This window comes from Oculina patagonica, chromosome 10, assembly GCF_052425735.1.
Source record: "Oculina patagonica isolate OP01 chromosome 10, crgOcupat, whole genome shotgun sequence".
NCBI lineage: Eukaryota > Metazoa > Cnidaria > Anthozoa > Scleractinia > Oculinidae > Oculina > Oculina patagonica.
The window spans coordinates 10329769-10401313 of NC_135767.1; the positions used below are offsets into that span (position 1 = coordinate 10329769).

Consider the following 71545-nt stretch of genomic DNA (forward strand, 5'->3'; position numbering starts at 1 on the left):
GGAAATCATTTTTACGGCAGATCCACTGTCAAGATGATGGTAAATGACTCCCGCTGAGAAGAAAGTAGGGGGAGGGGGGGGGGAACACGCTGTGGCCCTGGATGGGTGGTGGCCATGAAATGGGAGTTTACCGGGGGTGGGGGTGGGGTAGGTGGAAGTGGTTTCGATTTTAGATGGTCGGATTGCTCTATTTTGGCTGAGCAAAAACTGTTGTTAATTTCAACAGAGTGGTTTCAAAAAGCTGTGTACGGATAAAGTCAAAAATAAAACGCATAATCAACAAGACTCAAGATTATTTCCCTCTAACGGTCGACGCCGGAAGAAGCATCCCTCCTGAGAAAACATCCGTGGTCTGCGGTCTGGACATTGTTTATTCAGTGTTCTGGTTCAATTGGGAGTGTTTTAATTTGATTTCCAAGAGACCGTGTTGTCTAGCCTGGTATGGTCTGCGCGCGAGCAGACGCCAGTTATCTTGCTGTAGGGAGCCTAGAGTGTACAATAAGTCATTGTGCTTTTGTATTTGAATTGTTGGGAATCATTAACTGATTGGTCAATTAAAAACATTAAAAACGTGACCGCGGTCGTGTGACGCTAAGATTTCTCACATATGTATGATAAGCATTTACGATATTTTGTTTTAAAACCTGTGTTGTCCAGAAGTTCAAAGTGAAGTCCAACTTCGCCGTTTTAATCAGCCATCAAAGCTCTTTATTAAAATACACATCAATTGAAATCGAAGCAGCCCTAAGAAATAGATCTGACACTTCTAAATACCTGTCATTTACATGATCTTACATCAATTTTTCAGTAACATTAACCGTGAATTTTTTTTAAACCTCTATAGACGCATTTGGATCTTGGCCTGAAAATTAATACGAATATTCGCTGACAATCTCTTGAATTAAGCTTTAGTGATAGACAAACTGTTATATAACCGTGTTTAGTGAGTGAAGGAAATTGCGAAGTTAATAATCCATTGACAAAGTATCTTAATGGCATTGTCGGCTTCTTTCATTCACTTGAACCATGCAGAGCTATTAAGCTCAGTGGGAAAACGGATTTCCGTTCATTGTTTAATGTTCTTCCCAAAAGAACATACCAAAACATGTTAATTGCCCCTTGCGAAATGCATCACGTTTATTACGATAGAAAGATCAATTTGTTATCACTAGGCTTAGCAGGATGGTCACTGGCGCTGGGCAAAATCCGGGCAAAATACTGTCCATGATAATCACAAATCAACGAAATAATTACATTGGCTGGTGGGGCGTTATCCGGGGGCGTTATTTAGACATGTTCAGCGGTGGGATCCCGGGGGTGGGATACTGTATCTTCATAATCGCTTATTGGGCAGAAATCAGTCAGAGGCATTCTGATTGTTAACGTTGTTGTTGTGATTGCTGCAGTAGCAGCACAGAGCACGCTTTTCCTCCCCGCACTACCACCAACACCATCCCCTCCCAGCACCACCAACACCACTCCCCCCTTACCCCGGAAGGAAGCAATCTAACACCTTTACAACAACACGCACGTGCCCACAACGTTGAAATCAAAACATTTTTTGTGGAACTCTTAGCCAAGTTGCTGTCATATTACAGTTTTTTTTGCTAACCGCTAAGTGTCGACGGTATTAGGTATAGTTAGTTAATGGGAGGTCCACTATACGGAGAAATAGTAATCAATTACGGTATTTCCTGCAAGTTACCCGAAGTTACAAGTAGCAATTAATGTCTTACCTTTCATAGAAGGTTTTGTAACATTAACTTCATTTTCTTTCCCAAAAGAAAATCAATCAAATCTTTGATTTTAAAATCACTGATCTCGTGTAAGCACGAGGGTCAGCGTTTAAACGCAACCGTTCAAGGTCGTTCGAGCTATTCATTACTTAACAACAGGATCCCATCACGGAATAAACGCTTGGGTAACGTAACATTGCATGGTGTGAAATGACACCGTCAAGTTATCGAGATACGGTTTTTGTTTTAAAGAAAAATACAAAACAAGCGTTTGAAAGGACTGAAGGAGAGTTGGTCGCTTCTAAATTTTTGATTTTATAGCTTGAAATGAGTACGTGTCTGTATGACTTTTTTAGCTAACACGAAAAGGAAGTACGAAGGCTCCCACCTTGACATGAAGAAAAGCAGAATCAATGAAACACGCCAGGGGAACGGAACGTGAGAGTTAAAGTACAAATCCTTCAGTGACTTAGCTTGTAAAAAAAAAGGTAAGCGTATGCTACTAATTTTAACTAAGCGGAAATCCTTCGCATAAAATGTCCTATAACGAAAGACCTAACGCTGTGCTTCCGAAGTTCTAGAAGTTTTATAAAGTAGTGCTTGATCGCTAATCTATTCCGCTAATTACGCTGCGTCAATGCAATGCCGCAGCTCTACATGGGGTAAACTCTACAGTCAGCGGTTGTCACAATGAGTTTGAAAGATACATTAACCGGTTCATTATACGACACTTCAGTTTGAACATTGCCCTCTGTGCAAAGTGAACAAGCAACACATTGGAAAGCTCGCATCATACTCTAAAGGTAAAGTGTGTTTTTTTATATCTTAGTGACTTGGTAATTAAAACTTTGAGGAGGGTTATAAATTCATTCCCTTTTTAAATCTTTATAGGTTTGTTGTTAAATGTTAAACAGAGTTTGTCCGTGCCAAATGAAATCAACTAGTTCCGGACTTGTTTCAGCCACTCTACGACAAGTTTAAATTGCGCCAAGCCATGAAAAACTTTACTCGAACTTATTTAATCGCCAAAATGTGCAGCACAAAAATGGCTTCCACGCTTGAAACAATTGCGAAAGCCGTTTACTATGTCTTTCTTCTTTCGCAGAGGGCGGTATATTTTTTTCTTTGGTCAAGGCACGCACTTTCCCCTTTGTTTACTCTAAAAGCAAAGTGTTGCCCGCCTGTGTGGCTAAACAGCTGCTTCAGCTTAGGTTGTGGAAACAAACTCAATGTCAGACGATAAGCACCGGTTATTGACTTTCAAAATATCTGGGACCTAGGGCCAGCCTATGATCCAAATCACGTGTACGCTTGCAAATGCTGCTCATCGGCGGCATGCTAAAGTTCTCTGTCGCCGTGCAGCGACAGTGTGTTATGTCCACAGAATTGCAAAATTTGGGACATTGTGGTATTGCGTACTGATTCTGTGCAAATGTTCACGAATTAGAAAAAATATTACAAACACGATAATTTGTATTTCAAAGAAATCTGGATTATGTCAAGAATTGCTATTCTCACAATAATCATTATCAGCAAGAAATTGGAGATAATCACACAACCTTTTTGTTCGATCTACAAATTGTCCTGAAATGTAGTAATTTTCACGTTTTTGACAAAATCTGAAGTTACTCACCTTTCTCAAGCCGACACTCGTGTCGAAAGAAATGTATGAGGGACCCTACAGCAGATTACATCAGAGAGATCGAAGGAGAATAAATTTGAAAACGTCTGGTACATATCTCTCATTAATTTTCTTCGGTTTATAAAGAACGTTTTAAAAGGCCAAAGGCGCTTTCCTCACGTTTTTTTTTTGTGTCTCTCTCAGATATGGGAGGTGGGAGTCATGCAAGGAATTTTAAAATTAGCATCACGAATTTCTTATTTCGTTTCGTTTTCTAGGAGTTGAGTAGGGAGAACACACAAACGGAAACTTTGGGTTCGTAGATTTAGTGAATATTGGTTTAAAGATTGACTTAAACATCCCTATAAACTTATCTTGATCGCCGACAGAAGATTGGATTATACAGCTATCATCTAAGATCTTTTGCACTGATAAATTATCCATGATGACCGGACGTGTTCGTAACGGTATATAATTGCCATATTTCATGCAGTCAGTATTTTGCAGTTAATATAAATCCAGTGTTCTCCCAAACTCGAATTTAAACAGCCTTAAATGTACATCGGTCTTCATTAAGTATTTACTATATTAGAAAAGAGAAAAGTTTGGAAGTTTGGTTGAAATCAACCATTAAACGTCGATCAACAGTAGGTGAATCTTTTACCGAGGTCCAGGTCAATTTCTGTGTTGACTTGATGGAAAATAAGACGTGCCCAGTAAAAACCATTGTTATTTCGTAACTTGAAGATCTGGATAAGAGAATTTGAGGCTGGACCCCTGGAATAATGGACCTCTGGACTATTGGACAATATTTCAGCGTAATTCTAGAACATTCATATTTGCTCCAGTTATATTGAATCATATTCCTCATGATTTACGAGGTTGTCCTGTTAATAGAGCGATTCTTGTTTAAACTTGATAATGTATAGACTGTTGTAGTGTTGAGCAGAAAAGTTTCTTTCTTTGTTCAAGTTTTTTGTACCGTTCGACGGTCCAATCAAACCCGTTGAAATCTCCACGACGCTAAGAAAACATTTGTGTCTTGCGTTTTCGCTCTATTGGCCAGGGTAGTTCGGGTTTGAGCAAAGAACTGTAGCAACATCAAATTTATTACAAACAACAACAGAATCTGCGGTGCCTCTGTTCTAATAAGTCACCAGGACTGTTGTCAGGCTTTTGTCTCTTTTTGCAGGCTAATTGCCTTTCGACGAAATGGAAACAACTTATCTGTCAAGTTATTATCCGACTTAAAAAAGCAAACGGTCAAAGAAGAAAGTTGAATTGTGAGAAACGCAAGAAAGAGGTTTCGAGTGCCCCTGTTGAGAGGGATCTATAAGAATTGAAACCAAAACAATATCCTCGAGCTTTTTCAGTCTCGCATTGAGTAATAGCTCCAATTTAACAAAGTCATTCCATCTTTGATTTAAATTAAATTGATTTGATCTTTACTAGATATACATGCTATCGCTATATTCAGGGCTTTATGACCACTTAAACAGTAAAAATAAAATCTATGTCACAAAGATGTATGTCATTTTTTTTTTCTTAAAACAACAGTTAAAGAACTTAATCTTAAATCAGTCAAGTACAGCAACTAAAGTGCACGTTTGAATTGGAAGTTTCAGCATGTTTCAGATAAAGTCGCCATAAGGAGCTAAGTCATGGATGCTTAACGTTTGTGCTCCCGCTTAATTTTGAAGGTACTTGTTTAAATGTTACAAACATTGCTCAATATATAAGCTTAACAGTGTAAATTACTATTATTATAATTTTTTTATTTTTGGTGCCCTTTGGAAGCCCTAATCAATAGCATATTCGTGGAACCTTTGTCGCGTGACGAGCTGGACTTTGTAACTCTAATAATTCTAACAACTCTAGCCTGTTCAAGGCGTTCGGTTGTTTGGGAAGCCTTTCCCAGGCCCCTTCTCGTTCCTAAAGCTATAAAAATAATGACTTTAGCGAGAAATTGGTTGCTTTTATTTTCGAAAGAACTTGAAAAGCATCGTTTATTTAATTTTGCTGTTAGTTGTTCGACACTTTATCCCAAACGAAAGGTCTCCTAACAAACGAGAATTGCGAAAGCGGGCCTTCTCTTAATTCTTACAGAGCGTTTACAAATTTTGACAAGCGGTTGCGGTCGTTGAACTTCCGAAGCGCCGCGAATGGAATCATTACGAGTCACAGTGACTCGACGAAGTGCGAATTCACTGCAGCAAGCGGAGAGAAGTTCGAGTTGCACGCTCGCACGAGAAAGCCAAAGAAAGAAGAAGAGACGCCCACTCCGGTATCGACCGCGCTCCACCCGACGCAGTTCTCCGCGAGCACATTCTCCCGCAACCCGATTGGGAGCACCCGCAGCAACAACGAACACAGCAGTGCACGGTGCAGCAAACCACACGACTGATCCAGTGAGACGCAGCACACGTCCGCCGAAGACAAAAGCTGCAGCATCCCCCCACACGCACGCCCCACAGAAGACGAAGACGACCCGAAGAACGCGCCGCGCCGGACCGAAGCGCAGACACACAACCGAAGCGCAGCGAACCGGAAGCAACGAACTCGCAAACCGCTTGTCAAAAGTTTTGTGAAACGCTCTGTAAAGCGGCTTATTTCAAAGAGGTTTCTTTGGTTTGTTTTGTTCTTTTAAGGCAAGGAGCCCTAAAGCGTGATCACCTTTTTTTCAAATTTTGGGCTCCTTGCTGTAAAAAGCACCGTGCTTCTTTCCGCTCTGCCCAGTTCATTTTGTTGGGGGTATGGGGGAGGGGTGTGGTGGGGCTGATGAGGATTACCAAATATGATGGACCAAGCTTTTAAATTTTTCCATATAAGGGGAGTACTAACAGCTGTCACTGACGAATCCGGAGGAAAAGTTTGTCCAACAGGCATTACTTTACTTTATACCCACCTTATCAGCTTAAGACGTTTGATAAGCTTAAGTGTTAACGATATGTTAATGGAAGGTAGGCGATTTATATCTTAATTCTTTAATTACCTTAATGTCGCACTGAATCAGTCTCAGCGCTATTTTTAGAACACAAAGCTCTTAGTATCGACTGGATGTTGTTCTGGAATAGTCTGTCTCATACATCTGATTACTTTTTTTTCGATATAGGCCGACAGTAAACATGTACAGACTTGTAAAATTGAAAGGCACCTGCCTGGGAGGAACATTTACTTGGCAATCAAACAGCTTAGTAGTTTTAAATTAGGATTCACATTCAAGTGTCGGTGACAAAATGAATCAGTGGCCTATATAGTTTCTTACATCCATGGGAAGACTACGCATTCAAATTTCGGTCTTATAAACTTTCTTTCAACGAAGTAAAGAGAATGCATTTAAATTTCGGCGACAAAATTAAATGGATCAAATGACTTAATGTAACTTTCTTACATCAGTGTCAAGAGAATACATTTCAATTTCAGTGACAAATTTAATGAATCAAATCACTTATAAAAATTTCAAACTTAGCTTCCTTTTCGTCTTTTTTGTTTGTTTTTAAGGACAGTTGTTGAGGGGCCTGAAGGGGTAAAACGGAAACTGAGATTTGGGCAAATTTTTACTGGGAAAAAAGGATTTGGGTCACTGGGACTGGGAATGACAAACAAAAATTGGGACTGGGACTGGGATTTGGGTAAAATTTGGTCAAACAATAGGCTGGGAAATGGGATTTAGGACCCTCTTTGAGGACCCTCTTTGAGGACCCTCTTTCAGGACCCTCTTTAACTGAGGTTAACTTTCCTTGTTTCTGTTTACTTGTTACTGTTTGTACGTATAAATGAGAGTTTCGCCAAAGAAAAAATGCACGAGCTGCCTTTATTTTTGCAAATTGGAAATATTGGACGAACATGTGAGTCAATTTAATTTACTTTTTTTTTGGAATATACGGCGTGGCGATATTCCATTTTTTCCATTAAAAAAACGCCCCTCCCTACTCCTCTTCTTTATTTAATACCTCTGTCACTGGAACTTCATCAGAAGTCGTTATAATTTACATGTTACACTTTTTTATATTCTGGAGGGCGTGGCCGAGCGGTTGAGCGTTGGACTTGCTGCGGAGTTCCCGGGTTCAGTCCCGCCCTACCCGCTAGCTGATTTGTTCTTGGTAGTCCCGTTGATTCTCGACGCGCTTGTTGCAGCTGTTTGCCTCCGGCCATCTGGATTCTTCGTTGTTTTTTTTTGATTTTTTGTTTCTTTCTTTGCTCGGCCCCACTGCTTGTGCTTTACTGCGGGGTTGGTTTTTTATTATTATTATTATTATTATTATTATTATTATTATTATTATTATTATTATTATTATTATTATTATTACTAAGAACTTATTAATAAGAACGTTGAGGCTTAACATTCTAAGAATGTACCAAGGCTTAAATCTGGGTAAGAACGGGATCTGTTGGTACCTATTCGTTGTGAATGACAAATTTATGCACTAAATGAATTTAAAATTCAAATCCAACCTGGAACCAAAATTGTTGTCACTCATCAATGACTGACGTGAAAATTTCAGGCTCAAAACTTCGCAAGATTAAGATCGTTTATCCTCGGCCGAAATGTAGACGTTCTTATAGAAAAGAGTTTACATTATGTTCGTTACGTGAACAGGCTGTATATTTTTAGTAACAATAAGCGCATTTTATTGAGCTTCGTAGCATCAAGTTTAGTGAGGTAGACCAGAACCCAGCGCCCTGAGGCGGGAAGGGCTAAAAAGGCTTTTTGAGAGGAACTTACGACAGCTCAACTCATAGATATAGATAGGACCGCGTGGCACCCGTGTATATAGGATATTATATATATTTTTATATGTGTTGGAGTGCGGTAGTAGGCAATACTGCCGATAAACCAAATCCCATAGAATAAACCCCTTAAAAAAGCTCAAATCATAGGACAACTCGAGACCAAATAGAGCAAGAGATGATTGTTGTGTTGACTCCCAATTAACCTGGACTGAGAATTCATTAAGACAAGGCATATGTGCATGAGTCTTCCAGTTGGCTTGGCAACTAATAAGATTATGATGGTTTGCTTCTTATAAAGGCCCTTCGTGTCCGGTACCACCCGAATGGTATTCATCTTATTAAAGGCATTGCGGAGGCCGAGATCCGTTCAATTTTTAGCCGGTTGAGAATCTTTTTAATTTACTTTCGGTGGCACTGGCGTCATCAAGCAGCAAAAGACTGAACAAACAAATGCAGAAATCCTCGTGTCTTCACAAACTTGTTACTATCTAAAGCTTTTGTACATACTGCTAGCTGGTTATTTCGTTTGGTTTCTGCTTGCCGCTATGGGTTCGCGTGACCAGGTAGCTGTCTATTTAGACATCGGCTCCCTTTGAAGTTGCCGCTACATAAGCGCACGCGGAGATGATATGTATAAGCGTTTAGGAAGATGATATTTGAACTGCCTTTGTTCACCTTGTCTTTCACTGAAAAATATGTCCTGGTTACTTTCTGACTGTGTTACTTTCTGATGGTGGCTTCTGACTGCAGAAACAGATCAATTGAACAAAGGAGAATAGTGGCTGCCTGGACTTTTAAGCAATAGCTCTCGAAAAGCTGACCCTTGAAGAACAATTTGTATCTGTTTTGCTTATCGCATGCTTTAAGTTAAAATATGTATTTAATGACCCCAATTACCTAATGACTGTGCTAGAATTTGTTGCCTTGCTAAATATTGATGTTTGCTTAGTATTTTAATAAATCTTGGGGAATTTCCATGTTCAGCTTATTGTTCCAATAGAATTCAATCAATTTCCGGTGTCATCAAGAGACACCGACAAAAAAAAAACGTAATACTTTGTCAGTATAAGTTTTCAACATATCTAAGGTCAACTCGTGATTAAGTACACTGTGCAGATAAAACGTGCGACAGAAGATTTTAATGTGACTTTCCTTTCGTAACCAGTACACACGATACATGGGTGTATGCCTTCTTCTCTTCAAAACTGTAAATTATCTCATAGGAAGTGCAAATTAGCAAATTAATGCTGGCGGATAAACTCCTCACACATATCGCGCCGGCACGGATTACGTTGGATTATGTCTTATAACGTTATCTTGTTATGTTAACAAGCACATCACTTGCGGTTTAGTTTACACCAAATGCTTGTTAATGTATTGATTGTAAAACAGTATTGTGTCGCTGAATCCGTCCAAATACGGTTTGGCAAGCTTTTCTTTTCTTGTACGTGCTAAATATATGGATAGCGTTCACAATACCGCTTCATGCCATAATAGGTAGACAAGAACAATTGTCCATTACAGGCAAATTTATATATTCGGTGGAACTGAACGTTTATGAACAATATTTAGATATGGAAGTGTGTAAGAATCTAGTTAAGGGAATAAAAAGAAATTTGTCATGTTAATTCTTTTCCGAAAACGAACAACTGCGAGGTATATGAAGTTTTGACCTGGCTAAGAAAAGACTTTTTCTCAAGGAGATGAAACATAAGAGTAATGGTCAGAAAACGTTTTTGTTTATGTAAAAACAATGAGACCTGGCGGAGTCTCCCTCAGAGTGTAAAGTGCTCCCTTAGAACTCAATATGCCGAAAGAACGACACCTTTCAAGTTGCATTTCCGGAGTCTTAAGTTACAGTAAGTTTGAAATGAGTGAATAGTAAGGGGTTAGTTGGATAGATGTTGAACAATTGACACCCCACAGATACTCTTTGAAGAAAGTGCCTATTTAAACTTGAACGACTGCCTTGCTGTCATCAGACGCATTTTCTTATAGCTGGCGGTTTGACAGTTAACTTCGTGCATTGGGAAATATTTGCCTGACAAAGTTCTGCTGACAACTGCTAGAAAAAGATTTCACTGTGCGACAGAGATTGAGGTAACCAAAATGTTAAAGCATTTAGCAGGTGTTGTATTCAAACTTACACAACATGTTGCAGCAAACTTATCGTGCCTAATGGCATAGCGTCTACCACTGGATCAAACTTCCGATTTTAACTAAACTCGTTCGTCGCTGAATTGGTTTAAAGTTGAATTTGATGGCGCGTGTTAGTCCTAACGTGTTTCGTAATGTACTTATATTTGAAAGGGCTTTAATACGACAGGCTTTAAAAGCAATGATACCCTAATCAAATGCTCTAACCCGTGTGTTTGTAACCAAAAGGCCGAATCGTTGTCGATTACGTTTGAGGCTCTCCTTTTTTCAGGACCTTAGGACTTCAACCCCTTTTGCTGCTTGGCGCTTCCATGTTACCCCTCATACCGTCCACATCCCCATTATTTAGTTTTTATAATCTATTTGTTCTTTTCATTACAGGTAAACATGACGATTTCAAGAACATTCTGGATGAAACTCCTTAGTGTGATTTTGATAGTTCTCCTTCTACTTGAAGCTATCGATGCCAGGGTAAGTAAACGGAAACATTGTTCATTTTTCACAGCTCTGTATCATGTCACTGCCTGTGGTCCTCTTTAACGTATTAGAGGCAAATTCATCTCCTTCTTAGACAGAAACGCAATATCGTTAAGGCGTTTTATCGGGCAGTTAATTAACTGAATGTGAAAATCTCTTATACGACTTTAATTTCCTTTTATGAGGCCAGGCGGAAGAAATGTCATTAGTATTGCTAATTCAAGTAATGCAAGCTTGTAGCAGGATTAACGTCTTCTTTGTACTACGAAAATTTTAAATTTTTTTATGGAATCGTGTTCGAGAAATTCAATTTTCTTAGCCTTTACTCGAATGGATTGCAAAACAGCAATAAGTCCGAGAATAAGGCGAGGGAAGTGTGTGCTTGTACAAACCAAGTTTTAAAAGGTAAACTGTCATTTATTGCGTTTGCCGGCCGGCAAAAATTTTTTTCTTGGCTCGATATGTCGGGCTTGTAGCCAAAAATAGAAATTTCATTACTGTCTTTCAGCAGTAACTTTCATCAATCCGGCAGTTATTAAATGGAAATATACATTGTCCGGGTGATAACTAATGATATGCCCTGATAAGTCACGTTCGTCTAAGTTGTGGTCACCAATAATGAATATGGATGACCAGGAATTCACAAGTAGAACAAGAGAAGTTAATGATAGCCCTAGTGTTTCTGTCATCAATTTGAAATAGAAAATATTTCATGCCATTCCTATCATTTTGGTCCATTTTAACAGAAACAGTTTAAGAGAATTCCATGCATACGTACCCTCCATCAGTCTGGTTCAGCACACGTTTAGAAAGGAGACTTGTCTGCTCTGTGACATCCATCTTTTCTCATTTTATTTTATTTCAAATGTTTTGTTTTCGGTTTTCTTAATTTTTAATGTGTCACCATTTTTAAAGGACAAATCTATTTTTTTTCGAAGTGTGTTTCAAGTGCATGTGACTGTGATGATCTTAGGAAATGACGTCATGTTAAAGAGTTGTGCTGGCTATATGCTGGCTAGCCGGTCAATGTCCGATACCCTTGGCTACTTAATCCTAAGATTTCCGACCAGCAGACCTTAAACAAAACGGATATGAAGAAATTGCCACGAAACAGCAGTCCCCATGTTCGGAAATAAAAAAAAAAAACCAGAAATAGCTAAGTTTAATTAAATGAGTTCTTAAAGAGCTTAATTTAGAGCTTAGCTAAGATCTTGCCTATTCGGTAATCTACATACATCAGTCAAGATTTCTTTTTCTTTATCTACCCATGGACTACTAGCACGGAAGGAAAAAACCACTAGCCCCAGACTACTGGATACGACTCGGCTTCAGTTTTTCTTTCCTTTCGGAAGAGCAATTTTTGAGATTGTTGGAAGTTGTACCTTAGCAGAAACCAAAATGATCCCAGAAGAAAAAAGGGGATGCCCGGGAGCAGATATTATCCAAGAACGTGTTTTACACTTGGCAGCATTCTTCACATTGTCGTATAGTTTGCCAAAAAATTAGTATATATGATTTGAGGATTTCACTAATAATACCATATCTGTGAGCTATTATAATGTTTGGTTATAGGTTTGGATGAAGCATAACAAGATGTGGTCAACTATTTTAAAACAAAGTTTTTGCTATCGAATATAAGAAGGAAATCCCTATTGGAAATTCATTACCTTTGTCAGCAGGCTTACAAAAGAAACGGACTAACTTAACGTGAGGTCTGTTTGACGTATTAGACATTCATCATGTCGAACTCAATGCAGCGCACAGAATAAATCGATCTTATCAAGTAAGGAAGGAAGGGGAGGCGCCTGAGTACTAAAAGAATAAATATATATTTTTTTCCTCCCCTAGGTGACACCAGACCAGTAGTTTTTTTGGATTTAAGATGAAGTCATGAAAGGGAACATACTTTTATTAACTTGTGCAAGGCACTGACAGCTCTTCCGATGATTATAATGATTTGAACATTTCGATGGGCTGGATTCAATCAAACTACATCCCAGAGCTCGCATGTCATTACTACTTCAGGGATTACCCGACGTTTAATCTCATACAGTCGTTGAGGATTGTACAACGTGCCTGGGGGAATCACTTTCGACGATAGCTTTATTAATATGTTTGCAATTATAAGCTGTCATGCGTCCCTTCACACAGGAAGATATTATAACCCTTCTGAGTGATTGAGACAAAACTACTTCTCTCCCTTAACCCAGCGTCTAGAAAGAAAGACATTTATTTCGCCTGACATTTGCGAACGACATTTGCCCATTTTCTTTTGGGAGTTTGCAGCCCGGCAATTACAGACCGGCAGACTGTATCAGTTCATTGGCTTCTAAAGAAAAGTATACTAGGCATGGCTCGTCCCAATTGGGTAATAATCAATTTGACAACAATAGAGGACTAGGGTAGCCTAAGATAAGGCTATTTTTCTCTCGCTTTTCCTTTTGGAGGAGATGAGAATGAAATGAGACGAAGGGAAGGAGGGTTGGTCGCAGGTTAGACACTGGGATGCACTTTGCGCATATTTTGAAGTTCATAAAATACGCTTAGACTAAAGCGTACTGGTATGAGCTACAAACTTCGAGGGGCAAAGGTTTGCTTCTGAGTATGAGCAGGAGAACTTTCAGTATTGGAGATCCGTTACGTTTGTCCTTTCGTTAGCGAAAGAGAAAGATTAGTCAAATATCGGGACGGCTTAACAATTCAATTCGTGATCAACGACCAAAAAGGGCGTTAGGGCTGTGGAAAATACAGTGAGCTATTTGTTTCTATGTTCGGTGGCATTAACGAGATTAAATATTCTCTGAAAATTCGGCTCCTTTTTTTATTCAGGGTGGCCAGAGTCAAATCAGAACCTTGTGTCACGGCAGCAATCGCATGATTTGAAGAACAGATTTTCAGGTTATTTTCCCTCAATTGTCATCAAAGTCAAACATGTTTTTTTATATTCAAGACATTGCCAATGATGCACCATTATCATATAAGAATTTTGAATGATTTTGATGGAATATTTCGACGGACTGGATTTGATGAACACTGCACCCCAGTGTTCGCATGTCATTACTACTTCAGGGATTACCGGAAGGGCAATATTCGTGCAGTCATTGAGGATTATCGCCTTTAAGTACATACGTACCCACGGGGTTATTATTTCCGATTCAAGCCGACATAAATTATGTTTGAAATTATCATTTGGTATGCAGTCGAACTTCTTTAATACGGAAACCAAGGACAGGAAAGAGTGAAGGACGGGAAAGAGGGTCCGTATTATAGAGGTGTTAGTAAGGGGGGGCTGTGCTCACTTCACAGTTATTTAATTATATATGCTATTTTGGTAGAACATCTATTGACACTACTGTTAACATTTTTCCATAACATAAGCCAAATTTTATAATTTTAAAGAGCACCAAATAAAAAAAAAAAAAATATAAAAAACCCCCCCCAAGAATAAACGCCTGCAGAAAAAGTAAATAAACAAAAAAGGAAAACGTATAACTTGCGACTTATATATTCTCTCATCTGCAAGATTTAACTATTTGTTTCTAAAGAAGACTAGGCTCATGCTATGCAGTTTAAATAATATACACACAATATGCTGCTGTAAGGCTGCTTTCAGTTATGATAATCTGTCAACATGGATTGAAGTCTAATCCAGCACTGAGAGGTGTTGAGGAAGTATCTATATTTGTTTACAATTTGTACATAATTGCATGAAATGATCCGGAGATGCCGTGTTTGCCGGCTCCATATTTTACACCGCGTTGACCTTTTTACAACGAGACGCAACTTTGCCGGAAAAAAGCGACATTGTTCACAACTTATAAGAAACCACTTTCCGTCCTTGATCACATGCCCCCCACACAATTACGATCGAATAACCTTTATAACAAAGTGGTAAAGTGTATGGTCAAAAAATATTATCACTGCACTGAAGTCAATGAATGCAACAAAAATTTTATGCAATATTATTGAAAAAATTAGATGCATCGTCTTTAGTTAGGGTCAATATAAATTTATCACTAAGGGAGACAAAATTTGAGCTCTAACATGCAAACATCATGCAAAGCGCAGTTTCTACCAAAACCACGCGCCCGTCTTATTCTAGTTCAGACGACGGAGTTCAAGAGAAATTCTTCTTTCACTCCTGCCCCACTTCTTTCTCCCAGTAAAGCATCCATGATTTCTTTTGAAGCTTGCCTGAAATTGACTTTTGACTGATTTGTCTTTATTAGCCACACAAGAAAGCAAAAAGAAAGCATCGTGCAAAGCAGTGTGGAAGGACAGGCCACATTTGCCAACCTGGATCGAGAAAGGTACCGTTTATCGTTTATTAATTTATCAGTTAGTATCTTAGCGAGCAAACATGCAGTCCAGCGTAGAAACATTCTTTTTAAGAGCTTCAATAATACATCCTTATTATGTGCATACCTTCAGAGTGCGCCATACAACACTTCCTGCCAAGAGTTGTTTTAAAGACCTTAAATATCTTCTAAATTTATTTTCACGGTGAGAGCTGATTTATGATTTGAATCGAAATCTTTGAATATAAGCCCACCTCCCCACTCTATCTCCAACAAAAAGCCTTGAAAATAAATAAGCCCCAGGGTTTTAATAGAACATAACTTCAGCTTTTCTTTTGCAAAAGAAGCTTGTGCTTTATGAAATTTTTTCCTGCTTTAAACTAGAGCTAACAGAAGCAATAAAGTCGTATTAATCCTGTTATTCCTCATTTCATTTCTCCATAGCTATGCTGCACTGTAGGCTACACGTGTCGAGTACCTGATGTCTCCTCCAATCGGACAAAGCAAAAGAAAAAAAGAAAGTTGGGAACTTGCCAACCACTTGAACTGCTGAGAGTCAATGAGAGAGAAATTGAAGATGCCCAGCCTAATCCATCATTCTGGCTTTAAGAGCAGTTGAGTTTTGCTAATGGTGATCGTTTTTCATGGGAAATCTGAAGAGAACTCTGAGACCGCCTTGTTGACTTCAGACCGAATACCCGTTGTGAACACAAGATTGCTACTGACAAACTTTGCAACGTTTGTGTAAGCTTATACTTGTGTCACTGGACAGTCAATAGTAACAGAACAATAGTGGCAAAAAATAGTGCCTAAATTATTGTAAAGGCGTTGTCCACCTTTTGACTGCATTATTTATGTTTAGATAGTTTATTTATATACCTCAGTAATTGTTTAAGGCTCAGTCCAAAAAGCGTATAGCGAGATATTTCGTAACACTGAGGATCACATATTTAACTGACTGACTATGAACAAACGAATCGCAGGAAAGGGAGGGGAAATAAAAAAGGACTACTAGAATCATAGAATAAAGGGAGGGTAAAAGACTGGCAGACAGAAAGATTGTTCCTTGTCCTGGGAAAAGACTGGCTAATAGGAAGATTGTTCCTGTCGGGAAAAGATGCAACTAGGAAGCATTGTTCCTGTCGGAGACGGCAACTAGGAGCATTGTTCCTGTCCTGGGTAGACTGGCACTAGGAAGATTGTTCCTTGTCGGGAAAGAGGCACTAGGAAGATTGTCCGTCCGGAAAAAGACTGGCAAACTAGGAAGCATTGTTCCTTGTCCTGGGTAAAAGACTGGCTAAACTAGGAAGCATTGTTCCTTGTCCTGGGTTTTGCTGCCCAGGTGGCAGCACCCGGGAACTAAGTGTCACACATACGCATAAACTAGTATCATTGCTTTCATGGTGGCTAATCTGGCAACATATGTTTCGGAAGCACAATTTGTGGCCGGGAAGCACAAAATGTGGTTTGACCTGAGGCGAAAACAGTTTCTTGTTTCCAAGATGCAAATGTTTTCCGCGTGGCTCATCGGGGAACATTTGCCACCGCAACAGTGTTTCCTATTTAGTGCAAAATGTGGAAACGAAGGAAAAACGAATGTTATTGACATAACAGATATTTGTAGGGTAAAGTAAAGCAATTTAGGGCAAGACGTATAGCTTGGGTATTAAATTTTATAGTCCTTAAATAACTTGCATCGGCTAAACTTTGTTTTGGCACTGTTTACGCAAACATTTCCTTTTAAAGTTAAGCTTCGTTCAGTTCTGATTCTAGAATTCCTCGGGATGCGAAGACGAAGTTCGTTATTTATCTTTTCCCCATTAAAATATAACTTTCTGGCTGTTTGGAAGTCTGACATTATATGTTTCAAAAAGGTTTCTGGATGGACATGGCATTTTTTCGATTAAAGGCGTTTATTTAAAACATTAAACCCGACTTTACAACGATGTTCTTTTATCATTCAACAGCTTTTTTATTATTTGGTTTTGAAAACACTTAATTAAAAATTATTGCCTAATTTAACTTAAGAAAAACCAAGGTAGAATTTGGTGGTCAGTAAGTGTGGTCTGATACAAGAGTACAGCAGGCGACTGAGCTACAAAGCCACTGGCTAGCATAGAACGGAAGGTGACTGAATTACATTTATCATTCTTAAAAAGGCTGCGCTAGTGTAAAGCTATGTTTAAACACAAAATAGTTCGGGTGATTCTTTCTGGTCACTTAATACAAATCGCGTTTTAATTTTTATTACAAATATAAAAACATGACTGCCCGACTACCCAAACAAAAGTCAAATTGAGCCCAATGAAATACTCTTTCGATCCTTGCTTCATTCCAGTAAAGCTTCCCAGTATTTGATAGTTAAACTAGCGGTTTTGTTCTATTTTATTGAAGTTAAAAGCGCACCTGATTTATTTGTATGAAGTTAAAGTGTTTTTCGTATTTTAAGTTATAGCAAACCATTTTTAGTCGACTAGTTGTATGTTTCTGTTTAAAGGAACAAAGTTAGCCATATTTATAAAGAGCTATTCCCACATTGGGCACAGTGTGTATTTTTATTAGTGTGAGCGTGATTCTTGTAATTCATATAATTTTTTTTTCATCTGTCACAAATGAGTGTTTAAATAAATTTCTTCTTTGGTCCATTTTGTTAGTTAGGTTTAGCATTTACTGTAAGGCTGCAACCTCTCATGAATTCTGTCTCCAAAGGACTAAAACAACCCCAAAAGCCAAACGACAAAAAGAATCAACAAACATTTTGCTCTACCATAAAGGTACAAGTAACCACTATCTGTTCAAGCGCAGAAATGGTATTTTCTTCGCCAATTACTAATTTGAATATATAAATTTGACATTTTTTCCTCCTGGCCATTTTTCTCAAACGTGTCTTATTCAGTAGACATTTTAGCGAATGAAATCGCTGTACGTTTGCTGTATTTAAGTAAAACGATGCTAAAACGATGTAAAACGATGCTACGGACTACACTTTTCCCGCAAACCAGACTTGGCCGAACTGTGTTTTGTATTACGAATGGTCAGGAGAGGTTAGATAATTACAATTCAATTACCTATTATGAAATGAAATTTCGAGGAAATTTGTTTTCAGTTTTCCCTGCGTTTTGTGCTACACTCAACATGATTCAATGGAGTTCGATACCGAGCTATCCACCTTCATCTTCCACTTACCACCCCCACCCCCCCCCCCCCAGCTCCTCCTCTTACTCCTTCTCCTCATCCACATCCTCCGCCTTCTACTAGAAACGATGTCTTTTGATAACCATATTTGACTAGTTTTTCCCTTTCAAAAGTTACAATTGCACGCATTGCTCGGAAGTGAATAGCAAAGGAGAGTTCCGAGTTTGAGTAGCCATTCAGCGCGCGCCAAAAGCGCTATCCACTGTTTTAGTATATACTTATAAATTATATTCTATTTTATAATCCACCAAATATTTTTCGCCCGCGCGATTGGTCTCAACACTTGATGCTGCCAAAACTGGAAATTATCAGATATTATTAAAAACTAACTGTGGTATAGGGCAGCTATTGTGATAAGTGCAAAGTTAGTACTGGTATATTTGTGTTCATTAATCGATTTTCTTTTTATATTTGCCATCACATGCAGTACGTGTTACATTTAATTGATCTAAAAGATTATAAATATTTATTAGCAAAGTGTATAGCATTCCAAAGCTTTCGTTCAGAAATAATCCTTTAGTCCTGGCAAAGCAAATAAAAACCATTTTCCCTTGAGTGAAGTGATTCACTTAGGGCTTTCCCGACAAGTTGCTCGACAATTTTGAACTTCATATTTCGAGCAACTTTTTCCCCTTCGAGCAACTTTTTTCTCTCGAGCAACTTGTTGCATTTTGAGCAATTTCCAGACCGAAGATGTCCGAAGATTATCCGAGTGTTGTTAAAAGGCCATACGAACGTTTCCGAAGATTTCGAAGTTTGCCGAAGATTTTCGAGGAACACTGCCTAGACGTTTCAACTTTCGGCCACTAAAAACATACCGTCAGCACATGACGTATCGATTCTCCGACTTTTCTCAGTTAAAAAAAATCGTTGTTTATATTTATAAATTTTCTCCTATGTGTATTTAGATACTCAATGCCAAATTGCATAAAATCTTACCCTCAAAGAGAAATTAGATATATTTATTGCGGGCCCAAGAGAGGCCCGCAACCCTAATCTTGACAGTGACCAGCGGATTGCGTATTCGCGTGCGCGCCACGTTATAACGCTACTGCAAACCGGAAGTAATTTTTCCCACTAAGAACGACGGAAGTATACGAAGTCGAAAAAAAGTCTCAAAATAGCGATCAAATTTCTCAATAGATCGAGCGGAATTAATTTGTTTTATGTGTGTTTGGAAGATTGTTGAGTATCACAGATACGAAAGCGAGATTCCAACACGGTATCTCGAGAATAAAAGGTAGAATGGTCCTTCAAATTCGCAGTGCTCGCAAAATTAAGCTTCTGCTCGGAATGCTCGAAAATTTTATGTGCGTTTGCCGTGCCGATTTTTCAAGTGCTCGATGCTCGGTTTTAAGTGGTGTTATTTTGAAAAGTGCTCGTTGCTCGCAAGGTATTTTTTGTTATGCTCGTTCTCGAAGAAGGCCGATGCTCGCAAATGCTCGCACATTATCCCCTAAAGGAGTTTGCCGACGGAGGAATCACATCTCTTCACACCGCGTGCTCGACTACACCGTCCAATAGGGATATTCGAGATTGTGACGCGCCGACCCCGATTTTTTTTTCAGTGATTTAAAAACACTTCCCTCCCAGTACCTTCTCTTACTTCATCGAGGTCCGCACATTTATTGTGTTACCATAGTAGAAATTTTTTGATAGAAGCAGCGTTTTGGATTTTGGAGCAACGAGCAATTTAGGGCAGAAGAACTTTTGGATTTTTGGAGCAACTTTGAGCAACTTTTTGAGAAATTACGGGCAACTTTTTGGGAAATCTCGAGCAACTTGTGGAAAGCCCTAGATTCACTTATGAGAAACTGAAAAAAGGAGACTCTATTTCTTTAGTCATCCATGCTTCTTCGTGTTGCACCGGGACGTACTCTCCCCAGACCTCTTCACTTACGGAAGTTGTAGTACCGTCAGTTCGTAGACTTTTTAAAAAGTCGTTCGCTTCTCGTTTCCGGTTTGGTGGTAGTAGCTCTCGCGCTTCGCGCTCGCTTTTGCGCTTCGCGCTCTGTGTGATCTCTTCGCGCTCTGTGAGCTCTCTTCGCGCTCTGTGTGCTCTCTTCGCGCTCTGTGTGCTCTCTTCGCGCTCTGTGAGCTCGAAAAGCAAGTCTACGTCAGCTCGGTACGGTGACTCGATTGATTAATCTTAAGCCCTGACCAAACGGCAACGCAAGTTGAAAACTTGCGTCTACTTGCGTAGCCGTTTGCCCAGGACTTGCGTGCACTTGCGTTGACTTGCGTGCACCTGCGTTGACTTGCGTGCACCTGCGTTGACTTGCGTGCACTTGCGTTGACTTGCGTGCACCTGCGTTGACTTGCGTGCACCTGCGTTGACTTGCGTGCACTTGCGTTGACTTGGGTACACTTCGGTCGAGATCAAGTACGTTTGGTCACCCAACGCAAGTCAACCCATTTTTGCAGTTTACTTTAAATACTGTATTACATCACGTAGCATTTTAAATAGCGTTTTGGAAACTTGCATGCACTTGCGACTAAACTTGCGTGTCGGTTTGGCCACCAAAAAAAAGACAGTACGCAAATTGAACTTGCGACTACTTGCATCCACTTCCGTTAACGTTTTGGCCACAGCTTTAGCGTGTAAACAAAGCCATCGCATCTGATCACGCATTTAAAAAAAACGCGGGAAGATCAATCAGCGTAGTGAGTGAACAATACAGTTCAATGCAAACGTGCGCGCGCTGGCGTTCATAATACGGTATTATTGTGAACCGGTTGGCTGGTAGACTTAATGCGGTGAACTCTTCCAGAAATGATTTCAACTTTTAAGTCACATTTGCATTACGTTTTTTCACGATAACTCCCAAAATTAAAGTTATCTGTTTCCCTGAGCTGAACCAGAAATGCCACGCGCCCAACCTCGTCCCAGGCCACCTCTTTTGGAGTGAGCTATTAATAGACACTTCTTAATCCTTAATGGGAGGCGCGGTGGCCTAATGTTAGCGCGCCTGACTTTAGAGCGAACGTTCCGGGTTCGAGACCTGGCCGGGGTCAATGTGTTGTGCTCTTGGGCAAGACACTTTACTCTCATAGTGCTTCTCTCCACTCAGGTGTATAAATGGGTACCGGCGGGCGTACCGGCGAAATAATGCTTGGGGGGGGGTACCCTGCGATGGACTAGCATCCCATCCAGGGGGGAGGGGGGGTAGAAATACTCCTAGCTGCTTAATGCTAAGGAAACCGGGATAAGCTCCGGCAGTATGCGCCAGTTTGGCTCGAAGCTGCCCCCTTACAGATTTTACTGCCTCGAGCTCTGAACTGATCAGAAAGAGTTTTTTCGTGTTCTAACAAGCCAAATGTTTTTCCATTTCCTGTTCATTCCATTTTCAATTTCTTTCATTTTTTCGTGTTCTAACAAGCCAAATGTTTTTCCATTTCCTGTTCATTCACCCTGCGAGCAGAGCCCCTTCTTTTTCCACTGATATACTTGAGAAGAAAGGGGCTCTGCAAGAATCGTGTAAAATCTTTGTTGAGCATGCGCGAGGTTTACGCGATGCTTGCGACGATGCTTGCGCGTTTAGCTTGCGCGAGGACCACTTAATCCTAGTATGCGCGCGCGGAATGGCGTGTCGGATCGTACACGACAGTGTGAACAAAGTGTTTGTTTTACAAGTTCTTTTCTTCAAAAAGCGTCTGAGTTACCTCAGTAAAAACACGTCAAGCACCGCTTAAGGTTGTGTTAGTGTCTTTATGGTAGAGATGTGTGATTTAAACCGTGAAATTTCTTCTTGGTTTGCGAAAAACACGAGATCTTAAATGATCCATAAGTTGCACGCGCGCACAAACGGTAGCAGATGGCGAGAGCAATCGTCAGCTCTAGTGCTTTCGAGAGCGTACTGTGGGCTCCGTCTTGGCCATCAGTTTTTCCAAAAATTAATGCCCGCGCGGCAAAAACCGGTTTAATCTGGACTGACCAGCCCAAACTTTGGGGCTGCGGCGACTTCAAAGAAATGACACGATTCACGCAGAGCCTCTTTCTACTTCCCAAATCTCAACCGTAGGGAAGTTAAAAGAGGCTCTGCTCGCAGGGTGCTGTTCATTCCATTTTCAATTTCTTTCATTTCATTAAATCCCTCGTTTCAATAATATTATGAACATTGGAAAACTGACAATCACCATCCAAACTGAAAAAAAAAAAACAATATGAATGCACTAATGTTCGGAGCAGGGCAATATTTATTTATCCTATAGCAATCTCGTATAGTATTTTTTAGTGTTTACTGTATGTTCTTCGTTGTATGTGTTTGTACCAACTTTCTTTGATTCCCGCCTGTCAGTACCTATATATTGCCTGCCAGTAAGTCATTACCCAAAGAGAAGAGTCATATTTCACATTTTAGTTATTTTATTTCATTACCTAGGACCATCACCTATATAAATAGTTTGGTTTCTATGAAGTACGGTGCCCACCACTCAGTGGTGAATAATTGCCTGGAACATTATCATTACAACTGAAACCATAACATAACGTATGTGTTTTATTCTTGTCGCATCTGCTGCTTTGGTAAAAATGACTTTTTGCAATCTCATTTATTTCTTATCTCTGTTTTCCTTATTTACGTTCGCATTAACAACGCCCAGTTAAACTAGGAACCCGGACTGTTGAACTACTTAGGCCGGAGGCATACATTTCAGTAGCTGCCTACGCAGACGTTCTTTTGGCGATGAGCCAAGAACGGCGGCGTAGGAGGCTAACATTTCAGCTGTCCGTTAAAACTCGGACTTATTGATGCCTTTTGTCAGTTGGAATTCTGACTGTTAGTGAATAGTCATTTAATTCAATACAGACCCAGGAGCCCTACCCTACTAAAACTGTCAATGCGTATTCCTGAACTTGCAGGTCATGTGAACCAGATTTCAGGTGCCCGCATTCTTCTGGTTATAAAGACACCAGGTCTTTGTTTCTAATATCTTTTTTGTTGTGAAATTCAAAATCTACAATTAATCTACAGGCGCCAGAAAGCGCTTAACGCTAATACGCGATTTCTTCTTTATTTACAATGCCCAAAACCTACCTTTTTATTCTAACAAAACATGAACAAAAACTGAATTGTGACTCTAGTTTATAAGTTCTGATCACTTATTTTAGCAATTGAAGCAGATTTTTCACATGAAAAGGTTTAAGAGCAAATGAACCACGTACTTAATGTATGCATCACTTTTGAAAGGAATACTAATATCCCCGTTCACACAACAACATCAACATGTCAGAAATTGGTTTGAAATTATTTGTATATATAAATGTTGCTTACGATTACGATTAACTAACTAGAGAGTTTCATGTATAATTAGTTCTTTGGGAAATTTGCTATAACTAAACCTGTTCAACTGATGTGAGCGGGGTATAAATACGAAATAGATTGGCCTGATTGTTTTTTGTAAATTATACCTCTTATGAGAGGTGGATCGTCATAATATTCTTTGATACAATTTTTCTAAACACGGAGACCAGCTGCTTAGATTACCTCGGGGGGGGGGGGGGGGGGGGGGGCTATAATAACTTAAAAGAGGCAGCTGCAAAATAGTCGCGATAGACCAATTGGTTACTTCATATAACAGTCACAAGGTTAGCAGAAAGTAGCGTTAATCTTCGACATTGTCGATCACTTCTCAATTCTTACCATCTTAGGCAATGCCAAATTTTATCACAGTTTTACTGACTAAGTTTATTATCTGAGCTCTAAGTTGTTTTGGTTAATTTACCGTCGTTTTATATTAAGCAGCTGACGTTTCGAGGGTCAGCACTCTTTTGGAGCACTTGGTTGCCACGCATGAAGAAAATAAAAGCTCTCTGACTTTTCACTGATTAAAAAACAAATTTCACTGACTATAATATGACTGACCAAATGAAAAGTAACCATTGTCCCCTTTTTAACTGAAAATTAATTTTCGATGAGCATGATTACACGGTACGCTCATTATCAAAACTTGCAACAACTTAAAAATAAAATTCCTAACTTCGACAAGACATATAGAATCCATCTGACCAGATACTAATTGCCGGGCAAGTGGCAACCTTGAACTACTCTGATAAGGAGCCAACGCTCAAAAAATGCCTGTAATCAAAGTATTTCAAAATGTATTTTGATTACAAAATGCTTTCAACTTGCCAACCTCCAACTACATTTTTAATTCTTCGGTTGATATCAGCACTTGTAACTGTTGAATTTATTAAGTTTTTTCCATTACTACTCCATTCAAAATATTTTTTTAGACTGCTGTGGCTGTTAGCGTAAGTAACCAATGGTCAAAAAGAAGCCGTAAGAATTTGACACGCTACTTTAAACTGTTTGGATAACAAGACTACAGCTTGTCCTAGCTCAGCCTGTCCTAACTCAGCCCGTCACGGACGCTCTAAAAAGCCTGATATGCATGCGTCCGAGTGGCTGTATTTTATGATAACATGTTAATATTACTTTCTGTATGTTTACCAAACAACTAGAGTGAATAAAACAAAACTTGCAGTCATTTTCCTACATGATTCTACAAAATAGCACATTCTCAGTTTCTCATGTCTATAGATGAAACGCCACCAATAATCCGAGGTGATAAGACACGTAGGACAGGACTGTTCGACTCCAGCGTAATTCATCTTGATGATTTTTCATCAAACCTCACGTGACACGAGTTCCACTCTTCTTGTGCCATGGAAGTTCTCATTTGCAATCCAGCAGAATTTATGCATACCTTTGTTCTTGTTCGTCCTCGTCGAATTTTAAACGTTGGCATCTGTGTTTCTTCAGACCCCATCTTGTTGTTTTGTAGGGGGTACATGTGAGCCCTTCGTCGCAAGGACAATCTCTAAGACCAGGCTGAAATGGTAAGAAAGAAAACACTAAATTCAAGTAAACTGCATGGTAAGTGATTTTCAGACTGTTCTGGGCTTAAATTTCTCCCGGTCTAGAAAACCTTCTCTGCAATAGCGGAAAACTGTCAAGTTTTGTTTTTGTTTTGTTTTGTTTTTGTAAGATATTGTGATTTCAGTTTTTCTACGTGACTACTAGCTACTACTAGAAGCACATCGGCTATACATGTAGATCAGTGGATGTTCGTTAGGGTAAATCGACTGATCAAGAGCTTGGCCTGAAACTCCTGGTCTTTTTTTGTTTTTTTGTGACTATTACTTACCTGACACAAAGAAATGCTTAGTTTGATAAAGTGCCACATGGCTAATAAACATTTCTGTTCATATTTTTGGCACTCTAAGTAAGTAAGCTTTCAGACCCTAAACCCCTTTAAAAATTTATTTTTTAATATTTTTTTTTTTTTTCCGCGGAGCCGCTTATCGGGGCGCAACATTTCTCCTAGTCTGCGGCGAGCAATCTCCCTTTTGTTTTAAATTCCGTGGGGGCGAACGCGAAAACAGCTCTCTCCGATATACAAGCGGTAAAGCCGCGAGCGGCGAGTAACTCGGGCCGGCCCGCGCGTATTTATCGTGCAGGAATTGCGACAGTCTACTTACCAAAAGAACAGGCCTGCATCTGTGTCCTTTTTGTGGTCTTCGCTTGCAATATCCTTTAGTACTACTGTATCTTATACAACATTCGTCTTTTTTGCATTCGTTCCAATTTCTACATTTCCTCTTTGGGTATGAATGTACATCTTGGTACTGCAATGTCACAAATAATGATAACATTAGATACGAGATGCCAGGTGATGTACAATTTATAAAGTACTTTGTGTATATAGTCTGATTTAGTACTTTTAATATTAGTTAGGACCTTTTTGAAAGCCACTGTATATAGTGAATGAAGGCTTTCTAATAAAAGGTTATTATTATTTAGTGGTAGTTTGTTTCAACCAGTTCCCAGTTGAACGCTGTAAAAGTTGTCGTTCAAGATGAGAGGTATTTCTGTTATTGCTAGTTAGTATGGAAAGTGAAACAATTTGTTCTTTTGACGCAACAATGCAGAAGCAAAATCCCTGCAGCAAGACAGTTACTTTGATAAGCGAACGGTCACCAAAAAATAAAAAAGCATGACCTTGCATGATGCAAGCTTAAAACGCATGAGCTGTAAATACATTTGAAAATTCCAATACCGGTAATCACTCCGATTCATGTCACGGGCTTTTTATTTTATTGCAGCTGTTGAGTGGTGGAAGCTTTTCGCAACTATTTAATAGCGTGCTTTCGCGGACAATCAAACAAAAAACGCTCTGTCAATATTGGCTTTTTTTATAATCAGTCATCTTCTTGTAAAGGTGTATGTCACTAAGAGGGTTTTGTTTTTTTCGGAAAATTGTTCAGTGCTTAATATCGCTTAAGAACAGGATGTTTTTTGACTGTAGAAACAATCTGCTCTCGATGGCATGGATTTAAGATAACAATCTGAAATCGAATGTAAAACCAAAAGATGGTTCACTTTCTTATATCCAGTGATCACATTTTCTTCACTGACACGCGCATGGGAAATGCGCTGTTTACATTACTTTTGTATCACTATTTGTTTATTACATTTCGTTTGGTTAAAAATATCATTAAAAATACTGAGGTGAAGTAGTTCTTCTTAGTCCAAACAATATCACCAGTGAAATTTCAAGTATTAGTCTAATCTTAAACTTTTTTCTAAATATAGGAAAGAAACTAGCTATTTTTAAGACGTTTTCCAGTTGAATCAACTTGTGCTTATTACTCAGCAAATTAAAAAGGTCAAAGAGATTAAGATACAAACGATAAAACTAAAGATTAAGAAACGGCTCTTGATTAACTTTATCAAACCGTCTTATTTTTTTTATCTAAATACCATAGCTTTAGCCTAAGAGGGTTTTTAGAATTTAAACTAATTTTGACCTAAAAAAAGAAAGATTATTCCTAGATTAGAATACAGTAACTGATCTTGAGATAGTTAGAGAAGAGCGTTGTGAAATATTACATTAGGCTGTCACATTGTTATCATATGCCAAAGTTGAAACAGTTATTACAAAGTAATAACAGCTTCGCCAGTCTTTCCTAAAGTTAAAAACGCTACTGTTTTACTTTTTACGCCTTTTCTGGTGTACTTTCCCTTGACCACGGAAAACACGTGAAAATAAGACTCATGGCAACCACGAGGTACTGGAAGTTTGCGACCTTCCAAACGCCTGTCGGCAAATAACTGAAGCTAACTGAGCTCTGTTCCACTTAAGTGGCGGTCTGTGACACACATAAGCACTGGCCACAATCCGGCATTTATGACAACTTGGGTGAGCGTTTTCAGGTAATATCAATTCAAAAAGGCAACTAACAACCGGCCAATAAAATGATGATCATGTCTGACGCAGCATGCTTCATACTTAACGCGCAGATCATAGAACCCTTTTAAGGAACTTGCTTTGATCGTGTTGGTTGGTTGTCGTTTTAGTGTTTGAACCTCTACAAAACACGCTGCAAAGCTTGGTGACTTGTGGAGGCAAAAAACGTTTAGAGTTTTAGCAGGACTGAGCGGGTATCGTGAGTGCGAAAAATCCGAGTCACTTTGAAGTGTCCGATATGGCTTTGTTATTGGGAAGCCGAAAAGTGATATTGTATCAGTGTATGATGCTTGCATTATATTTGCGTTTATTTGGTACCCGAAATAAAAAAACAAAACAAAAACAAAATGAATTTGTTTTAATTGCCTTCAAACGTGTTTGAATCCAGTACGCCCATCGTGTTTCAGTCCTATCTTCACGCCTCGCCAGTTTCCTGTATACTCAATTAGCAAGTTCTTACGTTATCTTTCACATCGTGTCTATAACAAAGAGCCAACAGAACCGGAAATTGTTAACGGCTTATTTACACTCACTAATCGTCGGCCGGGTTGCAGAATAACGCATTTCAGGTGAAGGTGCATAACAGAAAATGTCTGACAGACCGAAAAACGTAAACGTTAACCACGGTCACTGAGGAACTGTGTGTCTTTAACATTAATTAAAAAAAAAGGTGTAAATGATGATAATTAATGAGTTCAGTGCTGTTGCCAGCGGCACGCGCCTAAATATGCGCTAATTACCTTTTGGTGGTTTCACCGGCTGTACTTGCTTTATAAAATATAGTTTTCCTTGGGAAAGTGGACTTTCGAACTTGGAACAATAGCAACTTTCAGATTAATTTCGTTCTGTTTTCTTTCGCGTGGGTTGTGGATAAAAAGATTAGCATATAATTTGTTGCCGTCGGAGCTCAGCGCAGATTTTGTTTAGTATATTGAGCTTACTTAATCACTATGAAAGAACACGCTATTGTGGGCTGAGCTTCTGTGTAAAGTAACCGTTGGATGAAAAATGATCGGCAGGCCAGGGTTAAGAAAAATGGCGTGAAGAAAGTGAAGCACCATTCTTTACATTTGGTTGTTCAAACTCCTCTCCTCAAAATAAACAAATATTAGATGATTACTGCGTCCCGATTATTTTTATTATTATACGCATTTTAATTCCTGACATTTTGTTACGAATGGACAATTTTATATTGCAAAAATAAGCTAGGTGATCCTATAAATAACTGAACTCCCAAATCGTGTAAAGTCCACGAAAATGAATTGGCTCTAATCACAGACCCTGAGCATGTCCTATTAGTTTTTTCACTTTATGTCAGCAAATCTATTAATAGCTAACAAGCTATTTTAGCGTGCCACCAACTGCGAAACTAATTTTCTAATGTCAATGTTTTGATTGGAGTAAGCGAAAAAAAAATACTAGTGAGCTAGAACGGAAAGAGAAATTTGAAACTTCCATTTAATTGAGATAAGGGGTGATGTACGTGCCAGAGAAGCATTTTTTATGATAAATAATCTGGGATTTAGTAGGAGTTCCTTTGTTGCAGAGGGCGTTTAGCGCAGGTGGGCAATACGAGTGATCAAGAAGGATTTTGACCCCACTTATTCACACGGTGAAATGACCCATGAAATGGATGACTCCTAGCGACAGAAAAGCGGTTTAACAACCTTAGCAGCTGGACTACCTAGCTTGGATACATGAAAATACTTACTAGATAGACATCATTAACTTGCTATAACAATTAAGGGTAAGGAATCAGAAAACACACCAAGGAAATGAGCAATTAACTGTTAAAAAACAACCCTAGCTGCAGGAGATTCCGGAGCAATTAACCGTAATTTTTTTGCAATTAGTTTTGAAATAGCTCAACAGGAGAGCAGTAATGAAGTCTCGTGCACTTGTAATTAGATCTTTTAGCCTTAATATATTCTGTTTTGAACGTGTTAAAAAACGTTACAGCCTACCGCGCATAAGAACATGTGGTTAACCATAGAGAGTAAATAATCATTAAGTTTATGAATAATTATCTTACCCCCACGAGACTAGTTGACTTGATGTCGTCTCGCGATTTCTTATGCAACTTTTTCTTGTTCTTTTTCCGCCTTCGTTTTCTTTTTCTTTCCTCCTGGATACTTTCAAAGGCATTTTCAGACACTAGTTTTGTCTCCTGTTGGGAGAGGTTTTCACTTGAGACCGCGACGGGCGAAGTGTTTGGATGCGAGCTGTTCCCGCCGTGTGGGTCAAATAAAGTAGACCACCCTCTGTTGTTCGCCACGTGCCGTCCATGCGGCTTGTTAAGTGACTTTTTTTTCTGTTGGCGAAAAGCTTATAGGTTACTTCACCAGATTTAAGTTCTAAGACTCAGGTGCTAGTTAGATTTACAACTGAGGTTTTGTAGTTCGCTTTATAAGCCAAGATAACAACGTTCCTTAGATCAACTTGGCATTGTTTTTACGGGCATACAAATAAAGATAAAAGAGCATTTTATGGCATTGTTTGGATCGATGCTAATATGCATAATAAGCACTAATCTTATAGAAATATCTTTGGTTGTATGCGGCTGTCGGTTTACCAACACTGATGGAATCTTGACCTTGACTGAAGAATGTCGACGTGGAAATAGATAAAATCTGTCAGTTGGTCAGTTTTTCACTTGATGATTTTGTTAACCTTTTGTGTCTTGTAAGTTTTGAAGTCGAGTAACGAAAAAAGAAACGACATAAAAAACAAATAATTCTCTAATCCCTAAGCAACAATTGACATGGAGTCTTGGCAAGCAGTAGTTTACGTTACTGCTTAATTGACCACAATTGGAACGCATGTCCACTGTTTGATTGATAATCTTAAGTTAGGAGTTTTCCTTTGGTTCAAACAACACGAACTGGTAAGGACACATCAAGCTGAGTCCACGATATTGCCAGTGAAACTCAAACTGAGCGGCTTAACCGTGCTCACAAATCCACGTGTCGATTACGCTTCGCTCGTGTACCAAGCAACAAGACAACAAACAGCATTGATGAAAAAATAAAAACGGTCACTTGCCGTTTAGTCGCTTACCTTAACCGACGAAACAGAATGGCTGCAAAACACGGAAAAGTACAAAGCAAAAACAAACATGAGACTCCATGAGATTTCCATTGGGCAGTGTTTTGGTCTCAACTCTTGAACTGCGTTGGTCGATCTGCAACAGTGAAGAAGTAACACGCGTTATAAGTTAACTGCCGTGCTAGTCATAGTTCTGGTCACGTGGCACATACATGTCATTAACCTTCAAATCCAATAGCCATGCAGAATAAGCTTATTTTTATTTCGCGGTCTTGCGTACGACAAGCACATTGTTTTCCGCTTGCGTGCGGCCTTTTGTTTGAAGGCGGTTTTGTTTGCCCATTTCGAAAACCGGTCTCTTTTCATTAAACTCGGCAAATACAGCTGTAAAAAATATCATGTTTGTCCTCTCTGCCGCTTTAGAGCGGGCTGATAAGACATTTTTTTGCTTAGTCTGATTTGGTGTAAATGAGGTCAGGAAGTAGAAACGGAATTTCTTATCGCGGGCAAGAGAATTAGCACGCCTTAAAAGTATTTAAAAAGAACTCTTACCTAAATCTTAACTGTAAAAAGAGTAACGTAGCCACCAAGTATACAATAAGTGCGTTATTAACCAATCGTGCTGAGTGGGTAATTGAAAGATAAATCATTGTATAGAATGAAAAGTTAAAGCGAGAGCCATCCCTCAGTAAAGGAATGTGAACAATGTAGAAGTAATGCAAGTTATTTCAGCGAGAAAACAATCGGTTGTAATGCATGACTTGCAGACTGATCAAGCGAACACCTGCCTGATGCGCGTAATGAAGACTATTTCAATTTCATGTTCTTTCTTCCTCATAAGTGTTGTGTAGGCAGTGCCCAAGCATCTAATAAATCTCTATTTGCTCTTCCGATCTCGAGCGTTTGCTTATTGGCTATTCTTGAGTTTATTGATATGATTGAGTGGACGAATTATAATTTGCGTCACCCACACGAATGCGCGTGCCACGGTTGTGGTGCTAATTAAATACGGTAAAACAAAATGTGCTAATTTTGCACAAGAGAATTGAGCATCGCAGTTGTCTCTTGTTTTCTTTAATCTGCTCTGACGACATTATTTGGCAGTTAGCAAGCTGAAGCTTCCCTTCTAGTCTTTACAGCGTCGTTCTAAGTTTGGCTTCAGCACGATTCCGCGCTGGTAGCGGGCAGGAAAACTAAGTTTAGTCTTTTTTAGTCGTTCCAGCTACGTTCTGAAGTTATGGCTGACTTACTTTATCCTGTTTAATACCTGACATGTGTTTAATAATACTAATTTGATACCTCGAGCGTCGACGAACTAGCAATCAATATATAAACCGCCTTTCTTTAAAACACTTTCAGAATCTTAGTGAAAAGGGAAGAGAAATTAGCAATAACAACAACGACAATAAGCTCTGTATGCATGGCCAGAAATCGTTACAGCATTTCAAAAGTTCAAGCTTAATTTACAAAAACGATAATGAATCATGGGGCAAAGAATAAGTAAAAACTTGGGCAATATAGACAGAAAAGACTGCTTAAAACTTAAGTCCAAAATGTGTTACAGTATTTTCATCTTTGTTCAGAGGATCTGGTAGTGTACTAAGACCCTCATTGTGATATGACTCTTATCGAATGTGTAAGCTAGATTTACGTTTGATTTGCGGGGTTGTAAAGGTAGAATGAAGAGGTGGGTCCTGTTTAACAAACTTGCTTATCGTGCTAAACTGGTTTCTTTATTCATCGATGACGTAACAGTGAAAAGTAACTAGAGGGCCGCGTGCCATATTGGTGTGTTTATGCGGTACCTGTTTCTTATTTAGTAAATACTAATATTTAAACACGTTACAATTTGAATTCTGAAACACGAGTTTTGTAGTTCTACGAATAAAGTATAGAGTGCTTTCGTGTTACTGAAATAAATTTGATGGTAGCAGCTAAACCCTGCTTGGCGCCAGTACTTTAGATTGGTCTAGAGTTATTATGGCCATAAAAAAGTTACCCACACATATAATGGGCGCAATTAGTGAAGAATAAGCTTTTCGTGTTTTGGTCATTGTACTACGGATTAACTCAACATCTAGAATGTTCCAAGAAGAACAATACGCCTGTAAATGAATTTCTTAGCGTCAGTCAACCATTTCTATTGCAGGTGTTTATGTTTTTATGGAGGTTTTTGTGAGGTTCAGCCAACAGTTTCAAAACTACACCAACCAGCTCAGTAAACTAATCCTACTATAAGGGTTCAAGTCAGTAATGCGATAAGAAAGAATTAATCTCGGTTTTAATTAATTTTATATTGTTTTTAGCTTTCGCGGCTTTTTTTTCACGGAGAATAACAGGAACTCGAACCGAAACAACGTTTGTTTTAGAACGTCGTAGACGATTGGGAAAACAAGGTAATCATGTCTTAGCTCATTTTGTATCGATCCCTTTCAAGCCATGCATGAGCGAATGATCACAACGCGAGAAAATATGACAGGGGAAAAATAACATATATAAGCATTTAATTTCGTCTCTATTCATAAACTGAAAATGAAACAAAATATAGAAAGTTCCAAATTTTCTTTATTGAAAATGTAGATGCTTTCTATTTTTTCCGTTTAATATTCTTGCAGCATTTGTCTTTTTATTGTATTTTAGATTTTAATTTATTTTAAGATTTAACATTTTTTTTTTCAGAGGACCCTGCTGAAAACCACCCCTAGGTGATTGGGGGCCCCCTCTTAAAATTTTTTTTTTTTTTTTTATTTTATAACTATATTATAATTAATGTTGGTAAATGGTATATCCACCCAAGTATGCACTGTACACTATGTTTTTTCGACTTAGAAGTCTTGAGATTGGTGTGAAAAACGAAAATTGGGGTGAAAAATATATTTAAGTATTCTTTTTTTTAACCAGCCGAGCATGTCGCGTGATCTCTCTGTGTAGTAGATTGGACGTTCGGTAAACGGACACAATGCAACCAACTGCAATCAAACCGGTGGAATATATTATAGGTACTTTAATTGGATTGAATTCGATTGCGCGTTTTTTTTTTTTTTTTTTTTTGTAAGGGAGGCGGGAGACGGGAGACGGGAGGCGGGAGAGGGGTCTCGTTCGTGGATTAGGGGTATCAAATGGTCTTTGCGAGCATTTTCGAGATGCGAGCACAGCGTTTTTTTTTGCGAGCACGAGCATTGACAAAGTTAGCCTTGCGAGCAGCGAGCACTTTTCAAAAACCTACCTCTACAAAAAACCGCGCACGCGGACATTTAAAAAAATGGGAGACACAAAAAAACAACCCCCCACATATTTTTTCGGCTTCGCCCCCAGGGCCTTTTTTTTTTTTTCGAAAACGTGTGTTGATGACTTGAGTTCGATTTCGTTCAATTAATATACCGAACATCTGGTAATTAATGTGTTACAAGAATGATTTTGAAAGCATGTTATATTTCTCCAAATTTGTAACAAAAGATAAAAACACTGTAATTGCAGACGAATTTTCATTTTCAGGATAATGTTTTCCAGATCAGCATTTTTAATCCGTCTAAAGTCACCTTAAATCTTTTAAAATCTTAACCATCCTCGCTATTCCTTTTAGATGATTGCCGCTTCTTTTTCTATCAAATAAACCGAATTCTGAGATTTTCTTCCGTTTGAAGTAATGAGTTTCAACGTTTAAGTCACCAAGATGGAAAGTCAGAGCGAAAACTGACAAATCAACTAAGCAAACATACAAATAATGACAAATAATCAAATCATAACTGAAACTATTCAAAGGTTTTAACCATTTCTTCTGAAATTAGTTGACTGATGCCTAAGTGATAAAGTATTACTTTAAAAGACTGACTAAGTTTTGCCTGAATTGTATTCTAGTCAATAAAAATTTTCGTCATGGCATGGATAAACCGGTTACAGCTGTCAACTGATTTATGTGTTAACCTCTGCCGTTGGCAATACTATATCTATAGAAGCCAAGATGTGGAGGCCCGCTTCTCAGAAGTTAGTCAGGAACGAAAGTTCCTTACGAGCAAGGCCGGAGTAACTGGTCTCACTGGTCTTAATTATAACGGTTGGCTACCATTTTTGCAATAACAAAAAAATTTAGGTCAAATTCTTCACTTCAGTTCAGTAACCTGACTGTAAATTTTCCGCATACCGCACTGAAACAAGAGTACTGCTAGTACTGGCGAGTTAGACTCCAAAAGCAAGGCCTATTGGGCCAAAATCGATCAACCATTTCTACGAACCGACAGGTACTATATATTGAGACTGACTGGTCGGCGCCATACTTAAGTCACTTAATAGCGTTTATTTGCCTTTGTTGAAAAAGAAGGACAGAGTTCTCTCTTGTTTCGCATTCGACGCCTTATGAGCGGCTTATGTTCTCTTTTTACCGGAAACGGACTAATTTCCATGCTAGTCGTGGACCACCCTTTTCTTCTGGTGTATATTGAGTTGTATGATATAAGACTGATACTAAAGTGCCTTACTTATTTACTTACTGAAGTGACTTACTTACAGAGGCCCATGGGCTCTGTTTACTTACGTTTTGCTTCAAAGGGTGTCTTTTAGACTTAGCTCAAACTGTGGTTCACTAGTAGTTATTAGGCTTTAAAACATCACTTATATGGAATTATCAAGAAGTCATGTTACACCTTTGTTGCTCCAAAGGGATATTTTTACTACTCCTATGGCAGGAAACTGTAATCATACTGTCTAGTCGGTAAAATAAATATACCATCAAAATGAAAACGATCTTTTAAAAGTGATTAAAAAATTCTCGTTCAGACAACGTAATTTCATTAATCCAATCCGAATACTGAAAAGCGGATATTAAGGCTGATTAGTTTTTACAAACAGAGTTTTTATTCCTCAAAAGTCTGTTTATCAAAGATCCCTGGATAACAGCTTGCTGTTTTTTTAGTTTATTTACTTTCCTTCTTTCTGTGTAATTTCTTGTCCTGTCATTGGCTAATTTTCATTATCAATTAGTCCAATAAGAACACAGACAACTTATACGCTTTTATGTCTTACGCTCATTATCTAGGTGCTGCTGCTTGAGTTTGGGAGAAGCGCTTTATAGAGCCACAGTTATTTTGGTAATGTTATGACTCAATTGATCACAAAAATGGAATGCCATGGAAGCATTTAAATCCTCTGCATTGAAATTGTTAATATTCCTATTTGGGTGGCAGTGTCACTCAAAGTTATCAATTCACCCCTAACGGCTGTCTTAAGTCGAAACAACATTTTTTTCTGTAAAACGTAAGTTTTAATTATCATTCAATGAAATACGATTCAAAAAGCATCCAAGGCCAAATGTAGGCCATTTCTTAGAGAACACACGTCAGTAATACGAACAGTTTAGCAATTTAAGCTGTTTAAAATTGGCGTTTAGTTACATACTTTTTCAGGAGATTTTTCAGGAGCATGAGTCACTTATTATTTCTTGTTTCACAAAAAAAGAAAAATAAAGAAAAGAGAAAAGTGAGATTATCCGCCACACACATGTACGTGTTTCATTATCTATGATGTCATCAGTGGAATGGACCTCCTTCGCAGATCTTCAAACGCCATTTGAAGGGACTTCACAGAGATTACAGAGGTCGCAACCGGGCTATTAAAATAAATTAAACTATTGTAGGTTAGGTTTTTGAAGAGGATAGAAAAGGAAGTCGAACAAAAACTCCTTGCTCTTGATGGTTTGAAAATTGGAGATAGAACAAAAGTGGCTTACAGAGCTCAGCTTGCAGTGAGTTACAAAGTAGAGGCCTTGTACGTGACAGAACTGAGTCAAGAGCTTCTTATGCGTCAAACAAAGCACAAAATAAATAGAGTATCAACTTGTGCTTAAATTCGAGACCGCTCTGCCGAATTCTCGAGAATCAAAACAGCTACGTGTTTTTATTGGAGTTCTGTGCCAGACAAACACTAGAAAAGGCGATTTTTAGGCTCTTGTTCCGTCCTAGTGCTGCTGCATGGCTGCTGATGAAAATTCACTGGAAAGCAAATGCCGACGGATCAAGCAATCGAAAAGGTTCGGTTAAAATTAAAGATGAAGGAATCAAATGATGCTGATGACTTGAGAACACCCAACAGATCTTTTTATCGTTTATGGCTTTTAAGGCAAATGTTAAAACATTCTTCTGCATTGTTACTCATCTATTATCCCCTACTTTTGAACGATTCATCAGGCCGGACATTTTGCCTCTTTGTAACATGATAAACTACTGTAGATGTTTTGTCTGTTTTGGTCTGGTGAAATCAACTCGCAACTGCACGCAACTTTCGCTTGTTATATGTACGACTGGAAACTTATGCAATGTCTCGCTTTGGGTTGTCATCAGGATCCACTCTTTGTAAAAATAATTACTGAATAAAGTAGATTGTAAATGCATCATAGGATGGAATTATAGCTAGAGAACACGATCACGCAGGACTTAATGAACGTTATAATCTAAATGATGTCCTCACCTTTTATCAGCACGTTTTTAGTTTTCGTTCTCGAAGCGCTTGGTAACTGAGTAGGTCCTGCGGTGGTTCAGTTAAGGAATAGGAGATGTATTAAAACAACGTTATAGACTTGAAGTACTCTGGGGAATTTCCGTTAGTGGGCAGCCAGTTACTTGGGTTTGTGCCATGAAAACAGCTACTGATCTCATATAGCTGATTAGCAGTATTTATCTAGAAGACTTGAAGGCTCTGGGAGATATGAAGATGGAAAGGGATTTAAATCATCTCAGTAAATAATCGACTGATCAATAAGACAGATTGAAATACCGATTTTAATACGACATAACGGGTGTGGTGATTGGTTTAGATCCTTACACAAACAATTAGTGATTTCAAAAAGAGAAACAACAAAACTTACCCCAACAGCGAAGTGGCCAAAACAACTTATAAAAATCAAAGAGAGGAATATACTTTTATTGAAACTTGTTTTGATATCTTACACTTGGGGCGTCCTATTGGGTGACCTTTTTCTATGTAGGGGGTAACAAGTTTATCTTATGATCCGTTGTGGTATTTTAAAACACAATTATGTCATAGACAAAGTTCATAAACAAACGAATGAAGCTGTTGAGTAATCATGAGTAATTGACCAGCTCTTCTTGCACGTGTTATCAATTTTTATCAACTTAGCACCATGAACAGCGGCAGTCAAGCAACCGACCTCGCTTTAGTGGAATTCTTGCCATTTAAAAATCAGCTTAGACATAAAATAATCCAGTTAAGAGAGTTGTTTTGTTTTCCTCTGAAAAGCCTTTACATGAACTTTTCCATCTGGTGCATGTCTCGAGAGTCACAAATCGTTCTTGACCATCTGATCTTTTCGCTGCCGTTACGTATTTTTTTAACTGTGTAGCGATCAGCTCGGACATGTCAACAGACAGGGCACCTTGCAGGAGGTCCTGCCGAAATTTGTTGATCTTTAATTAAAGCGCATTATTCGTTAATCACTTTAAGGGTTTAGCCAACAATAAACCAGTATGGGTTTCGTTTAAAATCTGAAAAATGTGATTGCTAGGTGTTGATACCTAATTTAGACACGCCCAAAAGTCACCACATCGAGTTCATAAACAATTTAATTTTTTTTTTTCGTTCCTCGGCAGCTTTCAAAGTTCTGGTTAAAATCTAGGGGCTGTTGCTGTTATTGTTGTTGTTGTTGCTGTTGTTATTGTTTGAAAATATATTAACAGTTTTTTTTTAAGAAATGTCATGTAATAATAACGGTTAATGAGGCTGGGTAGCAATCAACTGTAATAGCTGGGCGATAAAGAGTTTGTTTAAGCGTGTTTTGCTGCTTCCGGATTAAATTAGTTTTCTGTTCATAAATCTAATGTCAGTTTTTTGCTCAAGTTCATGGATAATTTTTACCTTCCGTTTTTCTAATGCTTTAGGAAATCGGCATGCCATTTGCCATGCCTGCGTGCATGTATTTTAAGCACACTTAGGGACATCCGGGGTCACCATATATCAGACAATTCTTAATTACATTTGAATTTGTTCGTACCTTAGTCACAGTCCTCGCACAATGATTTTAGGACTTCAATTTGCATTTTAAAACACTAAAATATTATGTTATTTTCACCATAAAACTAGTAAAAGTTTAAATCGTTCAAGAATCGAAAAAATAGTCATTGTGAAGGGTCAAAATTGGTCACGAACAACTACTGTGAAACCAGGACATAAAACTGACGAGTAAAGATCAACCAATGAATAATTTGACCTGAGACGTAAAACCGAGTTATCCAGTCACAGATACATGAATGTGGAATAGTGTTATGATGTCATCACGAGCAGATACTTCACTAACAAGAAACCTGCTGCTGCCCGGCACCCAGCTGATATATTCAGGGCTAATATCAAGGTCATTCACTAAGACAACTTATTTTCTTCTCAACTGAGTCACACTTACCACGCCTGATTGGACACTTAGCGGGCAATACCAATCGAGCTGTCTTTCTCACCAGTCTCAAGGCAAATGGCTCGTCTATAACAACTTGTGTTGTGATCATATGTGAAGGTCTTCATACAATTACCAACTGTATTAAAAATAGATCATAAGTGTCTGCTTACATCCTATTTATTGCGTAAGCTAGTCAACAGCTAGCATCACACAACCTTTGCCATACACGCGTCTCCTCTTTCGTTTCAAAGCAAAGCTTTAGTTACATACTAAAATGTCTGGTCAGGGAACTCACGTCCTAAAATACCTAACAAAAAACTTCTCTTGTCCAGAAAATCGAGAAGTACTCTATTGAAGAGTGATTGAAGAAAAAAATATGATAAAAATAAATAGTGACCCTGAACTCCAAATTTGAACTTTTGAAGGGCTTTCGTTCAAAATGGCCAACAGATTACTTACAGAGCATACAAGGTATACGTTTAATCTTGTTCCTCTAGCACTGTTCTGTCAACAGAATCTGACTATTCAGAATTCCCTTTCCTCGGCTTCCTTTCAGATGTCACTGCATTAAATGACATTGCCGTAATCTCTGACGGAAAAAATGCATGACATGTTTCAAACCATGATTGTTCGGACAGTTTACCTTACATGTTGTTATTTGGAGCAAAAAAAAAAAAAAAAATCTGCGGTACTTTTCGGCCAACTTCGATCATTCACAAACAAAATACCTCCTAGTAATTTGAGGTCCGGTTCGGTGCTAAAAATGATAAAGAAAAAGTATTATTTTTAAGTCTGATAATTCGTGATTATGGTCACGGGTTGTCGTTCTTTTGTTATTTATGTAAATTATTCCTGAATGGGGTGATAGAAATTTTGACTGTAGGTCAAAGTTTTCTGTAAGTCGACTAAGAATTTAATATCTGCATTTATTCTGGCGTAGATTCTAAGAAACGGCAACTTTGGTGGTCCAGGTCTTGGCAATATATTTGCCACCTCTTCACCTCTAAACGAACAATCCTTTACTAGAGTGAAAAGCATGTCAAAAGTCCTAAATACTGTCCCTTATCAGTTAAAAATAAGACACATTTTAAATACCCGTTTAACCTTCGTAAAACAACTGTCTTTTCACACTCTAAAACGTTTTTAACTGGAAATCGTTATTTGTTAACAGTTTAAAGTTTAATTTAAAATAGAAATGACTGTAATATCAAAATCCGATTATTAACTTCAATAGAAGCGCTACGATTAACGAGGCATATGAACAGATGACTGTGGTTATGGCCAAATGCCCAAAAACTTGATTATTTTTCCTGAGCTGAAAAGGTTAATTTCTTGGGCCATTGTTGCACCCAATGCAACTAATAAAATATGATCTCTCTGAATTGGAAGTACTATTGGTGGATCTCTCAACAAAGGCCTCACAGTTACTTGCCGCTATTCGGGGACATTCGGTAAAAAGGGTAAGGTTTTAAAGACTTTAAGCCTTTTTGGTTTCTGACTACTATGGAAAGATTCTGACCATTAGGGTGTTGTTTGCGCACCCTTGTCAGCAGTTAGGTATAACTATTAAAAGAAACTATTTTTTATCACTGTTGTAAGTGATCCCCTATGAAGTGCGATTTAACATCGGAAATTTGTAGCCCTTCACAACAACCGTTTTACGTAATGCAAAGCTGTTTCTGGGTAGGGTCTGGTCCGAATTTGGGTATCGCCTTTCGGATCAGGTCTTTCATGGGCATGGGACGTGAAAAATGGCATATTTGGTGTGAAATGATGGAACAAGAGGCACGTCGCAGCTCCCCCACCCCTCACCCCCAGGGTACACCGCACAAAATTGTGTTCAAAATTTTGTGCAAGTATATTAAATTTCATCTTGGCTTGCGCAAGGAAGAAAAGAAGACCCACAATTTCACAATATTACCTCATGGCGGCTATGGTGTTTCGCTGAAATACGTTTTCTTTCGTGGACTATACAAGTGTAACGAGCGACGAAAGATTAGTCTTGTTTTGTTAAACGAACAATAAAGTCATTGTAGGCTAATTTTTTGGGCGGTGAGAGGATACACAACGCCATTTCCGTCTTAGGTCGATTTAAAACATTTAAGATTTATATCGGAGACCTATCATATGCGGACGGCCCAACACAGTGTATAGTTTGCGGTCAAATTTTCGTCATGTTTGCTGTTATGTCATGGTTGAAAAAAACCTTAATATGAAGGACGCGCAGCTGACAGAGCACTAATAGCCTTCTACACAAACGCTCTTTGTACTCGTGACGTAACAGACTCATTTCATAGCAAGCTCTGCCGTGGAATCCAGCGAAACCTAGACTGTAAGGCGCACCCTCAGCAGCTTTATGACTTTTTGATTTGCTCCGAGACAAAGCAAAATGGTGAATTTTTTTGGGTTAAAAACAAAGTTGCAAAATTCAAATTTTGCTTCTTTTTCGATTGTAAAAATTAGATCTTTATAGGAGTATTTTTGTTTTAATCGAGACCCTTAAAAAACCCTTAAATTTATGTATTTCTTTGTTTACAATGCAAGGATTTTGAGTGTTAAGAATACGTAGTTTGAGAACCGATTTAATTTCTGGAGTGGCATAATGTAGATATTGGATTTTATAAGTGAATTCTGAAACACTTATTTAAGAAATTTTTATGTTTTCATTGTAAAGATTAGACTTTTACAAGGGCATTGAAACCCTTAGTTTGGGAATTACTGTTATCTTTGGTTTATTGCAATGATTGTACGATCGATCTTTACATGGTGTATTGAAACCCTGATAAAATAATATATAACCAATAAGGAGGGGAGGGTATAAAGGTATAAGACTTGCTTTCTAAATAAAATCTGTATATAGCAAAAAAATACCAAACTTACCATCGAAAAAATGAGAGCCGAACGCGGAACAACCTCATTTGATCGTTTTTTTTTTTTTTTTGGAAGGCTCGCGCCAGCTACCTGTTCGCGCGTACCTTTATTTAAACAGTCGCATTGTAAGCGCGCGCAGCTTCGCGCACATACAATTATGCAATGGAAAATCGAGGATTTTCCTTTCTTTTTCTCCAGTATTTTTCTAAAAGGAACAGGAAATATTTTCTCCACTTTTCTATTTAGGTTTATACAACCCCGGCCCCCAAGATAATTAGCTCGTTGTGATCGGTAAATCCTCAGCTCTACATACATGACGTCATTTAGTAGTGTGACTCGCGCGCGTGATCAGAGTTCATAGTCCAAGCATGTCCGAGGCTGAATTTTTCAGAACTCAAAACTCGAGGCCAAAACAAAACAAAAATGTGTTGCTTTACTTCAATCTTCCATGAGAAAAAAAGCTGCCAAATATCATTCATTTCGACGGACATTCATTTGCTGAGTTAAACAAGTTTGGACTGTGGCTAATTTTGCGATGTCCCTGTAACTCCATGAATTGCAGTTAAAAGCTAACTTTCCAAATGGAACAAAGGTTAGTTTGACGTTGTTGTCTCCATTTTCCGTCATTATGTTTATTATCGGTTTAACAGTTCCTCGTAATTAAGAAAAAACACCGTGATCGTGAATTAAAAACAACTAAGGCTCACCAAATCCGGCATTCAACTTTAGAACTAAATGTATAAAACAAATACATTCCATTTTGCCGTGAGTTTGATAAAATCATCTTTTTCTTTTACTTTGGGTCACATTTTGACTTCATCGAATCCCGTTCGAATCCCGTTGAAGCCCTGAATTTTTTTCAGGCTTCTTTATTCCAATTGCTTAAATTGGAAATTCACTGCGACGATCATTTATCACTTTCATATACATCCGCAGTTCATATATGAATCATTTCATATACATTACATCAAAATGGAATCTATTTGTCAAACATGAACGCACGTAAAAGTGTAGGATAACTCGTAAAAGCCGTGGAAATACTCGCCTACGACTCATGTTTCTACAGAATTCCTCGTTCTTCCAGTCGTGTTTCTATAACTCGATCAAATCGGAAACACCGCGGAAAATGTTTTCCATTGCTTAATACAAGTGAAACTCTATGGTTGTGCTGTCAAATGATGGGGTAAATTGAAATGATGGGGTAATATTGAAATCCGAATAACTACTGACATATACGTTTTATTTTGAGTTATTATTTGACAAAGAAAAATTATTTATACGCCACCAGTGTGAATTCAGCGTGAAGTATAGATATCACAAATGAACTTGTATTAGAAATATTTAATCAGGTATATTAGGCAATGTCATGAATAGATATGGAAATACCTTAATAAATTGTTGTTGTTGAATTCTTGATGAGTGGCCAACTAATCTTCGCCGGCGGGCAACAATACAGACGGAGAATAGAATCAGGCTCCCTCAAGGATTATGCCGCCTGCTAGCATCCGGAGTTTAATTTATAGACAACGCAGAACATATCTTCCTTAGCATGCAACAGGTTTTTCGATTATGTCATTGTTTTTTTTGTTTACAGTTCCAATCAAAGACAATTTTTATTGAACAGCATCTTTTAATTTCCTATCAGGCCTGATAAGGCATGCCACCATCAAGACTCGCTAAGTCAATGGCGTCCCTTTCTGATTTCTTAAGGAAAGGGAGTAACAAATCCACTTCGACTAAAGAAGTTCAATAAGATGTCGCTTATCCTTTGATAACGTCAAGCTTATTCACGTGCACGAATTTCCCACCCATATGAGAATGATTCTATTGTTCCAAACATTTTCGGTATTAATTTCAAGGGAAATCGCCAGATTGGCATTATGTATTAGGGATTATTCCTGTAATCATCCGTTATATAACTCATGTTATGTAATTGGCAAGAGCACATTGTAGTGGAAAGGGACCACCAACGTTTTCTGAAGACACTGCATTTCTTTTGCATTTCCATACAGCTCACCTAATGACGGCATGAGTAAGTCAACGATAATTCATAGATTAATATTGAAATGATAAAGTCACTGTCATTTCCACGGTAATCAACGAGTAATCGATAATTATTATTCAGCTCCACTCGGTGCAGATAGTGAGCAAAACGCATACCTCGCGTGGAACCAGTTAAACAGGTTTGTTGTATATCTGCTAGTTTTCTGGTCTACATATCAGGAGACGAGGTCGACTCGCTTCGTCCAATCGTTAAGACACTTGACAATACTGCGTTTAATTACACAACAAAGGCAGTCAGGGGGCCAATAACTAAAATCAACCAATCAGATTGTTCCATTGTCTTGAAAGATCCCCGCAAACCCGCGCAACGTTTCTTTAACTCAAATAAAGATGGCGCCGAAAGAGGTCAAGATTCAGTGGTGACAGTCAGACGGCTAGAAGAGATTATTCTCGCAGAGAAGTCAAACAATACGGTCGTGAAAACGAAGTCCGACGTGAGGACACTTTAAGGGTTTTTGGATAAGCATTAACGAAAAGAACCAGAAACTATGACATCTACAGAGCTTGACAAGCTCTTTCAAAATTCTTAAAAGATGTTAGAAAAGAAAATGACGAAGAGTACGAACCAAGTTTGCTCAACTCTTTTCAACGGAGCGTCCAAGGAAGATGAAGTATTTTCTCGTTGCATCAAGTCCTTGCCGCAAAAGAAAGAGCCTGGTTCAAAGTGGTTATGGAATCACAAAAGAAGAACAAGAGGAGCTATGACAGTAGAGGCAGTTTGCTGATTACAACCCCCTTGTCCTGCAAAGAATCCTCTTGTGGTTTTCTTCCTTGTTCTTCGGTTTACGAGGCACAGACGAGTCCCGAAAGCTGTGCTTGGCAGATGTACTGCTCGAAAAGAATTCCGAAACTGGCCGAAAGCTACTCATTTGGCGGACAGAGAGAGAATAAAAAATACGGCAAGGAAGTTCTGAAACTGGTCACAGAAGTCCTTTTCGTCCAAGGCCCTTCGCTACACAGGACCTCGAGAAATGAAGAAACCAGAAGATCCCTTTTTCTTAGAAGTTAAGCATCAGTTAAACAGAAGTGTCGACAACCAGATCAGGTATATTAGGTATATGCGTTCACCGCTAGGTACAAATCAGTTGGGAAAGATGATAAAGTTCCTTGCATTTAGAGCCGTTAAGTTTCGTCAAACTCCATTGACAGTGAAGCTGTTTTTACTGGTGCGAACATTTTGTCCATATCGGGCTGCACTTTCCAAATCATGATAGGGCCGGCAACAATTGTTAAAGAACTAGCAAAGCGTCAAGGGCTAGTCATTGAAACCGACGACGAATATTAGTTTTTGTATTGCGGCCATTTGGTTCTCTTGAAAATGAGGCATCGAGAAAACCGATCTGATGGAGAAACGGATGGAGGACTGTTCGCTGATTAGATGTTTTCAGAAGCTTGCATAACTGCTTAATTCCATCTACGTAGTGCTTCTCCCTATCTCAAGCTTGCAGGGCGGGGATGGCATTGCTGTTCTTCAAATGCCTCCATTAGCAATAACCGTGGAAACCGGGCTCCCCATGGCTGCGCCATCTTGTTGTTGTCAAGAGAGGATGAGGGTGTTGTTTTTTATTTTGAAATAAATCTGTATAATCTGTATTGTTTCATTCAATTGTTACATACAGTAAATGATTAATTACAATTCATTTTTGCAATAGGTAATAGATACACCCAATTGAAGAAACGTTGACCCTGTGAAAAGCATGAACCATGAGCGATATGACCCAATGGTATTCTGGGTAGACAACCTTGGTAAGCTTAGTAATGTTCCTTTTGTTGATTACCAAGATATTTTATTTCTTTGAGAGCCTTAAGAGCATGATTAATACAACCTGTCTTATTATCATGTTTATTCTGTCACAGACGACGGTTATTTTTTTCCGATTTCCCAGTAAACATTTGGGTCGTATCGTTCATGTTTTATGCCTTTCATGGGTCAACGATTCTTTAATCCTTCTGCTAAGGATCTAAATATTGTTATAGCAGGAGATCTTAGCAAACTCTGCTGAGCTTTTCTAAGATGATCCCCAGAGTTCAATAATCTCATTTACAATATGCAATTGTTCGTAAATCGATCCATTATATATACAGGAAGAATGCGTCGAGATCTCCAAAAAAACCTGGGTCACCCTTCAGCTTTCGTATAGTGCAGCTAGCTTGTACAGGCATTCCGTGTTAGTTGGCAATCAGCGCAAAGAACAGAGGAGGGGGGAGGGGGATTTTTTTCCCTCTCCTTCTTTCGCGCTGCTCCCGAACTTGCCGAACGCCTGGAACAGGCTAAAGCGCAGCTTAGATGACACCCTCTAAAACCATACGACCTCATCACCAGCGCGAAGACTGGACGCTAGACAGCGTCGGAAATTGCGGGAGCATTCTTTTGGGACTATTTCGGAAAAGGAATACTCGGAATAGACGGTGATCGCGTTCTTTTGGGACCTATTCCGTTTATGGAATGAACGTAATACTATTCCGTTTATTCTGCTCCCGATAGCAGAATGAAAGGAATTAACGGAATATGGTTTATTCGGAATAACCAGAATATGTGTTCTTTTGGGATTGTTTTGGCGGGAAGTCATACGAGGCCGGCCGGTGTTTAATTGTCACTGGGTGTGACAGAGGAGGTCAATAATCTATTCGAGTTGTTTTATTTATCACGTTTCACTCACAGACAAAACCAAGAAAGCGCCTGAAACTACAAAAACATCGAATTAATGTTATGGATAAATAATCAATGACCGAACATTTTGGCGTATCGTAAATTGCGAATACTCAATGAAAAATCATAAAATGACCGCCATGTTTTTTGATCAGGGATTAGGTAAGGCCAATAAGTAAAATGAAGGTAACTTAAAGAACTTAGTGTATTGACCAACTTCTTTCTATTAACTGGCTAAGACGTTTTATAAAATTCAAGTGCCAGGGGATATAATAACCATTTTAACAAGCTTGACAGAGGCTTGAGTCATATAGGAGAGCATCTAAATGAGATAGCGTTCGTTTTACAATAATTCAGTCGTTTTGTCGCTGTTTCAAACATGATTAATTTGATGACATCGTAGAACATAACTTTGTGTTATTCAATGCTGACAGCGGAGGCATGGTATCTTATATTTGCCTATCAGGTATGCTACTTACTCTGTTAACATATCAAGACTCGCGAAGGCGATGGCATCCCTTTCCAATTTCTGCTTGGCCTTCAAAATGAGCGCTGCCTGAGTGTTTAGCTTTGCTACTTTGCATTTTTGTTACGTTTCATGCTTGTTGCCTTGTTTGTAAGAGAACGCTAAGCCGTTAGGAAGATGTAAGCGAGGTCAAAAATGTTTTCTGTCTCAGAGATCAAATGCTCCCGTATTTGATCTAACTCCTTTTTTCGCGAAAAGTCACGTAGCGAAACTATGCAATTCGTATCACGTCCTTAAATTTGTTAAACCGAATCCACAACAATAGCCTTGATCTATGATCAGACAATTGAGCAAATATCAGTAATTGTTTTTTATTGCAAATATACTTTTCCTTTATGTTCAGTTGAAAGTTAAAAAAAGCTTCAGGCAAAACCCTAACCTTCAATTGCACATTACGACAAAACTTTTTTTAACTGATAAATGAAACTAATCCATACTGTAGGATTTATGGTTATTAATTGTAGTCTTGTTAAAAATGGCAATTCTTTCTTTAGTTAAAAAAAAGTTGCATATTTTATCAGGTAAAGATTATTGGTCTTATTTCTTTAAGTGTTTCTCAGTCATAATTCAAAGCTTCAAATCCAATAACCTTAAACTATTTTTATTATATACACGTTTATTCTCAGATGGCTGACAATTATCATTGTAACGAAAAGCATTTTGACCACTCAGGGAATTAGGAGGTTAAGGCTGAAATATAGACACTTTTTTCGTATATTTATTGGTAATGCGGCTGCGAAGAGATTAAATAATTTGGAAAGTGTTTAATTGAAGAAAGGTACTCATATGGACCTCTCCCTAGCATAAAAAACATCGAAGTCTTAAACAGAAGGTTATATTTCTTATTTTTCATGTTTTAACATTCTTATTCTAAAAGTTTCGTTACCTTCACTTCCTTCTTTGTGCTTAGGATTATAAAACGCTAATCACATAGCCAGCCGGATAGTCATCGAAAAGAATAGTTTAGTAGGTAAAGGCCAGTTTCCCAGCACGGCCTAGAGGCTCGTCAACAACAAGAAGCTTTATTTCCATGACCATATATACATACAGTATTGCATAATTAGGAGAATTTATTAAGGTCAGTTTCCACGGTATCAGTGGCGGTTCATCAGCCCCGCCAGTGTTAAAGTCAGTTAAGTCCAGTCATTTTCTGATTAGATTTAAAGTGAAGGAAACCTCAGAGTAATAGTTTTATGGAGTAACAAAAACCAAAAAAAAGAAACAGGGAAGGTTTCGACTGACGAAGATTAAGACAGAGTACGATTGACAAACTTGCCAATTTTTTTTTAAGATGCGTTGTCCGTAACTAAAGTCAGTTTCCTAAGGCCCATCAAAATGGCTCATCAAAATAATTAGTTCCTAAAGAAACTGTTGTGCTCGGTCGGCGGGCAAGTGAAACACCTAGTTGATTAAGTAAGTATCGCAAAAAACATAATCTCAGCACTTGTTTACGAGACACAACCAGGTTCTTTTGAGAGGCTGTCTCTGTAAAACCGGTCTGATGTAGCTTAATTTCTTGTGTAATGCAAGACTTTCATGTACTTAAACTAAAACCACAATCCCCTTGATCGAATCATTTATTTATTTATTTATTTATTTATTTATTTATTTGTTTTTAAGGATTTTGGTTCACACGATCGAGTGTCAAGACTTAAATTTACCACTATTTTAGGATAGATTAAACAAAAAATAACAAATTCTCTACCACCGCAACCAGTTTAGACTACGAGCAGTCCCTATTTTTTCGCCTCGCCCCGAGTCTGAATGTTGTCATAATTTCAAGGAAAGGTGAAGGCGATTGACTGGAATCTAAAGATATTAGAAGGCAAAGCAAATAATTTGGGCATTGAGAATGTAGGTTAAATATGAGCATTTCAAAAAGTGTACACCTTCCTAATTCGAATCAAATTACCTACCATATTCATAGGAAGAGCAGTCGTGGTTTAGAAGCAGTTCCATAGAGGGAGTGACGAAGAAACAAGACGAACCGTGGTACATAACACCATTATTAATAATTTATAATTTATATCTAGTATATCAAGATAAAAGCTCAAAGCCCACTACTAAACTACTAAACTTGAGCTTATGTAAATAAAATATAAGAAATACGTGGAATATACAGTAATTATGCACAACGAAAGGATCAAGTTTTTCCAGTAAAATATCACTACAGTAATGTTACGGCAACAAAATAACAAACCTGGCTGTGAAGTTTTTTGTCCAATGGTCGTCTGCCAACCTGGTAAGTGATTCACTGAAAGCTTGGCCACGAAAAATGTTGTTTAGCATAAAATCTGTCATCAAAGTTCTCGTCCAAGAATTGCTTTTAGGTTTCTGGAAGAATATAACAAATAGATTAACGTTTTTTCTTCCGAAAAAGGTACAAAAACAAGTGAAAACGACTAAGTATTAATTTTTCCAAGCTGGCCTCCATGTTGTATTTTTTGGATAACACAAAGAAGCTCAAAGAGAGGTTTCGTTTCAGACCGGACGCCGGACGCCGGACGCCGGACGCCGGATGCCGGATGCCGGACGCCGGACGCCGGACGCCGGACGCCGGACGCCGGACGCCGGACGCCGGACGCCGGACGCCGGATGCCGGATGCCGTACGTCTGGCTGTTTGACATGTACATGTAACGTCTGGTAGTTCACACACAAAGTAGTTATTTTCTGAATTGTGAAAATCTGTTGATTTTGCATTTGAGTCAATTTTTGAATCTTCTGAATAAAAGCAGTCAACTGCAGACTTATAATTATAATTGCCAAATCAAATATTTCATTTTTATGAGCATTTTTTAATGCTTTAAAAGACCTTCCCGGTTAAACAATTCCGGTACAGGGAACGCACGAAATGACATTTTAGAGAGCCCAATTAAAATTAAAATTTAAGTCAAATTATTATTATAATTATCAGATTCTAGAAGTTCGTGCCTCCGGCCCTCGTGTTCACCAGTTTAATTTTTGAATCCGGTACTTAAATGTTACCGATAACCCTAGACTGACAAAAGAAAAAGTCATCACACGACGCATACAGACCAGGCATTTCTCTCGAAAGAATTGCATTGTCATCCGGTTTGTGACATGAAGTTTTCGTGAACCACTTGTTCGTTTATCAAAGAAAAGGCACGCAATCTTGTTACAGCTTTGCCTTTCGATCCACAAAATGGCACCTGGACGTTTGGAAGGGAAAGAAATCCTCGTTACTGCAGCAGCACAAGGAATCGGCCGCGCCGTCGCCGAAGCATTTACCAAAGAAGGGGCTAATGTTTTAGCCACTGATATCAATGGGGAAAAACTCGCCGAGCTCGACTCCATTGAAGGAATACGAACCAAGATCCTTGATGTCACCGACTACGATGCAATAAAAGCACTCGTTAAAGAATTCCCAAAGCTAGACGTGCTTTTCAACTGCGCGGGGATCGTTCATCATGGCACAATCTTGGACTGCGAGGAAAAAGATTGGGACGTGGTGTTCGATGTTAATGTGAAGAGCATGTATCGTTTAACCAGACAGTTTCTTCCAGTCATGTTAGCACAGGGTGCTGGGGTCATCATAAACATGGCGTCTGTGGCATCAAGTGTTATGGGAGTGCCGAACCTATTTGTCTACAGCGCAACAAAGGGTGCGGTGATCGGATTCACAAAAGCTCTCGCTGCCGACCTCACAGCTCAGGGGATTCGCACCCACGCCATTTGCCCGGCAACGGTGGATACCCCTTCTTTGCGAGAACGAAGCGAAATAATACGGCAGAAACAAGGGCGTCATGGGAAACCTGAAGAAATCGCAAAGCTAGCCGTGTTCCTGGCGTCAGATGAGGCGCCTTACATGACGGGGTGTGAGCACATCATCGATGGAGGGTGGATGCTTTCTTAAATATATGAGCACTTAAAAAAAATTAGACTGAAAGGTCAAGGTTTCTATTAACTGATAGGTGGCGAGGGGGAAATAATGATTATGATGACAACGACGACAATGATGACGACAACGACGACGACGACGACGACGACGACGACGATGATGATGATGATGATGAAATTTTTAGTGTCAAATGTCGTGAGCTGTACAAAGAGACAAGCTTATTGGGGACACTAATCTAAATAAAAAATAGTTTGGGATTTTTTTGCGTCATGACAGTTGCGTGACAGTGAAAACCACTTATTAAAGCAGAGAGTGAGCACTGTAATTGTGTTAAAACAGCGCAAGGCTGGTCTATTAAACATAAAACTCATTTTTTGACGGTTTTGTGTGTATATAAATAAGAAAAAAAAGGAATTATATTGGTACAGTTTTCGAAACCATCTGAGATTTGAACAAACTAGGCGCGCAAGGTGGTATCGGGGAGTTTTTCAACAGGGCCGCAAGATGGTATTGGGTAATTTTGATAATAGCCTGAGAACAGGCTCTCCGGTCGAGGATGGGGGCGAAAAGAAAGCGGGAAGAAAAGGGAGGGGGGAGGGGGAGGAAAGAAAGGGAGAAGTGGAGAACCCCGTTTTTTTTCCTCCCCTAGTCCTTTCTCGGCTCGCTTTGCTCGCCGATCAGATCGGGAGCCTGCTCGCAGGCTATTTTGATAAGAGGCCGGTTGGCCAAACAACGAAGCTGTCTTGGTCGTTATTCGGCTGAGAGTCAAAGTTATTACCTGGTAATAGTTTTCACTTTAGATGCCCCCCCTTTATATAATTTTTTCACTATTAGTAATCAAAGATTAATGAATGCATTGTCCCCTTCAATAATTATTATTGGAAGTGGTCAAAACACTGACTCTAAGTCCACGCACTACCCAAATGGACTACCCTCAAAGATAAATACTACTTTAACTGATGTATAAATAAATGATCTTTGCTGCATGACACCTAATTAACTATTTAAAGAAAAATCGACATGTCGTACACAATGTAATTTTTATTTAGATTCAAACTTCATTAAGACATTTTCATTTTAAATGACTTAGAAAAAGACCTTTTGTTGGCAAGAAAGTATATAAACAGCTGTGTTCCAAGATGGAAGAAAGTGCTTGCAGTCTCAGGGAGAGTGTATAAAACAAACTCTGTGAATGTTTATTCTGAATATAACGTGTTAATTTTCTTAGTTATTTTTAATGGCTTCTTGTGCCAGAGAACGAATTTTTGATTTGTTATAATGTTTTATTCTGGTAAACCCATTTTGAAACTTTCTCTCACGATTGGCTTTTTCCATTAATATTATGGCAACACATGGCGATGTTTGCGAGCACTAGCAAAGCTGTCCAAGCCATGTTTGAGCGACAGCTGTATCGAGTTCCCAAACTTTCAGAAGTTTTTGCTAAGTCTTCCGGTAAACAGTGAAAGAAAGGTTCCTATTGATGTTTTAGGAGAGAAAAACTTGAAATCATTCTCTATTTCAACATTGCCACTTACGGTCATAGCACTGAGTGAGTTAATTGAAGACGTGAGCGTGCATCCATTGCAAACTCTAAGATTTAGCGACTATTTATTTTAGCGATCATCCTAAAAGTGAATTAAAAAAGAACGAGTCACCTGAAATTGAACGAACACTGTCATTGCCTTTCAGAGAGAACATATATCAAAAAATGGGTCCTCGTTAGGAAAAGCAGTCTTGCCCTCCAAAACGTAGTGCAGGCTGCAGAAGAGAACGAAAACGCTCGAGACATTGCTTTTTTTAACTGACAATACTATATGTTGAATTTATCAAAACCGGGTAAAAAAATTTTTTATTTTTCGCGTTTAAACAACAAAAAAAAAGAGAAAAAAAAAAAAAAAAAAGGAAAAAAAGAAAAAAAAGAAAAAAAAAAAAAAAAAATTTTTTTTTTTTGGAAAAAAAATTAAAAAAAAAATTTTACATATAGTGCAGTTGTAACAGGCGTCCATTAAAAAAATTCAGGTGGACTATATTCAGTATATTTACTTCGGAGCGGGTTGGGGGTGGTGAATAATTAAAATTTAACGCGTTCTTAATTTAGCGAGTACTAAATTTAGCGCTTTTCGCCCAACTCTCTAAAATCGCTAAAATTAGTAGCCGCTAACAATAGTAACCCTAAAGTAACACAAACACTGCAACATTTAAGAACGATGACAACAATCGGTAAAACTCAGTAAACTATATATCTGACGATTTTTTTCTTGTCATTATTTTGATTCACTATGTTTGTTATTTTTACAGCAAAATTGAACCTTTCTTCAAGAGAACTGTAGCTTGTTTCGCCTGGTTTCAATATTTAAGTTGTAGTCGGTTGTTTCTCTCTTTTTACAGTACTATGTCATCATGAAAATTGACCTACGCTTTAAATGTCGAGTGATAAATGAATTTGCTTTCGTCGGAAGAGCACCCGCTATAAAATAAATAATAAAATAAAAAAATGGAATGTGCGGACACTCTGTCTCAATATCTAAAGTGTTCTTTCTGTCGAGTTTCTAGCAGCTGCTCAATTCCTCTTCTTTTGTGCCATGTCAGCTTATCGAGTATCGCAAAAAAGTATTATTCTTTGACAAGAGGTGCAGCAAATGACTTTCGTTTTCATTTAACAACAGAATTTTTGTCGAGAAATTTTTGTTTGCAAGAAAACAAAAAAGCTCGTAACGGATGTTGTGATTCGACAATTTTGAATACAGTATATATGGTCAGAAAGTCATTGTTGTCTGCTATCGGTACAAGACAGGTATCCCTCGAATTCGGTACACTTCCTGGGGGGGGAAATGGGGCATATACTCCGTCAAGTCTTGCAAATCGATGCATAACCACAGTATTTTATGCTGATTTATTATAGTATTTATTACTCCACAACTAAATTCTCAAATAACAACTTCGAAAGACGTGCAACTTTATACCATGCAGAAATCCATAATTTATAATGGATTATGGACTTTTGATCACCCATCCATTTTTAAACTCTCTCTTGTGGCATAAAGATTGGCTTTTTGCTTGCATTATTATTATTATGGCAACACTGATGGCACTAGCAAAGCTGTCCAAGCTGTTTTCACGACAGCTGTATTGAGGTTTCCCAAACTTTGAGGAACTTTTGCTAAGACTACCGGTAAACAATGAAAAAAAAAGGTTCCTATTGATGTTCTAGGAGAGAAATACTTGAAATCATTCTCTCTATTTCAACATTGCCATGTACAGTCATAGCATTTAACTCAAGGCGTGAGTTTGTCTCCGTTGCACACTCTATAAGCCGTCAGTATCTTTCTTCCTTATACACATTGCACTTAGTTGCAAGTAATTCGGAGAATTTAGATGAAAGACAGAATGACAAAATGATTCGGCTTAGAAGTTGTTCTCAGTCCGTACGTTAGCAGCAAAGGTCTAAACAAATGTCAAGAAAATTAAAATATATCTTGGTAACGGATATATCACAATATCAATAACACACAAACACTGCAACATTTAATAACGTAAACAACTATCGGTAAAACTCAGTAAACATTTTATCTAACGATTTTTTCTTGTAAATGATTTCGATTTTCCTGGTTGCTATTTGTAATAGCAATATTAATCCTTCTTTAAAGGAACTGTAGCGATATCCCTTGTTTCGTCTGGTTGCAGTATTTTGGTTGTAGTCGTCTGTTTCTCTCTGCCGGGCACTATGTCATTATGAGAATTCAGTGACCTACGCTTTAAATGTCGAGTGATAAATGAATTTGTCTACGTCGGTAGAGGACCCGTTATATAGTTAATGATAAAAAAAACAACAGTGGAATGTAGACACGGTGTCTTGATATTTTAAGTGTTCTCTCTATTGACTCTGTTGAGCCTTGAGCAGCTCTTCAATTCCTCTTCTCTTGTGCTCTGTCGACTTATCGAGCATCATAAAATTCTTATTCTTTCAAAAGAATTACAAGGAAAGTTAAACCAATGATAGCATCGTTACGGTTTTTTCACATTTGTTTTTATAATATAGAAGCATATTTCTAGAGAATTTTTTGTTTGCTTCAAAACAAAAAACCTTGTAACGGATGTTATTATTCAACAAATTAAATATTTATGGTCAGAAAGTCATTGTGACCCTATATCTGTACATGACAGATATCCTTCGATATACGTAGGTTGCCAAGATTTCCCATGCATAAACACAGTTTTTTATGCTGAATTATGATTATAGTGTTTATTATTCCACAACTAACAACTTCAATGACATCTCAATTCCACAAATATAACAACTGCGAAAGTCGTGCAACTTTATACTGTACAAAACATATCTTATCTTGACCAGATGTCATTTGAGTCCCACATGTTGAGAAGACAATAAATTGCAAGAAGCATTTTGCCCTTTGCACTTACAAGCACAACGAATACCCGGCAAGTTAAGACGAGAGTGGAAGAACGAAGCGCAACTCTAAAATGAATTTCACGCTGTCTTTTATGCTTCTTGTCACTTGGTTTGTCTGTGTTACTGCTTACAGGATTCAAAAGGTGAGAGATAAAACTAACTTTATAGCGCAACAACTTCGACCAGGGCCACCTTACAATTTTAACCAATCACAGCAAGACATCGAAACATGCAGTGGTTGATTGAGGTCGTACTTGAGGTATCACAGAATGATTTTTTACAAAAAAAACACATTTCGTTGTGAAAACAAAGATCTATCAAATTTTAAAACCTTAAATTTCTGTGGAAGGCGCATGACTCACTTTACGTCAGCTACTTTAGCTGGTCGCGGGTAAGTATCGAACTGACGGGTCCTCTTTAAATCGCGTTTCTTGAACAGAAAAACTTAAATCGATTTGATGGAAATGAAGATGGTATATTTTAAGCCTGGTGGTTAAAGTGAAAGATGAGGGTTTTTTTGTTAATGACACAGCTATATCGGAAAAAGGTAATTCCGAGTGCCGCCAACGGGAGTCGAATGACTTTCCGATTCTCATCATTGCGCAAAAGCTTTGTATTCAAATCCTGACCTACAAGTATACAGGATGTGTGTCACAAAGCTTCTAAAGTAATCATCTGAAGGTCGTAGGTTCCACACCTGTTGAAAGACTTTTGCAAGAACTATGCCTTTATCTAATCAATTTCTCCGAAATTTCTCAATCTTCCCTCGTGAGCCTTTGCAAAGAGAGTTTCCTTCGCTGGTTTAAGCGCCTTCCATAATTATCTGCTCATCCTCCTTACCCTACATACCGTACGTATTACAACAGGACATGCGACCAACACCGTGTTTTGGAAATGCATTCCCAACCGAAAAGAGATAGAGTGGAATGCCGAAGTTTTGAACCTCCAGGGGAAACGAAAATTGGTTCGGGGAATCGGGAGTAAAATTACGGTGTTTGACCGAGGAAAGACTCCGAAAAATTTGGTGTGAGTTATCGGGATGTTTGAAAAACCGATGGTTCGAGATTCAATCGGGATTCCACGGTATTGTCAAATTGTATGGTTGCATGTGATTGGACAACAACAATGACAACAATTGTGTTTGCAATCCCATTTATTGAGATGGTATTGTTGAATCTCGATTTCTGGAACCCTCAATTTTTCGACTTCTCCATGATTTGAACTAAAGGTTGTTTCGCTTTCTCGGTTGAACACTGCAATTTTACTGATTTTATCCCCATTTTTCGAACCAATTTTCGTTTCCCTTCAATGTTCGAAAGATCGGAATCCCACTGTAAATGACAATCGTATTCTGGAAACTTTCAAAAAATAAAATAACCTATTAGTTTTTTTTTTACAAATAAAAGGATCTATGTTATTGAAAAGAAATACTTAGTTCCTTGCCCCCGGGTGGGGGCTAGGGCCGGGTTGAAAAAAAATAATATTGGATAACAGTCTTCACAGGCGTGAATCGGAAACGACACAATACACTGCAGCCTGCTAACACAGACGGAGCATTTCCGGCCGGTTATTTCACGCCCTAAATAAAACTTAAAACTTCTTTTTCTCCCACAGTGTTTTTTGCTGATTTCTGAAGTTTACAGAGTTTATTCTTGGAACATATAGGGTCAATTTGCATAAAATTTTGCGAGTGGGTGAAATAATTGGGGAAACCCGTACGAGGAACTGATATGTTTAATTTTCATTTTCATTTTCACGCATAGAGCTTTGAAAACGTTCGCTAACAATGCTTTCTCCCGAGATTAAAAAGTAATTCAAAAGGTCTTAAAACTTTGAAGCGTCAAAATAAAAATTCCAGTCACCCTGGCTAGCTTCTTAGTTCAAAGTTCCAAACAAAAATTCGCGAGGTAATGAATATTTTGTTAGGGCTAGTGCGAATAGTTAACACACGAATGAAAACACCATTTTCCCTTTTGTGACACATTATAAGAGTAACAAGCCTCTTAGAATGGGCATTATAATAACGTAATTCAGTTCCACGAAATGGAAATTCTGATTACCAATTGGGGTTATCTTCAAGTTATTTTAGACACAGAACCCTTAAATGGTAACTAGAATTTTCATTTCATGAAGGGAACTGTTTGAAATTTAACACATAACAAAAGTTCTGAAAATAATCTAGTGTTTTTGAAATATTCCTATGTTATTCTAGACCTTCAAGGGTGTCTTCCGGAAAAATTTTTCCTACGCGCGCTACTTTACAAGAAGCCTATATCACTGTCAAGCCAATAAAAGGTATAATCCGCAAATGACAACATTTTCTAACCACGTTTTTTGTTTTCAGTAAGGCACGCGCTCACTGAATTACCAGCCCACGCTTATAAAATCAGGATATAATATGTTAAGCGTAATCCGTTTTGAAGTTGGACGGTTACGTAATAGGAATTTTTTTTTAAAGGTGTTACCCTTCGGGAGTCAAAAGAAAACTATTTCGACTTTTGTTAAAGCCTCGCACTCCTTGGCGCGTCAATATTATGCAGAACATTTTGGCTAAGTGTCGTTAAAATTCGATAATTCTACAGACCTTGTTAATTCATTTTCATAATAACAGAATTGATTCTCACAAAAACAAAAGACCCCTATTGAGTCTCGTGACTATTCATCCTGGCAACAGTGGGAAAAACAAGATTTCATATTTACAGGGGAATATTTATTTCCTTTGAAAAAATCGAAGTTTGCCGCGAAAAATTCATCGGCTTGACCGAATCAGTGGATTGATGGAAAAAGTGAAAGGCGGTGGAAGTGGAATCAACGGCAGAATTGATAAAGATATTGATCTAGAGCAACAGGATAAGAAACAACTGCCACGTCAAATATTAACTATTAAGCCGGCCGGCAATTCCCCAGCAATCACCTCGTGTGCCGGAAACAGCCAGTGACGAAACTCTTTTGTGATTTTCGGCCGTAAATTCGCCTCGATAAGAGCAGAAAAAAGCCTGGCGTATTGCTGGCTTACATGTTAAAGGCTGTATAAGTAATAAATCTTGAAACAATCATAAATGTAATGAGAGGTGAGGCGGGGGGACTCCCTTGAGAAAGGGACGGGATGCTCGCCGTCGCCGTAACCATGATGCTAATCTGTTAGTAATTCAAAGCCAACTTCATGCAATGGTAGCCGCTGTTTTGCCGATAATTGGTTTCCTCTACAAAAATGGCGCGTTTCCGACCTTGGTTTCTTTTGACATATACTGAGGCTAGAATCATGATGTTATGTGAACCGATTGCAGATACTCCACAATGTCAATATCCGATAGTAATTTCCCTAATGATTGGAGAAATAATAGAACTAATAAGCGTTCTACCTTGTATAAAACTTGTGAAATGTAATAATGTGGCCTTTTTGATTGTTTGAGTCATTTAAAGGTCAATTCTATGTAACCAATAGAAAATAAGGGGTGCCCTTATTTTCTGTTGATGTAACAAATGCTGTTTTCAGTCTTCTATCCCCAGATTTCTCATAGTACGAATGCTAATGGCATAAAGGCATCAGGATTTTCAGTGGTTTCGTGGTAATAAAATATTGTTAATAAGTCACTTGTTGTAATAACTGCCTCAACAGATAACGATGGTCACTTCCACTTGAAGCTGCCTTGCCTGAGCCGGCTCTGTTTACTGGAAAATAAGAACAAGATCGGATTTATATGGCAGTGGGAAAGGCCTATACAGTAGCGGCTTTTTATTTCTTCCCTTTGCATTCCAACTAGACAATAAAAGAGCACGTGAGAATTCGCTGTTTCTTCTTGTAAACATAGGCTAAAATATCCTGTGTATCCTCCTCACAGGAGGTATCATTGGAATTCCAACAATATTCACGACTATAGGCATCTCGATACAGTCGAACCTCTCCGTACGGACACCTCGCTTATACGGCCACCTCTCCATTACGGACAATCTCTGATGTCCCAACAAAATTCTCATATAATTTCTTTAGAAAAAAACCTCTTTATTACGGATCCTCTCTAATAAGGACAACGGACACTAAATCTCAACCTCAGGGAACAGATTCATATAATCTTAACCTCTTTATTACAGACACTCGGTTGATCAGGGGATGATATTTTTTGTTTGTACATGTAATGCAGTTTCCTGTTTTGGGTTACAAAACCAACAACCTTTAACGCTCTTTTCATCTTAGACATTTTCGGATTTGTGCTTAGTTTTATTTTTTTTACCTGTAGCATTGCGCTGCAGAACATTTCGAGTTACTAAATACTTTAAGCTGGCAATGAAGTCAAAAGTGACGTCATAGTGGTGACCTCTATAATACGGACACTTTGTTCTTTCCCTTCGGAAAGTGAAATTAATTAGATTTATATCAAGTGTCTGACACTTAATTCAATAATTCGGATTCCGATTTTCATCTCGGGAAATCGTTCGTGGGAGCAGATGTTAGTAAGTAAACTGCGTGTTACCACCTCTGCTCACCCGAGTTACCGTTCTGTAGATCGAAGTGTTCTTTTAAGGAAACATGCGCAACTTGTCAAGTCTCCTTCGCAACCGTTATACAGTCTTCACCCGATGCCTCTCCCTACTATCGGCTACTTACAATGCATGCCTTTCCGGAGGTCATAATCAGATAACAGCTCCGATGCCATTTATCGGAACCTATTCGCGCCAAAATTCCTTATTAACTCCACCAATCAAACGCCGTGTTTTCTCGATGATTCTTAGCTGGCCTCAGTTACCGACAAATGGATGCTATAGAAGTTTTACAGAGAAAAGAGGGGGACAAAATACCCCGGCTGGTATATAAAGAATGTCCAGCAAACTTTAACACAAGTACAAACAGTGAATTGAGTCGAACAAGCAGCTTTTCTGCAAACCGTAACTGTCACGTTTTGGCAGAGAGGTGTCAAAGTAACTGACGCCAAATCAAAAGGAAAGAAGTGATAACAACGGGAGTAAAAGCTTGAAGACCCATATCGGCTACAAACGAGCTACAAATTGCCTTGTACGATAAGATTCGATAACAGTTTGTCGGTTTGACTGTAAAAAGTTTGGGCAAATATTTGGGCTTTCAAAATGGACCTTTGGATCCTTTCAAATGAAAGATCACTGTCCATGGGCCAAAAATAAAAATCTTCTTTCCTGTTTTAATTAACATTCTTATTATTTAAACAGGACACTGGATTTACATGTAAAACTCAAATGGACTGTTCCAAAGACGAATGTTGTGCGTTCCTGCAAAGCAAAGCTGTTAAAGTATGCAGGAAGATACGATTATATGGAGCGATATGTAATCCTTATGAAATTGTAAGTAAAAACTGTTTTCCTTTTTTCATAAATAGGAGTTTTTAAACGCTAAAAGCAATCACAAAGTCAAATTTCTTCGAATTTGTGTAAAGAGCAGAGATCGAGAGTTTTGATAACTGTTACACCTTCTAAGCAAAGTGTTTTAAAATTATTATCCTTGTTTATTTCAAAATAAGCCGAGATATATTATAGCTATTGTTCTTAACCACACTGCAATCTTGGTAAACTTTTTTGGGGTTGTAGTTTTCTCTTTTGTACTTTTAATTGAAGTGAAAGACATAACACACAACTCAAATGCAACAGAAAGGCCATAGTTAACATCAAACTCTCTCACTTGAACAGCTTTACAACAAATATAACATCTAAAGCGAACTCTAAGAGAAAAAAAATCAATCTCGTGAAGTAACTTCATACTAAACGACTCTTGCTGTGTCAAAAAAGTAAAAAGATACAATGTGATGTATATTTCAGCCCGGACTGCCAGAAAAATGCCTCTGTCAACAAGGATTGACTTGCACACCTATGGATAATACAACTAGAGTGTTTAGATGCCTGGATATTCCTACCAACCCAAGTGACTTGGAATATGAAGAAGTGAACGCCATTGATGCGCCCAGGAAAAGAGGACAAGGAGAAGAGGATTAGTTTTCCATTCTTAAATCCTAAGTTTTTTCAAAGTTGTACAATTTTATTCAGTCCATTTTTTGTAACTACTATGATTGGTTGATATTAGTTACCGGCCCTCTCAACTGTTTTAGTCGTGTGATAATTTCCAGTATATGGTCGCAAGCCATGTTAGTAAGTGTAAGTAGTCTGTTACATTGAGTTATGATGATGAATAAAAGGGGGATTGTTTTTAGAACGTTTTATTTTCGGCCCGCGCGATTTCACGCAGAATTCTCATTCCCGGTAAGCTGCGCGCACTAAGTTGCAACAGGAAAACCAGTTGTTCCGCGCACCCATGCATGAGCCTTGCGCACGCGCAACTAAAACCCCATTATTACAGCCCCCTTAATACACGAAGGAGCCATAAAATTTCTCTCATTGCAAAAACCAAAATGAACCTCTCCCATAGAATCCGTTACATATCCGCGGGCTCTGACAATTTTCAGTAATGAAACAATACGAGACGCGCACTCCACATAACAATAAACCAACTTTATTACCTTTAGAATCTTCAAATTGAATCAACAAAGCCAATACAAAAATGATTAAAAACACAAACTCAAACGTGGTTATATGTGCATATGATAACATAACTAAATACGCCTTAAACAATGCTTCAAGGTTACATGAACTTAATCTTAAAACCTTCCCTTTACAGCAAGCCACCACTGTCTTAAGGCAGAGATACCTGTGACGCACCTAACACAGTTAAACCCAAAACCATCGGTCGTTAAAATGACTCTAGCAACAAAGCTTATAATCTAAAATCGCAAGTTACGAGGACCTTCAGTTACATTTTCAAGTGTGTTAAAAGAGAACCTTTCTAGAATTTTAACCGTAAACAACACGAACTGTTGTTACATTGGTAGCCATTCAAACTATCCTTCGAAGGACTTCGCGTGTCAAGGAAATCCACTGAAGTTTCTTTCAGACTTAGTTTTTCTTCTCGAACAAATATTCTGAGGCACGGCGGAGCTACTGAACTCGGTCAGGGACATAACATGACTCGGGACAGAATATGCGCCCACGAGGCGTCACGGCAGCGGTTATGCACCGCATAGCACCATTTCCACATAATCTAACGTCTCCTAGAAAACCAGAAATAAACTGCGAATCAGCGCTGAGAACATTACAGATGTCAATATATCAAGTACAAGATAGTTAAAGATGAATTGTTCAATAATGACCAGTCAGTGATCAATGCAAGATAATTTTTTGTAAACTTTTCTTCAGTGTTCCTAAAAGGTTAAGTGTTTCTAAAAACATTAAACTGCCTGAAAAACGCGGACATTTGCTTTCTTTTGATGTACGGACAGGCATAATTTTGGAAGCCATATGTCGTAGTCTGATGAAGATGGAATTTTAGCGTCAATTTTGGGGCAAGTATAAACCTCTTTATGGGCTCAACAAAAATCAAATTGTCAGGATTCAAATAAAATACATAATATGTTTAATCTTTACTGTCGTCTATTAAGATTCGAAGGAAGAATTTCATCGAGCCTTGTAAGTTGTCAGTCTCACCTGGTTAAGTTAGCAAACACAATGCTGGTGTTATTGCCTTCTGGAAGTCGCCTTTTGTTAAAGCGGTTACCGTGAGGCCTTGGAGACTGGTCAGAGCTTGCTTGCCTTTGCTGCGCTAGCATCTCTACAGAAATAAACAACAGTTATACAATTACATATTACATACTTAGACTAGGGGTAGTTGACACTAAAAGTGCCCCCGGTCTTTTGATCTTATCTGATTTGTATAAAATGGAAACTTGTTTGTGTTTATTTTTGAGGGTTGTAAATGTGCGCGAAACTGTAGCTTGCGGTTAAGTGTTAGTGGCTATCGCATCTGGGCACTGGGTGAGGCATTGATGGGCAGTGAGAAGTTGAAGATAGCTCAATTTTATTGTATAAATATTTATTTTGCTTTCAATTTTAAAATACTAAACTGTATAATTTTTAACATGGCAGTCACGTAATAGATCACAAAGCTTGCTACTGTAGTGCAAGTTGGTTACGATTGCTGGATTGAAAGACTCAGTACAAATCTGCGATTTGTCAGACACAAATCACACACAAAAGCGACTGAAAGACTCAGTCGAAAAACCAAGTTTGCAGAGTTTACATAAAGAAAACAAAACACTCGCACTGCGCAGTAGCTCACGGTTCCTGACTTTCTGCTTAGTTTCACTATTCTCAATGTTTTTTTTATGTAAACTGAGTCTGTTCAATTCAGCAATCGAAACCAACTTACTCCACAATAGCAAGCTTTGTAATCTATTTCGATAGCAACAAAATCCAAACAAATATCCTTATCTTGCAAAAGCTCAAAAAAGACTTCCACGTTAAACTTCTCTTGCACAAGCTCAAAAACTCGACTGCCTTCAGGCGTGTCTCACTTCAAAACACTGTAGCGCGTCCGGGTTGAATTGTAGATACATAAAACCCATATTAATTTAAAGCTCATAGAACTGGCTATCTAAAAATTTCATCCATTTTGTGATAAAGTAAATTGTTGAATTTTTTACGAGGTCTAAATACGAAAGTCGGAATCGGCTATTGAAAGCTTTAAAATTCGCTAATTTGATTTGTTCGAGGGTTTCCGCTCCCAAAGTGCTAAAAAACGTGTCGGCGTTTTGTCGTATTCGATTACAGTAAAAAGGTTACAGAGCATTTTCGAAGAAGGCTAGAAAACATGGATTGATCGTACAAAAAAGCCTCTCAACGCAAACGTTTTTATAAATAAAACAATCGCCGACATGTTTTTGTTGCTGATATATTGAAGTACGGTAATTCCTCTGAAGATTTGAAGTCAATTGAACAAAATCCCTTGGAGGTTTAGCTACCATGCGAAAAATATAATTCGAGAAAAAAGCATTTAGAAAAATCTATCGCTTCGCAAACAAACACCGCCCACCAAACTGCCCGCAAACACGTTCTCAGATGACCGGGCCACTGAGCAGTGTTTGGTTTTTTTTTCGGTCACCTCCTGGAAGAAATGTTCACGCAATTCAATCTTCGCACAAAGCCTCGAATGAATTTCTACTAGAAGTGTAGCGACCGAATATAAAGCCCTGACTAAAAGATCGAACGTTTTCATCAAGTATCGCTTTGGGTGTTTATTCCCGACCGACAAAAGGTTAACGTTAGATTGTTGTGTGATAATTACATGCGAGTCTGCCGATGTCATTCTAAGGGCCTGTTTATATGGAGTAGAGTTGGCCCTGTTAGGAGAGTTACCCTCTCCCCCGAGCCATCTTTTGCCAAGCGTTTATATGAGATAGTTGTCCCTGTTGACCGAGCCAAAACTTGGCCCTCTCGGTTCAAAAGACTGGCGAGAGTTATTTTGAAATATCTATTATGGCGGCCTTTTCTAAAATCAAGAGCGCTGAAACTTCGACGAAGACCATTTTTGGACAAATTTACCGCCGATTTCGATGTTGTTTTGGCCGATTGCGCATTTGCGCATGCTCCGTATGTGTCAACTTGTCCCTGGTAGGCGAGGCAAAAATAACCAAACTGTTTATATGGAAAAAAGTTGGCTCGCTCCCCAGGGTCACCCTACCTTCAAAGCGAGTGACCCTGCACCCAGGGTCACCCTGCCCCCCGAGCCAACTTCTCAATTTCTCATATAAACAGTTCGCAGCTATTTATAAAGAAACGTATGAAAAGCTCTCTCGCCCGGGGTGGCTCGGTATGGAGGGTAACCCTCCTACCAGGGACAACTCTCCTCCATATAAACAGGCCCTAATTAGCTTTAGAACACTTAAGCCTGGTTTTCACCAGCGACGCAAGTACAAGCACAAGCACAAACGCAAGCACGCGAACAGGAAAAAAAAATGACCCTTGCATGTGCTTGACACAAGTTCAAACATAAGCATCAAAATTCAATTGTGTTTGTGCTTTTGTTTGCGTCGAAGCCGTATTCACGGTGAAATTATAGCCGTTATCCTTACGCTTGTGCTTGCGCTTGTGTTTGCGTCGCTAGTGAAAACTAGGCTTTAGCGGACTAAAAAGTTAAGTTGAAAGAATACGTTTTTGTCGGTAACTCGCGTGCGTTTCAAGTTTTTTAAATAATCTTTTTTGGTATATTGGATATAAACTTTAAATCTTTCATCCGGCTTGAAAATTTTGGGAAAAATCACCCTTTAAAGGTATACGGTATACATCCCGCACACATGTGCGAGGTGAGAGTTGTGGAGTTGTGAAGACGCGTAATCCGGGAAGGTGCTTGAACGTCACCATTATCCAAAACCCATAGCGGGCAAGCGCTATTGTTACGTCATCATTACCCGATACTATTTGCAGGCAAACCCTATTGTGACGTCATCATTACCCGATACTAGCTTGCGCGCTCACTTCAACCATTTTTTTTGGCTTCTGACTGTATGCCCTGTATTTTTCCCTGTATTTCCTCTGTATTTTCCTCTGTAACTACTTATACGTGGGGGACACTATAATGCCTCCTCGGGCTTTGGCCTCTGGGCCAAAGCCCTGTAGAAGACCTAAATGAAATAACTGACCCTAAATGTAATAAACTCCTAAATGTAATAACATTTGACCTTAAATGTAATAAACTCCTAAGTGTGATAACATTCAGACTTATAATGTTATAGTAACGTCATCAATGGCGTAACCATCACCTCATTAACCCTATCCAGAGCGGGGGGGGGGGGGAGTGCACGTGCTGACTTTGAACGCTTATAAATTTTTTGAAGATTCAACCAAACGCTGCCAAACTTTGCGAGTTTATCTTAAATTTATCTGGGAATAATTTGGTAGGATAGGTTGCTGTGTCGGAGAACTTGACGTTACCATGGCAACGGCATTTTGACAGATATGTTTCCTCAAATTTGTAGTTTTTGTGTTCCTATTAATGAAAATATTTTTAATGCAATTAATTTCACCTTTTGGTTTTTTGCACCGTTTTATTGCGTTTGATCAAGAAGATGTGCCAAGAATAACGAAGATTTCCGAGGAGAACACAGCACGGGCTCAATGTTCATGAGTGATTTTTTTATCGATTTTCGAAGAGCAGATAAGAATATACAATGCTAAAATCTTAAAGACTATGGGTTTTTCACTATGGGTATTCTCCGAAAACAGCAAACATTAAAAAATTGGCCAATTTAACAGCAAACACTAAAAGTTATGGGTAAATAACATTTTAATGTTTAATATTTAATTTTAATGTTTAACGTTTAATGTTTCATGTTAACGTTTTAATGTTTAGTGTAAAAAAACGCTAAATACACAAAAACACTAAAACCCATTCAGACCCTCTGAGGCCTAAAATATGTTTTTCAATAACGGAAATTAATTTACTTCTGTTAACCGTAATGGAAATAAATTAACCGTTAGCCGTAAAAAAGCCTAAATTTTAACCGTTAACCGTAAAAGCCACCACCCCATTGAGACCCTCAATTTGAAGTCACTTGATTGATGTTTTTCATTAGTTACGCTTGATTCAAGATGAATACAGCAACTTGTCCGATGGCGTGACAGATGGCTCAACAAACCACTTTATGTTACGGAGAATTTCCCGTATTTTAGTCATGTCTATGTTAAACCATGTTAATAATTTAAAAAACACTTAAAAAGCCAACAGCATCTTATTAGCCAAAAATAACCTGTTGATCTTATTAGTTGGTTCATGTAAATTATTATATCCAAAATTACAAAAAGGCGTGAGTTTAAATAATAGATTCTTCCTTTTTACTTCCGAACTTTTTGTGTTACTTATTTTTAGTATTAGCGGTTGTTTCAGTTTATTAACGTATGGGCTAATTACTTAAGAGTTCCGCGCTTGTCGCATTTCTAAATAGTGTTACATTTTCTCATTATTTAATTTAGTGTTTGGAGTGCTTTGCTAAATGAGTCTCGTGCCGATCTCGCCTCTGCTGTTCACTTGAATAGGATTAATTAACAACCTGTTGGTTGCTGACTCATCGTGTTTTAACTGTGAATACATTTACTGACACACCCTTTGCTTACTCTACAAGATGACATAATTTTTGTTGGCTGAGTGACATATGATGTCATTAGAGCCGTCATCTTGAGTCCGCCATCTTGGATTCCTCCATTTTCTTAGAAGGTCGTAAAATAACGGAACTTACAAAAATCAAGCCAAAATGCTTATAGAATATAAAATTAAGCAAATTGTGTGCAATTTTGTTAAAAAAAAAATAGAAGAGATTAGGTAAAATGTAAAATGTAACGATTTTTGGGAAGACCTGCTTGTTATTATGACGTTGCCATCTCAACCATATCAAAATGTCTGCAAGGGTTGAATGAACACCTACTGAAGGTACAGTATTATAGAGTAAATCTTTTCAAAATTACGGAAAACTTCAAGGGGGTGAGGGGGTTGGCATCCACTCCCCCCCCTGTACGGCCAATTAAGGGTAAAGACGTATTGAATACTTTATTGATGACGCTAGTATAACGTTAAATATTTAAGCCTAAATGTTGTCACTCTTAGGAGTTTATTACATTTAAGGTCAAATGTTATTACATTTAGGAGTTTATTACATTTAGGGTCAGTTATTACATTTAGGTCTTCTACAAGCCCTGCGGGGGCAATAACAACGAATGGGGCCTTCGTTACTTTAAAGTGTATATGACACAGTTTTTTTATTTGCCTGATCGAATGTACGTGGGATGCTGATGGGAACATCGAAAAAAGAAATTCGAAATCTCTTTTTTCACCGCGTTTTCGCGCTCTAAAATCGTGAAATTTCACTTCCGGTTGGGTCCAAAACCGCGCACATTGGGGAGCTGGGTCTATTCTGCTTTTGACGTCACGGCCGGTCTAGACCCAGCTCCCCACTGTGCGCCTGACGTCAAACAAGAATGCGCTCAGTGATACACTCAATAACCAAACAAACCGAACATGGAATTTTAAAGCTGCGACGGCATAGATTTTTTTGATCTGTATACTCGCTAAAATCACAACAACACGTGCGCTGAAAAATGAAGTCTTCAACATGACACGAGCATGGGACAAAGAAAAAAAATCTGAGTCCCCGACGGGAATCGAACCCATGGCCTCCCAGATACCGGTTGGGCGCTCTAACCAACTGAGCTACGAGAGACTCGTTGTGAGCTGGGCCATTTACTAGGTTGCTATTTAGGTTAGACTCAGATTAGCTAGGTTACACTCAGATTTTTTCTTTGTCCCATGCTCGTGTCATGTTGAATACTTCATTTTCACTATTTATTTACCGAGCTTAAAATTTACCATCTTTACTATTAAACACGTGCGCTACTTCTAAATTCGTTTTGAGCCTAATACGTCAAAATTAAAAACCGCCTTTTCATTTTACTTACCTGTATGTTTGCTGATATGATAGCTTTATTTTCACCGGAAGTGAAAATATTGCGTTTTTTAGGTCGAAAAGGCGGTGAAAAAAACGAGATTTCGAATTTCGTTTTTCGATGTTCGTATCAGCATACCACGTAGATTTGATCAGGCAAATAAAAAATAATCTGTCATATACACTTTAAAAGGGACTCGCATTAGATAGGGAAAACAACTGTCTAAATGTATTTGTATGTAAAGAGGTCGCGACGATGACATTTGATTTGTTAGTGCGAGATACAAAATTGCCTTCTTTTACTCGTTCTAAATTTGTAAATTAAAAGTAAATTCACTTACCGTTTATTGTACGAGATACGTTTTTAATAGAGTCGTCATTTGTTTACACCATTTTGAGCGTGCATTTCGACAGTTGTTTTCCCTATATAGCGCGAGTCACTTAAAAGTAACGAAAGCCTGAATGGTTCCATTGATGTTCGAGAGTCTTTTGGAAGTTTCCAGTTATCTTACCTCACTGCATGAAAGGTTTGAACAGTCTACAACGTTCATACCTTGGCGAAACGTTTCCGATTTACTAAGATGCGATCTTTGAAAGGAGCCACATCACGTACAACCAGAATCCGTAATCCGTCTTAATCTTTGTCAGTCGAAACTATCCTTTCCTATTTTCTCGTTTTTATTACTCCTTTGTTGTTTTTCTATGTGAGAAAACTACTATTTTGAGGTTTCCATCAAACTGAAATTAATCAGAAAAATGACCGTTAAATATCGTGACATTGCTCCTTTAAATCATTTTAAAGTCAAACTCAGGTTTCACATAGGTGAGTTTGGGACATCCTTCCTCTGTTTGGTGAAATAAATCCCTCGTAGGTTTAATTAATTTTTAGTGTTCAAAGTTTATACAGTCAATGTAAAGGTCGAACTTGTACATGTAATGTAGCAAACTGTAACTGATGGCACATTTTTGTGGTCATAAAGAGCACAGACCGTGTTTCTCCCGGTGGTTTTCACATGATGCCATTTTGATATCTCGCCTAAAGTAAACACGTACCGTTATAAATCTCTTCCTCTTGTCTCTGATTATAATTCAGTACCAGTCTCTTAACTTCCTCCTGCTCTTGTTGTTCAGCCATCTGTCTGTCCCGGATGTTTGCTGCCAGTCCAGAGCTAAGAGGAATCTGCAGGTCTGTTTAGCGGTGAAATAAAGAAACATTTATAATCTGGCCCAGTGCCATACTGCGTTTGTCGGATTTTTTACGCTCTGCTCTGGCTTGTTTTTAATTTTTAAATCCTTGTTCCCTTCTTTCCGTGGAAATCTACCACAAGCTTCCAAGAAACCCCCTCCCTCGCAAAGAAACTGGACAGATAAATAAGCAAAAACTCCAAACCCAACACATTTCAACACCTAAGATCTTTCACCACCTCGAAAATACCCCCCCCCCCTCCCAAAAAAAGCAGCAAACAAACAAAACAAATACAAGGCTTATTTTCGAATGTTTGCGGTAAATTTCTAAATATATTAAAATAATTCTACGTTTTAGACACTGATGGTTGACTTGTTGTATCCCCATGCTTAATTTTATATCCTTTTTATACCCCAAACCTTGTCACTAAAACGTGAAATGGAAGGATTTGACAAATTCACAACCTCAATTTTCTTAAGGCTTTGCTTACCTTTAAACTGCGGTTTATTTCCTTTCTTTAACATAACAACAAAGTTCAGGTTTTCGTTCTCTTCAGTTAGACTATTGTGACGAGCTCTTTGTCCTTTCAGGTGCATTGGAACCGCTACATCCACTCTTGGAACCTGACAGATAAAGAGCGTATGGCGACGCGCATTAGCAACAATAGTGTAACAAAATCTCCAAAAACTATGTTTTCGAGCCTTACATCCCTTTCACTTCAGAGCCTCATGAACTTGTTTGATGCCAGCGAAGTGGGAGTGGGGGGTATTTCTCCATGTTACTCTGGGATGGGATCAACTTTCTTTAATACCATTTTTAAAAAAATTCTATCATCTAAGAAAAACTAATCCGATGGAAATGTGAGGGAAACGCAACAACAACAACAACAACAATAACGGGGAACTTGTATAAGAGTGAAGTGTCCATGCACATGGGGGGGGGGGGGGTATGATGGGTGCGTCCGCACTGCCCCATGGGCCACAAAGGTCCACCTAATAAGGGCGTGCAGGAATTGTTGACTTCAATAGCTTAATTTTTCAAAATTTCAAAGGGGAGAATAACCCCCGGACCCTCCCCTATCCGCCAAGAAGCTGATGTTTCTGGCGCTTGCACCCACCCGTGAAAAATTCGGCTTACGGCCCTGACATGTTATATGTGTTGAGTGGGTGAAGTTGAGATCAATCAGACAGAATACTGCTGGCACTATGGTAAAATTAATTTGAATATCTGCATAAATAAATTATGTTCATACCTTGGGGTTTTCTTCGCGGCGAGTCTGTACGTCATCCAACAAAAGTTTGTCAAAAGCAGCAAGGAATGCCTTGTCTTCCACGGTTGGTTCTGGCTTAGGGGGGCTGAGAACTTTTACCTACAAGAGAAATCAAGGAAAATACATTTCTGGCAACAGTATGCGCAATCAAGGAGATTTCTAGACTTGCTCCAAGTCGCTCGTTAGATTCGCAGGAGACCGCTGGATACAGAAATGGAGGGCGCGCGCGGGCATGAAAAACAAAATGGCGGAGGATCGTGGCGGAACAAGCGACTTGTCTCACCTGCAGCGCGCCAATTCTGAAATGTGGCGTCACCGGTGGAAAAATCCACCGGTGACGCCATCGAGATTATGTCAATCATATTTTTTACAATAACTGAGCGAATTCTCGCGCGCTGATAGGCTAATTTTCATTTTCAATAAGAGTACAGACGCATGAAACTCGTAGCTGACGCAATCAGCGAAGGTTTTGTCAAACTTTTCAGCACTGATTTAGCGCTGTATTCTTGATGAGGCG

At 38.6% G+C, this 71545-nt stretch overlaps 4 protein-coding genes and 1 pseudogene across 16 annotated transcripts in view; 3 read left to right on the forward strand and 2 right to left on the reverse strand.

Annotated features, from left to right (window-relative positions):
- The first annotated feature begins 1987 nt into the window (after positions 1 to 1987).
- Positions 1988 to 16093, forward strand: LOC144627909 (uncharacterized). 4 transcript variants are annotated; one of them, XM_078485927.1, is made up of 4 exons: positions 1988 to 2539; positions 10630 to 10719; positions 14955 to 15035; positions 15468 to 16093. In XM_078485927.1, exons 2-4 carry the CDS (start codon positions 10636 to 10638, stop codon positions 15630 to 15632), a joined length of 330 nt encoding a protein of 109 aa, XP_078342053.1. In that variant the 5' UTR covers positions 1988 to 2539; positions 10630 to 10635; the 3' UTR covers positions 15633 to 16093. The 4 variants fall into 4 exon arrangements, with proteins under 4 accessions (XP_078342053.1, XP_078342055.1, XP_078342054.1 ...); XM_078485929.1 differs by lacking the exon at positions 1988 to 2539 and adding an exon at positions 5039 to 5057; XM_078485928.1 differs by lacking the exon at positions 1988 to 2539 and adding an exon at positions 9100 to 10219.
- Positions 16094 to 24457: 8364 nt separating this feature from the next.
- On the reverse strand, positions 24458 to 47100 carry LOC144667503 (uncharacterized). 7 transcript variants are annotated; one of them, XM_078528926.1, is made up of 7 exons: positions 41791 to 41871; positions 38920 to 39029; positions 36975 to 37031; positions 30528 to 30651; positions 29503 to 29781; positions 25702 to 25848; positions 24458 to 25051 (listed from the first exon to the last, which is right to left on the reverse strand). In XM_078528926.1, the coding sequence occupies exons 4-7, from the start codon at positions 30606 to 30608 to the stop codon at positions 24917 to 24919; spliced, it is 642 nt and encodes a 213-aa protein (XP_078385052.1). In that variant the 5' UTR covers positions 30609 to 30651; positions 36975 to 37031; positions 38920 to 39029; positions 41791 to 41871; the 3' UTR covers positions 24458 to 24916. The 7 variants fall into 7 exon arrangements, with proteins under 7 accessions (XP_078385052.1, XP_078385056.1, XP_078385053.1 ...); XM_078528930.1 differs by lacking the exon at positions 36975 to 37031; XM_078528927.1 differs by lacking the exon at positions 38920 to 39029 and having other exon boundaries at positions 41791 to 41811.
- Positions 47101 to 49795: 2695 nt separating this feature from the next.
- LOC144628062 (dehydrogenase/reductase SDR family member 6 pseudogene) lies at positions 49796 to 51218 on the forward strand (annotated as a pseudogene).
- A 3981-nt stretch (positions 51219 to 55199) lies between these two features.
- Positions 55200 to 61289, forward strand: LOC144628452 (uncharacterized). The gene is made up of 3 exons (XM_078486547.1): positions 55200 to 55432; positions 60471 to 60602; positions 61074 to 61289. The coding sequence occupies exons 1-3, from the start codon at positions 55361 to 55363 to the stop codon at positions 61245 to 61247; spliced, it is 378 nt and encodes a 125-aa protein (XP_078342673.1). The 5' UTR covers positions 55200 to 55360; the 3' UTR covers positions 61248 to 61289.
- Positions 61290 to 62752: 1463 nt separating this feature from the next.
- LOC144667538 (regulator of nonsense transcripts 2-like) overlaps positions 62753 to 71545 on the reverse strand; it is a 30286-nt gene continuing 21493 nt past the window's right edge. For all 4 annotated transcript variants that reach the window (XM_078528969.1, XM_078528968.1, XM_078528967.1 and 1 more), the window contains exons 31-34: positions 71011 to 71127; positions 70249 to 70381; positions 69626 to 69760; positions 62753 to 62913 (exon numbers count right to left, since the gene is read on the reverse strand). In XM_078528969.1, the coding sequence (XP_078385095.1) occupies positions 62786 to 62913; positions 69626 to 69760; positions 70249 to 70381; positions 71011 to 71127 (513 nt within the window). In that variant the 3' untranslated portion in view covers positions 62753 to 62785. The remainder of the gene's footprint in view (positions 62914 to 69625; positions 69761 to 70248; positions 70382 to 71010; positions 71128 to 71545) is intronic.

Excerpts from the sequence above, each read along its gene's own strand:
- LOC144627909 (XM_078485927.1), top strand. The coding sequence starts at position 10,636 with ATGACGATTTCAAGAACATTCTGGATGAAACTCCTTAGTGTGATTTTG. Across the intron at positions 10,720-14,954 it reads TTGAAGCTATCGATGCCAGG|CCACACAAGAAAGCAAAAAG; the intron begins GTAAGTAAACGG and ends TGTCTTTATTAG. Across the intron at positions 15,036-15,467 it reads GCCAACCTGGATCGAGAAAG|CTATGCTGCACTGTAGGCTA; the intron begins GTACCGTTTATC and ends ATTTCTCCATAG.
- LOC144667503 (XM_078528924.1), bottom strand. Across the intron at positions 29,782-30,527 it reads ATTCTGTTTCGTCGGTTAAG|AAAAAAAAGTCACTTAACAA; the intron begins GTAAGCGACTAA and ends TTTCGCCAACAG. Across the intron at positions 25,052-25,701 it reads GATGCAGGCCTGTTCTTTTG|CCTGGTCTTAGAGATTGTCC; the intron begins GTAAGTAGACTG and ends TTACCATTTCAG.
- LOC144628452 (XM_078486547.1), top strand. The coding sequence starts at position 55,361 with ATGAATTTCACGCTGTCTTTTATGCTTCTTGTCACTTGGTTTGTCTGT. Across the intron at positions 55,433-60,470 it reads CTGCTTACAGGATTCAAAAG|GACACTGGATTTACATGTAA; the intron begins GTGAGAGATAAA and ends TTATTTAAACAG. Across the intron at positions 60,603-61,073 it reads TATGTAATCCTTATGAAATT|CCCGGACTGCCAGAAAAATG; the intron begins GTAAGTAAAAAC and ends TGTATATTTCAG.